General features: G+C 46.2%; 2 protein-coding genes across 6 annotated transcripts; one reads left to right on the forward strand and one right to left on the reverse strand.

Annotated features, from left to right (window-relative positions):
• The first annotated feature begins 8,563 nt into the window (after positions 1–8,563).
• LOC124700787 lies at positions 8,564–17,451 on the forward strand. Of its 2 annotated transcripts, none has more exons than XM_047232868.1 (6): positions 8,564–8,655; positions 9,172–9,233; positions 9,347–9,416; positions 10,074–10,302; positions 16,968–17,184; positions 17,313–17,451. In XM_047232868.1, the coding sequence occupies exons 3-6, from the start codon at positions 9,370–9,372 to the stop codon at positions 17,447–17,449; spliced, it is 630 nt and encodes a 209-aa protein (XP_047088824.1). In that variant the 5' UTR covers positions 8,564–8,655; positions 9,172–9,233; positions 9,347–9,369; the 3' UTR covers positions 17,450–17,451. The 2 variants fall into 2 exon arrangements, with proteins under 2 accessions (XP_047088824.1, XP_047088818.1); XM_047232862.1 differs by lacking the exons at positions 16,968–17,184; positions 17,313–17,451 and adding exons at positions 10,692–10,908; positions 11,041–11,435 and having other exon boundaries at positions 9,346–9,416.
• A 13,040-nt stretch (positions 17,452–30,491) lies between these two features.
• On the reverse strand, positions 30,492–33,845 carry LOC124700756. Of its 4 annotated transcripts, none has more exons than XM_047232846.1 (6): positions 33,689–33,845; positions 33,487–33,579; positions 32,964–33,060; positions 31,724–31,943; positions 31,080–31,296; positions 30,492–30,962 (listed from the first exon to the last, which is right to left on the reverse strand). In XM_047232846.1, the coding sequence occupies exons 3-6, from the start codon at positions 33,041–33,043 to the stop codon at positions 30,823–30,825; spliced, it is 657 nt and encodes a 218-aa protein (XP_047088802.1). In that variant the 5' UTR covers positions 33,044–33,060; positions 33,487–33,579; positions 33,689–33,845; the 3' UTR covers positions 30,492–30,822. The 4 variants fall into 4 exon arrangements, with proteins under 4 accessions (XP_047088802.1, XP_047088790.1, XP_047088798.1 ...); XM_047232834.1 differs by having other exon boundaries at positions 32,964–33,066; XM_047232842.1 differs by having other exon boundaries at positions 32,964–33,066; positions 33,487–33,582.
• Between the last annotated feature and the right edge of the window lie 38,244 nt (positions 33,846–72,089).

A 72,089-nucleotide genomic window follows, 5' to 3' on the forward strand; every position in this document is an offset into this window, starting at 1 on the left:
ATCCGTCGGATGGTACTGCATGGAAGAACTTTGTCAAGAAATTTCCACCGAAAGCAGGTGACCCGAGGAGCGTAGCGATTGCGATATCAACCGATGGGTTCAATCCATATGGTATGTCGGCTGCGGTATACGGTTGTTGGCCGGTGTTTGTTATTCCCATGAACCTCCCCCCGGCGTCCGCATGAGATCGGAGAACATGTTTGTGTCGATGATAATCCCGGGGCCCAAATACCCGGGTAAGAACATGAATGTGTACCTGGAACCGCTGGTGGATGACTTGGTTCGTGGCTGGGAAGGTCGCGGGATCCGAACATATGACGCATCAAAGAAGGAGTACTTCGATATGTATGTGTGGTACCACACGTCCCTGCATGACCTGCCAAGCACGTGCTTTGTTCTGCGGGTGGTGTACACATGGGAAGTGGCCTTGCCCACAGTGCAGGCAGGCCGTGACTTTCTTCTGGCTAAACAAGGGAGGCAAGTATTCATGCTTTGATGAAGCTCGACAGTTCCTTGAGCGGAGGCATGCATACAGGAGTGATGTAAAGAGCTTCAAGAAAGGCCGTGTTGTCCGTGGCCCGAAGCCAATTCCGAAGACCGGAACGGAAATCAAGGCCGAGTTAGATGCTCTTAAGCCTAGCCCTGATGGGAATGGTTTCTTGGGATATGGGGAGACACACCAATGGACTCACAAGCCGTGCTTATGGAAGCTCCCTTACTTTGAGTTTCTCGAGCTCCCGCATAACATTGATGTAATGCACACCGAGAAGAATATCGGTGAAGCCATTTGGAGCACGATTGTGGACACCGAGAAGACGAAGGATAACATAAAGGCTCGAATTGATCAAGAAATGTGGTGCGATAGGCCGGAGTTGAACATGCAGCCACCTCATGGTGCCAAAAAACTTGGACTAAGCCACACGCTCCGTTCTGTCTCACAAAGGCCCAAAAAGGGAGGTCTTCCAATGGATGAAGGACTCCTTGTTTTTCCCCGATGGGTTCGCAGCCAAGCTGGATGAGGGGTCCGAACATTGAAACGTTGCGAGTACAAGGGCTGAAGAGTCATGACTACCACATATGGCTTGAGCGGATAATGCCGGTGATGATTCGAGGCTATGTCCCTGAGAAGACTTGGCGAGTGCTAGCGAGGTTGAGTTTTTTCTTCCGCCAGATTTGTGCTAGGGAGTTAGACACTAAAGTGATTGAGAAGCTGGATGAAGAGGCACCCGTGTTGCTTTGCGATCTAGAGAAGATCTTTCCTCCAGGGTTCTTTAATCCGATGCAACATATGATCCTGCACCTCGCGGAGGAATGCTTAAAGGGGGGGCCGAATTGGGGCCGTTGGCGGTTTGGTCCCGAGAGAGAAACACAAAAGCTTCGTCAAATGACCGGCAATAAATGCAAGATCGAAGCATCCATAGCCGAGGCAGTCCTGAACGTGGAGGTGGCAAACTTCACCACTAAGCACTATGATCCCAACATTCCCACAAAGCACAACCCGGTCCTCCGTTACAATGCCGCCAACAATGAAGAAGTACCCAAGCTTAGCATCTTCGTGGGGCTTGGTGGCAAGTCAAGTGGCTCGAAGCCGTACGAACGGACTTGCAGGAGCGGACCTTGATCCACTCGTATGTCTTGAACACCATGGTCGAAGTGAAGCCGTACATCGAGTAAGTGCGAACCATTTAGTTATTCGCAAACATTCACTCGTATTTGCGTGGCTAACTCTTCCTCTTTTCATCGGTATAGGCAATTCAAGGCTATACATTGGAAGAATACCCACAGGGAGCCTACCCCGGAAGAATCCAAGCAAATTTTCGATAAGGGCGGCGGTTTCGGTTTTAGTAGCTGGTTCTGTAATTTGGTACTTTTCTATCCCAAATTAGCTAGCACTTCCGACATTTATCGGTCATTTCTCGTTCTAAACTTCTCGTGCTAAACTTGTAGGCAAGAACCGACAAAGAGATGAAGTCGAGCTAAGAAAAATTGCTAGGGGCTTTGACCATTCCGTCGAAGCGTTCAACTCCTATGACGTGAACGGGTATCGCTTCCAGACCCATAAATACACAACAAGCCGGCCCAACGCGAAGACAATAAATAGCGGGGTGGTATGTCAAGGTGACGATGGGCTCCATTACTATGGAAGAGTCGAGGGTATATACGAGCTGAATTACGGGTTTCAGAAAGGGCTAAATCCCGTCGTCTTCAAATGTCATTGGTTTGACCCACGTCGGGTGAGACGGGATCCTGAAATTGGGTTGGTCGAAGTTGAAAGGAACTCTGTTTATAAGGGAGAGGATGTGTACATCTTGGCTACCCAGGCCTTTCAAGTATTCTATCTCCCGTACGCGTGCAGAAACCCGACAAAACGTCTACATGGATGGGATGTTGTGATGACGGTGCCTTCACGCAATAGGCCGCCCCCGCCAAACAAGGACGATTACCGCCGCGTAGACCCCTCGGCAAAGAGTGTCGAGTTCTATCGGGAAGAAGGGCTCCCCGGGCATTTCACAATCGCCTTGCCGACTATCGATGACATGGTCGTAGACGATGAACAAGAAGATGCGGGCATGGATGGGGACAATGCGAGAAGATGAAGTCGAGGATGTTTGTGCCCCGGAAGACCCGAGTTTGCTCGAGGCGTTCGGAGCAGGGATTGACCTCGATGCGGATGGACCACCTCCGGGTTTCATTGATGATTATTGGTTCGCCGAGCCCGATGACGATGATGAGACACGCGGTCCAATCACGGACGGCGACACGGGCTACCGATCTATGTAGTAGTAATTGTGAGGCTAGCTAGGTTATTTGTAATAACTCCGTGTAATAGAGATTGTCTAGCTAGGTTATTTGTAATAACTCCGTGTAATAGAGAACTCTATGCTTGCTATTTGTTGCTTCCACTAATTAATGTTCATCCTTTTGCATTATTGTTGCTTTCATTAATGTTCATCTACTTATATTTCTGTTGCTTTCACTAATATTTATCTCTTTACAATATTGCGTACTAATAAACCACTCTCTTCATTTGTGTTTGCAGGTGATTGAAGCATGCCGCCAAAAAAAAGGGGTGGCGGTCTTAAAAAGAAGCTCAAGGACTTGGTAGGTGTAGGGACTTCGAGGCGGGGCCGACCTAGTACCCCCCCTCCTAGCCCCCCTCCTGTCGCTACCACAACGCGGCCGCGTAGGAAGAATGCGACGCGGGTACTCACTCCTAGTCCTAGCCCCCCTCCCGCAGCCGATGATGATGACGAGGAGGAGGACCAGGAGCACCACGGGGGTGGGGAGGACCAGGAGGAGGAGGGGGTGGGGAGGACCAGGAGGAGGAGGGGGGTGGGGAGGACCAGGAGGAGGAGGTGGGTGGGGAGGACCAGGAGGAGGAGGGGGACGAGGAGGACCTCTCGGAGGATGAGGGGTGGGCGGGGAACTTAGTGTTCGATCCTGATCAAAGCCTAGATTGGGAAGAGCCGGCGGATTACCAGTACGTTCCAGCTGTGGAGAGGCTGAGGCCACGTGATAGGAAGCCATATCGGCGTGGGATAACACAGCTCCCTCGCTGAAGTCCTGGCGGTACAGGCACGTTGTTCTAGTGCCCTATGGAAGGAGGTACATGTTAATTTTTGGCATTTCGTTATCGCAATTTTGTCATTATCAAAATTATTATCACATACATATTGATGTTGTCGTTTCATGGTGCAGCTCGTTCAAGTATGAAGACCCGTCGCAGAGACCGCCACGTGGGTACTCGAACATCCTTGGGGGCCTACTTAGATGGTATTTCCCCGGGATAGTCAATTTCCCTACTGGTGGCTGCGACGTAGCTTGGAGGTGGGCGCACTACAGCCTCGCGGAAGATCCTATGGGCCGCGGCACCGCGGCGGATTTGGTTGTTGCCAAATTCTGGGTACGTGACTTTTGACTTCTTACCATTCATACACTCTCCTTGGTTCACAATAATTGCACTAATGCCCCTTGTTTTACCTATGTGCATGGTTGCGGAAATACTTCAAGAGGGCCGAGGGCAAGGAGCGTGCGTGCGATGATGTCCTACACCAGCTTGCAAGGAAGAGGGTGACTGGCATGCACTACGAGGCACGTATTCAATGCGTCCGCGACTGGCACGCCGACCGCTTCGTCCACATGACTAAGGAGGACGCTCGCGACACGCTCATGCAGCCGTGGCGGTACATGCGGTATTTGCATTTATGTGTTATTGATTTGCTTTAGCGCCATGTAGTTTATTTTACCATAATGGGTTTATCTTGTGCATGTAGAACCCTCCTCAGTACGTCGGGAAGGACGATAGGTGCTTTCTTGCGATGGTCATGTGGTGGACATGCCCCCAGTACCTCAAGAAGCACGAGGAGGGCAAGAAGAAGCGGGCAGAGATGCGAGGTGGATCGCATATCCAAGGCAACATCCCCCTCTCTCTTCACCTGCGAACGAGGTGAGCAAATTAATGGTTCCTTCATTCTTTGAATTCATGTTATATATTTGTTAACTCCGCAAGGGTGTGCCACTTCACTTGATTACATGTTCTCTTTTGCAGGAACTCGGGACGGGAGCGAAGCCTAACGTCTTTGCCGTGCTAAAGAAGATGAAGCAAAGGAAGACGCCCGATCCCGAGACGGGGTCCGCCGTGTGGCTTAACCCGCAATGCGAGACCCAGTGCACGTCGTATGTCTCCAAGTTCAAGCAGAAGTACGGCGAGGAGGCCAACCCAGAGGCCGAGGACTTTGACCCTGAGGTCGCGGTGCTTGCGGGAGAAGGCTTGAAGCATGGCCGCCTATGGTTTGGTGACGGGTGCGTCGACCCGGCGAAGGTTCCCTCTCTCCGCCGGATCCGTCGTGGTCGTAAGAGCGGCCAGCCTGAGGTAGAGCCCCGGCCACGGGCTTCGGATCTAGCGCGTCGAGCGGTTACGGGTATGTTCTTCCTCGAGCCTCTACATTTCCTTTACATGCTTTCCATTGAAATGTTAATGACATCGCGGCAACACAACGTAGGAGGAGATGGCAGCGAAGGAGCAGGCGGCCCGGGAGCAAAGGGCGCACATGGAGCAGCAGATTCGGAGTACCAGCAGCAGCGAGATACGGATGATGCAGCGAGATGCAACAGCAGCGAGCAGATGATGCAAGCGCAGCGAGCACGGATGAGCTGGTTGATGAGCCGGACGGTTCTATCTAGTCCACCGGGGAGTATTGCTGCTCCTCCACCTTACACCACGCCGTGGATGCCGCCACCGCCCACTCAGACCCCGGGGACACCTATCACCGTCAACAACATGAACATCATCCGGAGCATGAACCGCGGTGAGTCCTCCTACGCTTGTGCCCAACCCGCTACTTGTGCTAGTGTTCAATATGCAAATGCAAATGTTCATTCCATCAACCTGCTTATAGATTATATGTCACAAGGCAATGACAATGAGGCCGGCGGAAGCGGAGGAGGACAAGGTTGATGGCATGGTCTTCGTGCACTCGTCGTCGTTGTAATGGATTGTTCGCACTTGTTATGGATTGTAATAATGGACATTGCTATGCATGAACTATGTGTGCTCGATGTGGACTCTATGTAACGGATTGTATGCATGAACTATGTGTGCTCGATGTATTTGTGGTGTTGTTGATGTGTTTGGTGATCTTATGTTGATATATATGTTATATATGCTATATTTGTGAAATGCAATATTTGAAATGCAGGGATAATTGAAAAATAGCAAAAAAATGAAAAAATCAGGCCCCTTTGCCGTGTGTGTGCACACGGCAAAGGACATTTGGTCTCTTTGCCGTGCGCACACGCACGGCAAAGGGGCCACGTGTCGCCCAACTGTGCTCCTGGGAGCTCCTGGGGGGCGTGCCTGTATGGGGCTTTCCCGTGCGTGGCAGAGCAAGGCCGCACGGCAAAGCTACGCACGGCAGCGAATGTTGCGCACGGCAACGCTTGGCGCACGGCAAAGAAATATGGCGCACGGCAAAGCAAAGTCGCACGGCAGCGATGGCAGCGCACGGCAAAGAGTCCTCGCACGGCAGCGTTCGCAGCGCACGGCAGAGAGAGCGACGCACGGCAAAGGGCTTTGCCGTGCATTTCCTGCATGCGCACGGCAAAGGTTGCTTTGCCGTCGAAGCCGTTGCCGTGCACACTTTGCCGTGAGTGCACGCACGGCAAAGCCGTTGCCGTGCGTACAGGCCTCTTTGCCGTCCAAAGCCTCGCACGGCAACGGCTTCTTTTCCCGTAGTGTATGTTTCAGTGGAGCACTACTTTGCGATTTACATGGTTAGTATTTCACTGAATCATAAACCTCTGGCAGTTTTTCTCTATCAACGAATCATAAGCAAGAGAGTTATTGCTCTATTCTTCAACCGTGGATTTTAAACCAAGGTTATAGCATCGTAGTCTGCAAAGCAGCAGAAACCTCCTGCTATCCGAGATGTGTAATGTTGACATATAAGTTGTTTAGATAGACTAACAACTCTGGTGGTTCATGCCCCTTCCATGCTGCATTACCCATTGAACATTCCCACCTTTGAGGTGCTTGATATCAGTCCTAGAGAAGGGGCACCCAGTGAGTAGGGTGCGCCATGGTCTCCTTAGACTGATTACAGAGTGGGTATGTGGTAAGCCGCGCTGCGCCAGCCTCTCACCCGTTCAACACCTGTCAAGGCAGACTAGCCAGATAAAGAACTTCACCCTTGGTAGCGGCCAGTTCAGCTCCCAGAATGCTGATGTGAACTTCACCCTGACACAATTTTTTTCAGTAATTACAGGTCCATTTGTCATTATGACGTGATATCCTGCACAAAATCTAAAAATAAAAGAGATTGCATATTTTTGCATTGATTAGTCAATAGTGACAAGTTGAGAGGTAAACTTAGTCAATTTCTTGACTCAGGTAGGGATTTAAACGCGAGCAAATATGACGTATTTCACATCAACAGGGAATGACTATTGTGTGCCAATCTCCACAAAAAATGGTGAACTATCGATGGGCATTGCACCTTCCAGATTGTCCTAAAAACCTTTTATGTTTTATTGGATCTGAAATAGATCCTTGACCCTCCTGCCTAACTGCAGGTTTGCACTCCATCTCAACGTGAACCTTATAAGCTGATTTAATAGAGAATTATCTTTTACCATTAAAATGTCATGCTAAGAAATCATCTCAATCTGCTCTTATAGGATGCTTAAAATGATTGGTATGTCATTGGCATAGGGTTTTCCGATGGAAAATGTTTGGTTTCCTCTGGAGGCTGCCTCGTTCGCAACCTCTGGGCGCGGCGTTTGTTCAATTTGCTTTCATCGTGCGGTCTCCGTACTGGCAACGTGGGGTGGGCTCCTATGGTTTCCGGTCCACTCCTTTTACTTCATTCTCATCCACACTTTCCCGGCTACATGATGACTCACGTCGCCGCTCCTCTCTCGCGCTGAAGGCCGCCCGCCGCTCCTTTCTCCCCGACGGATGCCGCCACCACCCTTCTCTCAGCGACGACTGCCGCCTCCGCCGCTCCTTTTTCAGCGACAACCGCCACCGCTGCTCTATTGTGTCAAACATCGCCGACAATTTCTGCACGCCTCCGGCATGGGGCATCCGCCTCCGCCCTACCTGCACCTCACCAGCCGCCGGACGCCGCCCACGCACCCGAGCGTGCGCTAGGTCGTCTCCCTGGAAAGCCACGCCACCACACGCCGGTCCTGCCCCACGGGAAAGCCTAGCTAGCTGCTCCACGGGGAACCGTCGAGGATGATGGAGCTCGCCGTCGCCGGACATGGGGCACACCCTCCTCAACCTCCATGGTAACCAGCCGCCTCCAATCTCTTCTATCAGTGGGGGAAAGACGGCAGGAATCAGTCGATGCTACCAGCGTTGAGACGGTTTGCTGCCGGTGATGAGGCCTGGTGGTATGATAGCACGGCTGCATCGCTTCAAGCGATGTGTTGGAGAAGATAGATGAACTGCAAAGGTCCGCCACACCGGATGCTACCAAAGGAGTGACGAGATGCTACCAGTGGCTATGGAAAATGCTTCTAGTGTTGTCGAGCGGTGCTTCAAATCGTCACGGCGGTTGCTGCAAACGATCGACGGCGGTGCTGCAAACGGTCAGTGGAGGTGCTGCAAGAAGCAAGTGGCGGTGCTGCCAATATTCAACGAAGGTGCTGTAAGAAGCAAGTGGCAGTGCTGCCAGCCGGAGTTAGGTTGTTGTCGGCGTGCACCGGCAAGTAGTAGTTGATAATGCTATAATAGCGTGATACCCTTGCTACAAATAGTCTACTATTTTGCTACTTTAGTGCCTTTTGCTACAAAGTCTTCGACGAGGTCCCTCCGGCGAGGGCTGCGTCTGACTGATCTTTTGTATTCTATTTCTAAGGGACCAGTTTTTTTTTTCTTTCATGAAGTAAAAGCGGGTCTTTTTTAATCCAGGATTTTTAGGAAAAATTGGACACTTATCATACCGACCCTTTTCCGACTAAAGTCTGCCCGTTATCGGATCGACTAAAGACGGATGTGCCCTTTGGGGTGTCTGGGCCGCTTTGGCCTGCCTACTTATCCCAGGGATTGGTTCCTCTTCCCCTAGGGACTAGGAAAAAGGACGCATACGGGAGCAGCCTACCTCTAGGCGGCGGCGGATCCGGCGAATATCACCGCAGACCTCGTCACAGGTGAGTGCAATCGCGGCAAATTGCCTTTTGCGCCTTCGTTAATCTTGCCTCTCGTTCTAAGCCACGCGAAAGCACCCGTATTCCCCTTTCTCGTACAGTAGCTGTTACCATTCCGACGCCATATCCCTTCTGGTTCAGGCGATCGCCGCCGGCAGCTGCTGCCGCTGACATCCGCTTCCTGCTCCCCCTCGTTCGGTATCCTATTGTACGCTTCTGCGCCGCCTCACTCTCGGGCCCGCGTTCCTCAGCGGAACCCTAGACGTCGCCGCCCTCGCTATCTTGGCCTCGATTCCTGCCGGGGCCACCACCTGCCACGGTGTCCCACCGCCTCCGGATACACGATTCACCACCTCCACTTCAACGAGGCCGGCACTACCGCTCGTGCTCTAGGTTCATGAGCTCCTTCCAAGTTCTTCAGTTACCCGCAAAAAAAAACCCCTCTTTTTCAGTAGATGCCCTTTTGCAGCATTGCCGTACCTGTGTTTGAAGCTGAAACAAGGTTTACTGGACTTGCAGGAGTGGGTTCCTAAGGCAGGAGTGAAGGACAGGGTGGGCTGCGTGTATTCGATTCGTCACAGGTGAGCGAGCATGGAGAATTGCTCAGTTTCTTGCTGGGGATGCGCCATCTCTCTTTTTGTGTACTGATCTGGTTTGGGAATCGTTACTAATTTACCTTAATATATCTATAAAGGAGGAGCAGAGAGATTGGCAGACATGTTTCCGACAACCACCTCAACTGCTCCTGAGTATTTTGTTGGACGGTATGCAGCATCCTTTGATCTTCGATGAAACTCAGTTAGAAACTGAAAAGATTTCCACTTATTGTTGTTGGTATCATTCACCTTAATGGGGAAAGTACTGTGTAGTAGAAAATCTATTAATTTTCATATTCCATTTATGGTAGATGTTTATCTAGGAAGAAAAGCCCTCAATATCTCTAGGAAAGCAGACTTGTGGCCAGTAACAACAGCACAAGTTATAACCAAAAAAAGAGGAAGCGCAGCTTTTAGGTTGTGTCTTCTGCTAGTCCATTATTTTTGAACTGATTTGCAGGGAAGCATGCATTTTCTTGGCTTGCTACCGCTGAATATAATTTCCTATTTGTTGCCCACCAACCAAAATAATAGCGAGAGCAGCAAAGTTGGCAAAAAAAAAAAAAGATGACCATATATCTTCTAATTGCTATAATATTCATTTGCATGAATAGTTGGAGGTCGTAGATAATATGTGCGCTACATGCACATGTTGTTTTACCTTTTGTGGCTAATGCTGATTTATACAAAACATTTCTACTAATCAGTGTGTCCTCTATTTTGAATTTGCTGATAACTTCCTTCCCATGTGCAACATATCTTTAGAACTTCAACATTTCCAACAAATGTTATGCATTTGTATATATATATTTTCCACTCATGCAGTTTTGACACAAGGCTGGAGACTTGGCAAGATCCCACTCCTAGGAAATCAGAAACTACTTTCGAGGAATTTCGCGAGGCTTGTATTAAGGCTGCCAGGCGCAATCACAGCCTTATGGATGCTAGGTCATCAGTTAGGCTTAGTGAGGAGCAGCTTAGACAAAGAGAAGAGCAGGATCACAAGTTCTTGATGATAGCACTGGAAGTCTATACCAAGAAAAATAACATGCAGGTCAATCAATAATTACTGTTCTGGATATTCTTTCATGACAATACTTGCTGTGTTAGTTAATAATATTGCTACTTCTATTCTGTTTTTAAAATGGACATCTAGTTTACTACTTGTCCAAACCAACTCATATTAGTTAGGCACTGAACAAAATATTCTTCCATGAAGTATATTAATTAATACTACTACTCTTACTCAGTTTTTAGAATGTACATGCAGCTTATAATAAGTTACTTCAGCCACTATAGTGAGTGCTTTTTATTCTTTGATGATAGGTTAGCCAACTGATTTAAGCCATTATTGAAGCTAGCTGCAGAATTGAAAAGCAATTTACTATTTTTTTTTTGAAGTGGGCCTATTATATTGACATACATTTATATTATATATTGCAGCCTACTGAACTTGAATTTGTGGAAGTGAAAGGAAGAAACCTTATTGATGAATTTGGGCTGGGATATTTACATTTCAACTTTTTAGTGAAAGGATTAGATGGTAAAAATACAATGTTTTTTGCTGAGGTGCATCATGATCTTGAAGATGAGAATGATATTTATCTTTGCAAGCCTTTGGAAGAGGAAGATATGAAGCCATCAAAAAAGAATGACGAAGGTATTTTCACACTTTTATTCTATTTGTTATACTATTACACTCGTGCTCCAACTTTGAAGGTCATTTACTTTTTCATATTCCTATTTTTATTTGGGTTGGCCATTGACTAATGCACTTTTCTTTCTTTTTAAGCTCTCTGTAAAGGGTGTGAATATGGTGCTAAAGATCTTATACATCCCAGTTGTGGTAGCTTCCGTGGTGGGCACAAGGATGTTTGTCCGATGCAGTCGGACAGTGATGACGATGAGTGTGATTATGAATGGCCCCTCTTGGATTGGATGTAAAATAGTGTGTTCACTGTACTCAGTTCAACTTTGAGCTATATCGGTGCCTCCCCTAATTTTACATCCATTCCAAGTGGGAAGTTTGTGTTATCCAATTGTGTAATTTTATCTACATCTATGGAAGAATGTAGCAAAGTGGCATGACCTGCCAGGCAAGACATGGTCTGCAGTTTCTTTTTCTTTTGACTCAGAACCTTAGTGTCCGTGCTGCAATTTAATATATTAGGAAGTTTGTGTCCATCATTTCTGTGCCATGACCGGTATTATTTTCGTTCGTGCTATAATTATTTCTGTGCATAGCAGATATTTTTTTGTAAAGGCGGCCCTAGCTTTGAAAATCGGATGCACTTTCTTGTGTCAGAATCGTCTGGTCACCCTCCCAGACGCAACAAATCAATTATTTGTGAATCTTTTTGTTGATTTTATTTTAGCAATTCGAAATACTCCGTATGTTTTGTGAGTGGAGGGATACACCCGGGGAGATGAATTTAATTTAAGAATCTTCTCCTTGAATCTGGAATGGTTCTATTTGGTCTCATATTATAGAATTCAGGCGGATTGAATGCTCCGAATAGGGGAAGGGTTGTGAGAACATCAGTGGAAGCGGCGGCAACTTAGAGCATCTCCTGTAATTGGTGTTCTATCGAAAAAAACGACTAGTTTAAGATGTGAGAGGCGTAAATAGATGTTGTAATTGGGCTGTAAGATAGAGGGTGGAGCAAAAACGCTATCTCGCGCACTATATCTACATCGCTGGAAAGAGTGCACAGCACAAATCGTGTGCAGAAATAACTACCTATTTTTACAGTTCTAAAATTTAGAGCTTCTATTGAAGGTGAATATGGCCTCACACACGACACACGGATGCTTTTACAGCGTCAAAATTTAGCGCGATTGTTGGAGATACTCTTATGTCGTACACATAACGGAGTCCAAGCTCATCACGGTGGAGCTCTTTCTCATCCATAAGATCTTTTTTAGAAGGTTTATAAGATTTTTTTTGAGAACATGCACTTTATTGATTATCTCACAAAAGTACAAAAAGTGGAAAACACAAGTAGAATCAGCTAACAAATTTGACTTAGCTAATATATGCCCCGCCTCATTCAAATTTCTCTTCACATGGCACAAAGATGCTGACGAGAAGTGCTGCACCAAAACCTTGATATCAACCACCAAAATACCAACACCGGACCTCTCTTTTGTAGAGGTGGATAGACATTGCACCAACGTTAAATAGTCGGACGCAAAACCACTCGATCAAACCCTTCCTTTTTAGCCAAAATAACATCACGATGAAGGGCCAACGCCTCGGTGTACTCAAGCTCAGAGATCCAATTCAGATGATCCCAACAGGCAACAAAAAAACACCATGATGATTTCGCATTACCACACCTGACCCCATACAACCTGTAGCCATGGAGATAGCAGCATCTGAGTTAATCTCGAGAACCTTACCTTGCGGTGGTGAATCCAACGATCTGAACTTGGCTCACACCTTGAGTTCTGATCAAATTAACATAGTCTACAACTTTACCTCCAGTGACGGAGTTTGTTTGACGCCTTCATTCCGTGACGCATTGCATGCTTCCCGTGTGTACCAAAAACCAACAGCCAAAGCCGTAGCTTGGATATCAGAAGCGCGGCCAGGGAAATCAAACAGCCATTATTTGCAAGTAGCGAAGCTTTTCCTATCAAGATGCATAGGTACCTGCTGTTTGATTTCCCACCAAGTAGCTTGCGCAAACTGACAGAAGAGCATCACATGTTCAATGCTTTCCTCTCTGCCACAAAAATAACATGAGCCATCTGCCGGTATGTGTCGCCGAACAAGCCAAACACCGCTTGGTAAACAATCATGTACGAAGCGCTAGAGATGAGTCTTCATCTTCCTCGGCGCCTGGATGTTCCAAATTGCTTTCCAATACCTCTCATTCTCTGCGCAATTCGATCTGAGACCCTTGCCAGTTGCACTCTGAGTTTTAAAGAACTTAGACGAGCGAGCAAAATTATAATTAAGTCGATTGTAAACAGTGTATATTCCATGACGCGCGAAGATCGCCCCTAACATGACGTGCAATTGGAACCCTAAGAATACATTCAACCACAACCTCAGGGAAGAAAGCAGGGACCGACTCTTGGTTCCAAGTGTTAGTCGTTTCGTCGATCAAGCACTGAACCGTGGCAGATTCAGGAATGGGTGATGTCGGTTTTAACAAACCAGGTGGGAATTTAGGCACCCAATTATCACCTGTGATCTTCACGATCTTGCCATCACCGATACCGATGCCCCACTTGATCCCATGCTTAAGAAGGTCTCGGCCATGCATAATACTTCTCCATGTAAACGACGAAGATTGAGGTTTAGTGGCATCCCAAAAGTCTCTGTTGGGAAAATATCTCCCCTTCAAGACACGGGCACAAAGAGAACCTGACTCGGTTATGAGGTGCCATCCTTGATTAGCTAACATCGCTTGATTAAAGAGGACAAGATCGTGAAAACCCATACCCCCAAAGCTTTAGGAGTACACAACCAGTCCCATGAGATCCAGTGCATCTTCTTCATTCCATCCTCCAACCCTCACCATTTATTTGAAATGATGGATTCAATTCTATCACAGGTAGAAATTGTAAGTTCGAAAGAACTCATAACAAACGTTGGAATAGCCTGGATCACTGCCTTCAACAAAGTTTCACTGTCCGCTCGTGACATCGGTGATCAGACAATCCAATTAGTTATTTTCGAATCTTGTTATAGAAAAAACTGAAGGTTGCAGCCAGAGAACGCTTCACTGAGGTTGGCATACCTAGGTAAAAATCATTAAGAGCTTCGCTCTGAACTCCCAACCGTTGTTTCACGTCATTCTTTATTTGGTCCTCACAATGATTCCCCAAAAAGACCGAATACTTCTCAAGATTAATCTTCTGGCCAGAGCCTTCACACTAAACCTTGAGAATATCCTTTAGAGCATCCACACTCCTACTATCACTCCTCGCAAAGAAGATGTTGTCATCCGCAAAGTAAATGGGAGATAGGGGGACCAAGTCGGACCATTGAGAATACCATAGAGCTCACGTCGATCCTCCCTTTGTTGCAGTAAACATGACAAACCCTCTGTACACGGGAGAAATAGGTATGGAGTGGTTGGATCTCCTTGCCGAATACCTCTAGATGGGACAACTGGTGTCGTTAGTTCTCCATTAACACGAACAACATAGCGAACACAAGTCACAAATCGCATGACCGATTGAATCCATGTAGTGTCGAAACCAAGCTTTCTCAAACAACCATGCAGATAATCCCACTCCACTCTGTCATACGCCTTCATCATATCAACTTTTAAGGCAAAGAATGGTCGCTTCCACCGCTGGTTGCGAATTGTTTGCAAGCACTCGTAGGCAATCAAGGCATTATCTGTGATCAATCTTCCAGGAACAAAAGCACTCTCCTGCTCAGAAATTATCTCGGGAAGGAACACTTTCAACCTATTTGCGAGAACCTTAGAGGCGATCTTGTAAAGGACGTTGCATAAACTAATAGGACGAATATTCTTCAAGTGATTTGGTTTTGCAACCTTGGGAATTAGCACAACCACTGAATCACATAGTGCTTCAGGAATATCACATCCACATAAAAAACTTCTCACCACATTAAAAATTTCATCTTTGATAAATTCCCCAGTGGGTTTGATAGAATAATGCATGAAATATATCCGGGCCAGGCCCCTTAGTAGGCCCCATTTGGAACAGAGCCACTTCTATTATATGGTTTACAAAGATCGGCATTCATCTCCATAGTCACTTTGACATGAATATAATCTAGCACTGCATCAGTTGAAGCACACGGTTCAGATGTAAAAATGTTTTCATAAAACTCATTGAAAGGACGAGATGTCGCCCAGAGGGGGGTTAATAGGCGTTTTAAAAACTCTTATGGATTTGGCTTGTAAGAATGAGGAATTAAACTAACGTTTACTTTACAAGCACAAATCCTAAATATGCTAGGCTCACCTAAGTGCAACGACAACAACTAGAGCTAAGAATGATAGGCACAAGATATATGTAGCACGTACAAGTGATAGCAAGATATATGTACTTCAAGCACGATGACTATCACAACGAAAGTAAGCTCGGGTATAGAAATAACCGAGGCACGCGGAGACGAAGATGCATTCCCGTGTTCCCTTCCTTTGCAAGAAGGTACGTCACGTTTGGAGAGGTGGGGATCCCACTAAGGATTTCCCAACGCTACGAAGGCTCACCTTCTTCTCCGAGCCAAACCCACGAAGGATAATGGCCCTTTCCTTATGGCTAGCTTTTCCTCCTCTCCAGAGATGGCAAGCTCCAAGACCATTTCACAAGCTCCACGAAGGAGAAGCTCGGGCCTCTTCACAATCTTCCATGAAGAGATCACCGGAGCACCAACCGCCAAGCCAACTAGGAGGTCTCCCTCCAAGAGTAACAAGCTCACGGTCTCTCACTCGAACTAATCGTGGTGGAGAACTCAACACTATGCAATGATGCAAAACAAGAACACCAAGGTGTTCAAATACCTCACACTCAAATCCCACCAAAGCAACAAATGCTAAGATGGAATTAGAGAGGAAGAACAATGGAGGAAATCGACAAATGACTCCAAGATCTAGATCCCAAGAGTTCCCGATGAGGTTGTAGATCTAGATCTCTTTCAAATCCCCCAATAATATGCAAGAATCATAGGAGGGAATGGAGAGGAAGCAAGCTCAAGAAGGTCAACAATGGTGGTAAAAAAACGTGCCTAAGAACCATAAGAACAATGGGGAAGAAGGCCCCATTTATAGCCCATCAAAATATGACCGTTTGGGGGCAGAATCGAGCCACCCGGTAGTGGACCCGGTCCTGCCGAGCTGGCTACCGACCTACCCGGTAACAACATTCGGTGGACCGGGCTGTGTACCGAAACTGCGATAACTTTTGCATCCGGACTCCGATTTCGATGATCTTGGGCTCGTTGAAATCACGACAACGAGCCCTACAACATTATGCATAGAAATATCATAGTCCAACCATTGAGTAAGAAACATAATATAAAAGGTTTTTCCTATCTATGAAAACATCAAACCAGTAAAACCTCCAACCATGAAAACACAATAAAAGATGCATACGAATTCCGTTTTTGATGAACTTGGGCTTGTTGTAAAGCTAGCAAAAAGCTCAAGAACCTCACACAGAAAAACACCAAGAAGCAACAAGATTTATGGAATGCAAAGCATGCAAAGGGTTGAGCTCCCTAAGACGATGTGATCAAGTTACCCAACCGAAAGCCCCTCTTGGTAGTGCGGCTATCTATCCTATAACCCGGTCTCTCAACAACCACCTTCAGACCGATAAAAGGAAAACCTATCATGGTCATACCCATACAAATCAATAGTTACTGTTCTGGATATTCTTTCATGACAATGCTTGCTCTGTTAGTTAATAATATTGCCACTTCTATTCTATTTTTTAAATGGACATGTAGTTTACTACTTGTCCAAACCAACTCATATTAGTTAGGCACTGAACAAAATATTCTTCCATGAATTATATATTAATTAATAATACTACTCTTACTCAGTTTTTAGAATGAACATGCAGCTTATAATAAGTTACTCCAGCCACTATAGTGAGTGCTTTTTATTCTTTGATGATAGGTTAGCCAACTGATTTAGGCCATTATTGAATTGAAAAGCAATTTACTGGTTTTTTTTGAAGTGGGCCTATTATATTGACATACATTTATATTATATATTGCAGCCTACTGAACTTGAATTTGTGGAAGTGAAAGGAAGAAACCTTATTGATGAATTCGGGCTGGAATATTTACATTTCAACTTTTTAGTGAAAGGATTAGATGGTAAAAATTCAATGTTTTTTGCTGAGGTGCATCATGATCTCGAAGATGAGAATGATGTTTATCTTTGCAAGCCTTTGGAAGAGGAAGATATGAAGCCATCAAAAAAGAACGACGAAGGTATTTTCACACTTTTATTCTATTTGTTATACTATTACCCTCGTGCTCCAACTTTGAAAGTCATTTTTTCATATTCCTATTTTTGTTTGGGTTGGCCATTGACTAATGCACTTCTCTTTCTTTTTAAGCTCTCTGTAAAGGGTGTCAATATGGTGCTAAAGATCTTATACATCCCAGTTGTGGTAGCTTCCGTGGTGGGCACAAGGATGTTTGTCCGCTGCTGTCGGACAGCGATGACGATGAGTGTGATTATGAATTTGTTTAGGCCCCCCTGGTGTAAAATAGTGTGTTCACTGGTATTTAGTTCAACTTTGAGCTATATCGGTGCCTCCGCTAATTTTACATCCATTCTAAGTGGGAAGTTCATGTTATTCAGTTGTGCAATTTGATGTACATGCAAGGAAGAATGTACAAAGTGACATGATCCTACCAGTTAATTAAGAATGACCTTGGCATATATCTTCACCTTTTCTTCCATTTCTTATGCTAAACACTGGTGCTCTAACTTTGAAGGTCGTTTTCAAATTATTTTAATTTGTGTTGGGCATTAACTAATGCGTTTTTTCTTTCCTTTTCTAAGATCTCTGTAAAGCGTGTCCACATCAGGCTAAAGGATCTTATATATCTTAGTTGTGGTGGCTTCTTAGGTGGGCATAAGAATATTTATCCGGTGCAGCTGGGGGATGACATTGATGACGAATCTGATTATGAATTCATTTAGTGGTAAAATCTATTATTCAGTTGTGTTAGAGAAGAGGTGCTAATTTTGGTGCATGTAAGGAAGAATGTAGCAAAGAGTCATGAACTGTCAAGCAAGACATTGTGTGCTGCGGTTTCTTCTTCTTATTATTCAGAATCTTACCCTCTCCATTGTGCAAGACATTTAGTGGGCACACAAAAAAATTGGGGGGGGGGGGGGGGATTGGCCGCAAAAAAGATATAGCCGGGGGTACCTAGGATCAATTTGCGGTCATTGGCAGGATGGACATTTCAGCTCCTTTCCCGCTCAAGCGCTGCCACTGCCTTCAGTCTACCTGCTCCTGCGCCATCTAACCCCGTTGTGCCGCCAATCAATGCGATGGAGTTCCCGTAGCAGCCGCCGAATAGAATCCCTGTCACGCTGCCAATCCTTTCGCTTCCGTGACGAAAAGGAAGCGGTAGGGAAACCATCTCTTACAAGGAAGCGCCCCTTTGTGGGTGCATCCTCAGGGTCCCTCCCTCCCGCCAATGGAGTTGACGTCTCGGTAACCGCCTCAACAATGGTTGTGTCGCCTCGTAGGGCGCCTCGACCAAAAAATCATCGACACATGCCCGAAGAACGACGGCTCGAGGACAGTTGCCTCGTCCACGCCCACGCCCACTCCCTACGCCGGTGATTGTGAATACGGTTCCGGAGATGGTCTTGGCAAACAACGGCCGTTGCTTGACTTGATCATTGGCTATAATAACGTTTGATTGTGCATTCTTTCGGATATTCTTTATTGCTACTTGTTTTATTGTGCATAGTTTTAGATGTAAAGACTATGTTGAGTTAATAGTATTGTAAGATATTTGCAGCCTTACTATATTGCTCTTCATTTTACTATCTATAATTCTTGATCTATATGCAAATCAAAACTAATTTTTTGGTACCGTGCGAGCTCGGGGCAGCATAGATTTCCTAAATTCATACTGTAGAAGAAGTAAGGTAAGAGTTTAGGGATTAGTTCCACCAAATCCTGCGCGGTACCAGAAACCATTTTCGAGGTTACCTCAAACACGATTTTTGATATGGGATTTTTTATATGATATGCTAGAGATTCTCTTAAGGGAAGGTTTATCCCAAACATGGTAGTTTGTGCTATTACACAAACTTCTATTTTTCATTTCACTAGTAGAGGACGGGCCTATAGCACCGGTTCGTAACGGGCTTTTGAACCGCTTGTGCAACCGGTGCAAAGCAATCGACACCAGTTGTGCTGCGAACCGGTGCTAAAGGGTACCACGTGGCGGCGGCCGAGCGCCCGGGGGGGGGGGGGGGGGAGGACCTTTAACACCGGTTCGTGTTTGCCGCGGTAGGAAAATGTCCCAAAACGCTGTTGCGGCAGAACCTGCTACCGGTGCCATTTTTTATCTATTTTTTTCTAATTATTTTTCTCTCCCTATTTTTTTCTATTTTCAGAATTTCTAGTATTTTAGTTATTTGAAAAGTTTGGTCTCTAACTACACTTAATCTCTAGTCAAATTACTTACTCCTGATCAAACTTCCCGCTCGGTCACCCATCCTCCCACTACTCCAGCACTACCACATTTAACTTTCGAGTTCCTTCTCATCACGCTTCCAAGTGCTTCGCGCATGTCAATCCTATAAACATGTTGGTCACGATATCACACTTCTTTATTGTTTGAATTTCAAATAATTCTTTTAGTAAACAAAAGTAATGATGTAATAATAATCTTGAATAAATAAATAAACAATAATTTTTTTAAATTTTTTTTGCAAAACCTAAAACCTGAAAGTTTGTAAATCTAAAAATTATACAGAATTTGCAAAACCTTTATGGTTAAGTAATAGTAATATTTATGCAGGAAGGAATTATTAATTTAAAAAAAATTAAAAATAAAATATAAAATCCTGAATTTCCGGCAAAAACTAAAATCTTCGTACTTTCATATTTACATTGGGAATTTTGAGAATCTAAAAATTGTCTAACCGGATAAACCATGGTGAATTTAGATGCAACTTTCTCCCACGATCATTTTGATATATTATACATTTTTCTCCAACGTCGTAAGCAAAAGTTAAAGCCATTTTACCTTTTTCTGAACTTTTTTTTCCAAAAAAAGTCGAAAATCAAATTTGTCAATTCCCCCTAATAGTAGGTTGTGTAACATACAGGAATCTCAAAATATTTTATTTTTTAAATTTTCTATCATTTTCTTTTGTATTTTACAAAGCTAAAAAGGCGATCCACGGGGAGGGGGGCGGTGGGATGCTTGGGGAGCAAAAAAATCTAGAAAGCCTTTTACACCACTTCGCGCCACGAACCGGTGCTAAAGGGTTCGTGCCTGCCATGCGGCTGGCGGCAACCCTTTAGCATCGATTTGTGGCACGAACGGGTGCTAAAGCTCTGCGAGTTCCCTGCGATGTCATGGCCGCTCGAACTGGTGCTAATATACCCTTTAATTTGGGTTCGTAGCCCAACTGTTGCTAAAGCTCCGGGCAGCTCCAAACAAAAGCGCTGTTTTCTACTAGTGTTTGGTCATGTTTTTTTTTTTTTTGAACTAGCTTAGTGTTTTTCTGAGATCAACTCATTTTCCTAGAAAGTATCAAACGCTTTGAGGCCCAACGGGTACGAGTAGGACAGGATGGAGTCTCGTCCTCTCGGGATCAAACGGTTGATGCCTACATAATTCACGCGGAAACGAAGACGGGACAGGAGGACAGGTGACGCCGTAAGCCCTAGCTCGGATCCGGCGAATTCCACCTAGGGCGGCCGTCGTCACAGGTGAGCAAATTCCTTTATCGCTGTATGTTTTCGTTCAAGCCATTGCGGTGGCGTCTCTCTTCCTTACTCACGCGCACGCGCACGCGCACGTACCCGGCTCCTGGCACACGTTCTCATCCCGCCTGACGCCATAGCGAGTTCGGTTCCGACCATCGCAGCCGCTGCCAGCGACCGCCGCCTCCTTTCCCCCCCTCGTTACGTCTCCCACTTCACGCTTGTGCGCCGCCTCCCACTCGGTCTCGCGGTCCTTGCCGGAACCCTAAACCCCGCCACCGTCGGTTCCCGCCGGAGCTGCCGCGGTGGCACCTCCTCAGGATCTACCATTCACCACCTCCACTTCAACGGACCGCTCGTGCGCTAGGTCCGATGAGACCCTTCCATTCGCTCGTCAACCTTTAGATTTTCAGCAGATGCCCCTTTGCAGCACTTCCACACCTGTGTCTGAAGCTGAAACAAGGTTTATTGGATTTGCAGGAGGGGGTTCCTAATGCAGGAGCGGAGGCTCGCCGGCTCGGCCCTCCTAACAGGTGAGCAAATTAACCTTTTTGTTGATCGACTGAACTGGATCGGGGATGATCCCTATATATGCCCGATATCTCTTCCTGTGTACTGATCTGGTTTGGGAATCGTTGCTAACTTACGTTTATTTGTGAAGGAGAGGAGAGATTGAACAACATATTGCGGAAAACCAGCTCAACTACTCCTTCGTATTTTTCCGAATGGTAGGCAGCATCATTTGATCTTTGATGAAATTCCTCGGGTTCATTGGAACCCTATTTTTGCTCGCGAAAATGGTTCCCGTAAAGCAAACGAAGAGCAGGGGAGGCTCTATAGAAAAGCAAACTTGTTATCCAGCAGACGCAACGACAGCGCGAGTTAGAAAATACATTCGTTCCTTCTAACCAACGTGTTCTCTATTTTGAATTTGCTGCAATAACTTCCTTAACATGTGCAACATGCCAACATATCTTCAGAAACTTCAACCCTTCAATTGATGACTATGCGTTTATTTATTATTTTTAACTCATGCAGTTGTGACACAAGGTTGGAGACCTGGGATGATCCCACTCCTAGGGAATCAGAATTTAGTGTGGATAATCTTCGTGAGGCTTGTATTAAGGCTTGCAGGCGCGTTTCCATCCTTCAGGCTGCTAGGTCATTAGTTAGGCCTAGTGAGGAGCAGCTTAGGCACAGAGAAGAGCAGGATCGCAAGTTCGCGATGATGGCGCTGGGAGTCTATACCAAGAAATACAACATGCAGGTCATATCCATATCAACCAATAATTACTGTTCTGGTTATTTTTCAATGACAGTACTTGCCGTGTTAGTCAATATTGCTTCTTCTATTCTGTTTTTAAAATGGACATGTAGTTTACTGCTTGTCTAAACCAACTCATATTAGTTAGGCATTGAGCGAGGCCTTTATTGGCGTATTAATTAATATTACTCTTAATAAGTTAATCCATGTTTTTTAATCTGTTATAGGTTAGATAACTCACAATTGAATCTAGCTGCAGGATTGAAATGCAATTTACTATTATCTAAATTGGGCCTGTTATACTGACATACATTTATATTGCAGCCTAGTGAACTTGAGTTTCTGGAAGTGAAAGAAAGAAACCTTATTGATGAAAGCGGGGCAGGATATTTGCATTATAACTTCTCAGTGAAAGAATTAGATGGTAAACATACAATGTTTTTTGCTGAGGTGCATCATGATCTGGAAGATGAGGATGAAGTCTATCTTTGCATGCCTTTGGAAGAGGATGACTTCAATCCATCAAAAGAGAATGGCCAAGGTAGATCTTCACATTTTTCTTCAGTTGTTATATGCTAATACACTGGTGCTCTAACTTTGAAGGTCATTTTTCACATTATTTTTATTTATTTGTGTTGGTCATTAACTAAAGCACTTCTCTTTCTCTTTAAGCTCTCTGTAAAGCGTGTCAACATGAGGCAAAAGGTCTTATACATCCCAGTTGTGGTACCTTTCTAGGTGGGCACAAAAGAATATGCCCGAGAGTGCAGTGGGACAGCATTGATGACGAGACTGATTACGAATTCGTTTAGTGGGAAGTTTCTATTAGTCAGTTGTCTTAAGAGAGGAGTGGTATTAATTCACATGGCATGTAAGGAAGAATGTACCAACATGACATGATCTGTCAGGCAAGACATTTTGTGCTGTGCTTTTCTTTTCTTTTTTGTACTCAGCATATTTCAGTCAACTCTTAATGTTGTAGGATGTTGTTTGTGTCCTTCAATTATGTGCATGAGGGGTCTTAATTAATTTCCGTGCATGCTATAAATTACTAAACTCCCTCTCCAAAATATATCTCATACTAATTCTGGTCAAAGTTTGACAAATATATATAATTTTTTTACAATATTAGATGCATTCAATATGAAAATATGTTGTATAATGGTTCCAATAATATTGATTCGATATTGTAGATGTTGATATTTTTCTGTATACTCGTCAAATTTCGGTATGCAGTTTATTCTCTATACCTCTTTAATTTAGACAACTTATTATTGTGCTTGCTTGGCTCTCCCGTGTCTTTCACTCTGCTGGTTTGAGGTGTATGGGAGATGGGCCATGTTTCCGTAAGTACACATTTTCTGGAAACCGTTCATCCACCTCAATCTGACAATGGTAAATAAGTGCAACCAAATTTATAGGACCGAACGGAACTAAAAGTGTGCCACCGGAACCAAAATTATGTGGGACCGATACCTGTAATATATTTTACGAAAATTGTAAAAAAGAAAACCACCATTTGATTGGCTGGACCATCGGATGAGCCTGTACACACATCTTAAAGCTTGTGTTTTCCCCACTTCTCTCTCACCCATCTCTCTCCCGATCAACTCAGCCCCACTCCTCTCTCCTCCCTCTCTCTCGCTGCCCGTCTCTCTTCTCACCGGTCCAGAGTGGCTAGGTGGCACGGCACAGCCCGCTAGGGGAGATGGGGCCGGGACGGAGAGGACGTGGCCAACACAAGCAGGAGCGGCTGGGGGAGATAGGGTTGCGACAGAGGGGACATGGCCGGCGCGTGGAGTATCATCTGGGGGAGACGTCGTAGAACCCCTTGCCGCTCTCCAAATATGTTGGCACAGTGTTGATCTCCCCCACGGCATCCAGATCGCTTGCAAGTACGTTTCTATTTGAGGTCATTATATTTCGGTTTACATTCAAAGCTAGATATATCTAGATGGTAATTACTGTCAAAATTTGGATATATCTAGATGGTAATTACTGTCTAGATACATCCAAAGCTAGATAAATCTGAGATAAATTAGATGGAGGGAGTACTTAGAATCTTACCCTCGTCTCTTAGAAACGAATTTTACCCTCCATGGTGCAATACATTTAGTGGGCACACTTTTTTAACGTGTGCGGGTTATTTCCGCCAATGGCAGGATAAAGCCAAGATGGCCGCCTAGATTTTTGGTACCGTGGATTCATTCACGGTCGTTGGCAGGAGGGAGGTTTCAACTCTTTCTTTCCCTCTCAAGTGTCGCTGCTGCCTCTTAGAGCATCTCCACCGGCGCCTCCCATAGCGGCTCTGATAGCGATTTGGAGGCTGGCGTGGTTTTTCAGATTGCATCGGTGTGCCCCAAACGGCGGCGGCTAATTTTCGAGCCCAGTAGAATCGCCGGCAACTCCGTGTCGGTCCCTTCGTGTAGGGCGCGAATCGGGTGCGCCGGCGCCTCGCGGCACGACGGTTTTCGCGGGTGGGAGCGCCTTGTCAGCGCGAGGACGCGAAGGTTCGCATCGGTCGCGACGCGGAAAGGTTGATCGTCGGCATTTAATGGTCTCCCGCGCGGAAACCGCGGCAACTGGCCACGCGGCGTCCAGTCGCCTAAGTCGCCGTAAATGCGGGTAGTTGGCACCACTATTAGTACGTACGCCGTCCACCACCATGGTGCTATCCTCTCATCTCCACCACCGCCGCCGCGCCATTCTCTCCTCTCTACCTCAAAAATGCCGCGCCGTCTTAAGACGATGTACTCCATGCTTGGCCTCAACGACCGCACGCTGCCTGTGGCGCCTCCACCACCACCGCAGCCGGAGCCGGAGCCCGACGTAGACTATAGCAACGATGATTCCGCGGACCCAAGGTTCGCGGCGTGGCACGAGGCCTATGTCGCAGATGCGGAAGCTGAGGCGGCGGAGGAGGCGGCGCAGTGGGGCGAGCAGTCGCAGCCCTCCCCCCACCCGGAGCAGGCGGCGATCCTGACGTCGTTGAACGCGCAGCGATCCCGGAGGTTGAAGGAGGAGCAGCGGGAGTTCATCAATGACGCTAACCTCGAGCACGCCTTCGAGATCTCGCGCCAACGAGCGGCCACGGAAGAGGCAGGACGCCTCCTCATGGAGGCGGAGCGACAGAAGCTCAACGCTCATCGCCACTACGAGGCGTTCACCCGTGAGCAAGCGAGGCACACCGAGAACGAGGCTTCTCACCAAAAGCTGGCAGCGTGGGCACAATGTCGCCGGCAAGCTCCTGCGACCCTAGCCACCATGCTCCACCGCCAGATGCGAGAAGCAAGGGCCGAGTGGCGAGCACAGACGCATGCGGCAAAGGCAAAGAACGACGACGAGGCAGGCCCATCGTGCGCCCCAACCGAAGCCCAGTAGATTAGGATTAAGTTTAAGTTTTATTTAGGTTTAAATTTGAGTTACTTTTATATAAATTTCGTATGAATTTTGGTTTTAAAATGTTATTTTAAATTAAAATTTCTATTGGGGCTACACTATGGAGGGCGCCGGTGTGGGAGCAGCATCCCCAAATATAGGATGCTCTGCCGGCGACCCCTATACGATAGTGCCGACGCCCCCGCCGATGACTATTTGGGGAGCACCAGTGGAGATGCTCTTATCTCCCCACCCCGCGCCTTCTAGGCTTCTAGCCCAGTTGTGCCTCCTGGTGGTTGTGAAGATGGTGCTAGATATGGTCTTGGCTACAATGGTATTGCTTGATTTGATCATCGACTATAATTGTGTTTGATTGCGCATTCCTTTGGACATGCTTGATTGCTAATTATTCTGCTGCGACCATTGGCAACACAACTTGAACGTGCGTTCCCAAACCGCACTATATAAACACCGACGCAAACTCTAGCATGCACGAAACATATACGCGGCCACCTCCTTCTAGAACCTTGCGGAACCACCCTTGTCTTTTTCATCCCGTCCTTTGGTGTGCACCGATAGATGGGACAATAGGCCTCTGGAACCCCGCCTCTTCTATACATGTACGGGTAAGGACGACCAGAATTTTAGAGAGCGCTTGCGCGCGACTATTGGCTACACGACGTCGTCTGACGAAGAATTCCCGAACGATGACTTCTTCCCAGACGCCAACGACCTCTTCGGCAACCTCCACATGGGCAACAACACCGACGCGACTTCCGACGCTACTTTTGCTGCAGCCGCAACCAACGCTGCCCTGTGTGTGATCCCGTCTTTCATGTTCTACTTTTTGCTAGAATTTCTAGCTCTGGTGTTTGTGGTAGATGTGATCGGTTTATCTTGTCTAGATGCGATATGTGATTAGTTTACTTGATGTTCGTGTAGTTATAATTATTTATTCAAATTAAATCATATACTCCATCCGATTCATATTAGTTGCCACTAATATAAATGTATTAGACATATTTTAGTTCTAGGTACATTTTATATATTCAAACATCCAATAACCTTTATTGAGCATCAAATAGCATCAAATACAGGTATGGAAATACTGCAACAAAAAGGGCATGTAGTACTGGAAAACTTAAGGTTGACGAGCGAATGGAAATAGCTCATATGAACCTAGAGCGCGAGCGGTCAAGCCGACCTCGCCTGCCTCTCCGTTGAAGTGGAGGCGGTTAATCGTCGATCTAGATGGTAGGGTGTTCCTCCGAGCAGCGCGAGTCCGAGCGGAAGGCGGTCTTTGGGGCGTGTCTATGAGCCGGTCCAGGTGGGATCAGACGCGGAGACCGAATACGATACGAGTAGTGTCTCGGGATGGCTGGGCCGCTCTGGCGGTCTGGCCTGCCTACGTATATATCCGTGAGGTCCCTCTTCCTCGCGGAAACGCAGACGGGAGTGCAGGACTGGAGGTGCCATAACCCTACCTCCTAGCGGTGCATCCGGCGAATTTCACCGCAGCCCTCGCCACAGGTGAGTAAACGCGGCGAGCTTTTGCACCTTATTTGTACCTCACGCGCACGCACCCGATGGGCCGATCCCCTTCCTCGCCACAGGTGAACAAACATGGGGAATTGCTCTTTTTGTTGATCCACTGGTGGGGGATGATTCCCGCTAGCAATCTCTCTTCCGGCCGTGTACTGATCTGGTTTGGGAATCATTGTCAATTTACTTTATTTTTTATTGAAGGAGAGACCGGCAGACATGTCGGGGACAACCACGCCAACTACTCCTTCGTATTTTGTCGACCGTATGGTTGGTGGCGAATTGTGTCGGGGTACGTATGCAGCATTCTTTGATCTTTGAAGAAACTTAGTTTAAAACCACTGAATAGACTTCCACTTGTTGGCCAGCGCGCAGCAGCAACAACGTTACTTATAACTAAACACAAAGAAGAGGAAGCACTACATATTTGTTGGTTGGGTCCACTCTAGTCCATTATCTTTGAAGTTTGAACTACTCGGTTCTGCAGGGAAACACACATATTTTTCTCTTCTGCGGACGCTTTAGATAACTTCTAATTTGTTGGTCACCAGTAGCAACAATACCAAGATGACCATATCCTCTAATCGCTTACAATATCTATTGCACGCGTCTGAAGTCAGAAGGCGAAGATAAATATAGTATGCACTAGATTTTTTTTTTGATAAAGCAAATATATTAATATCAAGAGATACCAATTACACCCAGCCTCTGCAACAACGCACTACCCTAATGGCACTACGGATGCACACAGCCAAAAAAAGGAAAAGAAAACTAAGAAACAAAAGTCCCGCTACAGTATCTCGGGCCTAACAACAGCAATACATCCACCGTCATGACAACACCTGAATTACAGACTCTCCAAAAAAACGACGCCTCCAAAAAGGGAACAGTGCTCAAATATCGTCGTCGCCCGATCAAAGATCTGCAACCTAGTACGCACTAGATGCACATGTCATTTTACTTATTTGCTGCTAATGCTGATTTAGATAAGACATGCAACATGTCCTCTATTTCTAATTTGCCGAGATAACTTCCTTTTCCATGTGCAACATGTCTTCACAACTTCAACACTTAAACTGATGATTATGCGTTTATATTTTTTCTCACTAATGCAGTTTCGACACAAGGTTAGAGACTTGGCATGATCCCACTCCTAGGGAATCAGAATTTACTCTTAAGGATCTTCGTGAGGCTTTTATTAAGGCTGCCAGACGCAGTCTCAGCCTTGTGGACAGGTCAACATTTAGGCCTAGCGAGGAGCAGCTTAGGCAAAGAGAAGAGCAGGATCGCAAGTTCTTGATTGTAGCACTAAAAGTCTATACCAAGAAAAATAACATGCAGGTCATACCAATACCAATCACGAATTGCTGTTATGGTTATTCTTCCATGACTATATTGATGTGTTAGTTATTATTGCTACTTCTATTCTGTTTTTAGAATGGACATGTAGTTTACTGCATGTCTAAACCAACTCATATTAGTTAGTTATTGTATGAAATCTTTACTGGTGTATCAGTTAATTACTACTCTTATTCAGCTTTCAGAATTGACACGCAGCTTAATAAGTTAATCCACCCATAGTAATGGAGTATGTCTGATTTAGCTCATTGTTGAAGCTAGCTGCAGAGTTGAAACGAAATTGTCTATTTATCTGAAATGGGCCTGTTATATTGACATTATATTATATACTGCAGGCTGCTGACCTTGAATGGACATGAAGTTTACTACTTGTCGAAACCAACTCACATTAGTTAGCTGTTGTACGAAATCTTTACTCTTTCTTACTCAGTTTTCAGAACTAACACCAACAAAACGAGTGCTTTTTATTCTCTTATAGGCTAGTCTACTGATTTAACTCCTTGCTGCAATTTACTATTTATCTGAAGTGGGCATGTTGTATTGATGTGCATTTATATTATACTGCAGCCTACTGAACTGGAATTTGTGGAAGTGAAACGAAGAAACCTTATTGATGAAAGCGGGATAGGATATTTGCATTTCAACTTTTTAGTCAAAGGATTAGATGATAAACATATAATGTTTTTTGCTGAAGTGCATCATGATCTTGAAGATGAGAATGATGTCTATGCTTGCACGCCTTTGAGCGAAGATGACTTCAAGCCATCAGAAGGGAATGACCAAGGTATTTTCACATTTGTATCCATTTGTTACGCTAATACACTAGTGCTCTAACTTTGAAGGCCATTTTTCATATTTTAGTTGTGTTGACCATTAACTAATGCACTTCTCTCTCTTTAAGCTCTCTGCAAAGGGTGTCAATATCGTGTTGAAGATCTTGTACATCCCAGTTGTGGTGGCTTCTTAGGTGGGCACAAGTATGGTTTTGTGCCGCACTGGGACAGTGATGATGAAGAGCGTGATGATGACTTCTGTTAGTGGGAAAGTTTGTGTTATTCAGTTGTGTGAGAGGAGAGGTATTAATTTAGCAAAGTGACATTAGCTGTTTGATGCGGTTTCGTTCTCTTTTGTACTCAAGAATCATATCCTCCATGGATCCTTCAGTTCTATGACGATGGCACCCGCAGGGTATGGGTACGGGTAGAGCCATCCCATACCCGTACCCGTCACTTTCATTCTTACCCATCACCCGTACCCATACCCGTGAATGGGTACAAGTTTTTCCCATACCCGTCACCTGGCAGGGTAAATGGGTACCCGCGGGTAAAAATACCCGCACTTACAACACATCAAATTGATCTAAAAATATTATGTGAAGCGCTCATAAATAGGGGTCTAATCCTCACTAACCTACCAGTGATTGTGAGACCGGAAGCGTGGGGTTCAGCCTAGCAGCACGAAGGCATGATTAGGGGAAATTGAGTAGTTTAGAATATTACGATGGCCCACTTGTTAAATTTAGATGGGTACATGGGTATGCGGGTATGGGTTCTACGATCCCATACCCGTACCCACTCTACCCGATGGGTATGATATTTTTCCCATTTACAAACCCATGGGTAATATTTTGTCCCATACCCGTACTCCTATTGGATTTTTACCCGGCGGGTACGTGGGTCACAGGTACCCATTGCCATCGAGTGCCTGCTCCAAAACGGCAGCGGGCAGCCAAGACGCAAATCCCGCTAGGTGCGATATTTAGCACCGGCACACCCCATAGCCCTCTAGAGGGCTCCCAAGTGGAGATGCGCTCGCACTGAGAGAGAAACACACACTCAGCACACCGCGTCACAGGGCTGGCGGAGCGCGTGTATTACGCCTTCGCTCACATACTCAGAATATTATTATTTTTTGAGCTACAGAATATGTATTCTCATCTGACCTTGCCCAGCAAATCGCAGGACAAAACATAGTCACACTGGAAAGTGGGTGGTAGCCTGGTCCATCACAAACCCACACTAGCCAACACATGAGATGAACAAAAATGTTACAGCCCAGTAACATGTATACTAGTACTCCGTAGTATTTTTATCTACCACATTGCAATTTCGTACGAAGTTCAATCCACGCATTGGAGGGGTAAGAATGGCAAATTCTGTAGATAGATTCTGGGTCAAAAAATATTCCACTTTTACTTAATGAACTAACACAGATATTAACCACTACTACTTCATCAGCATTAAACCTTCCCAATAGCATATACCGATGAGGACAACAAGAAAGGCAGCTAATTGCGGTCCCCCATCTTGTGCCGCAGTTGACTATCAAGAGCAATGTAGGGTGGAGCACACCAAACAACTTGAATAGCTATTGCCCTAGCAAGTTCTCTTTCTAGCATAAACTGGGATAGCACACATCATGCTAAGACTACTTGCACGGATGCTCAGACTTGCAGCAGTGGCAACAACCAGAGACTTCCTCACAAGAATAAAATGGAACAAATATCATTCACATAATAGTGTTGCTTTTCAGAAACTTGTCACTTCACCAGAGGCCGAACTGTTCTTCCTTGCATAGATTAAGACCTAAGAACACATGGACAACAAGAACCCCTCAGTCATCTTCATCGCTGCTCTCGTCGTCACTCTCGAACTCCATGAAAGGAAATCCAAAGTCTTTGTGACCGCCCAAAAAGCCACCACTGCTGGGGTGTACAAGATCTTTGGCCCGATCTTTACAGCCATAACAGTGAGCTTCAAAAAAAAAGACAAGTGAATTATTCAATGACAAACAAAAAATGAAAAGAAAAAATACAAAATGAACTTATAAAGAAAGTTCAAACGTATTAGCAGAAAATATATTGAAGATACCTTGGTCATGATCTTTGGATGGATGCGAATCCTTGTCATCCAAAGGCGTGCAGAGATAAACATCATTCTCATCCTTAAGATTCGGGTGTACTTCCGCAAAGAAAATAGAAAATTTACCATCTGTGTCTTTGACTGAGAAATTGAAGTGTAGAAACCCTTTCCCAAATTCATCAATAAGGTTTCTTTGCTTAACTTCCACAAATTCAAGATCAGTAGACTGCAATAAAAAAATGACGAACACAACTCAGATATATAACAAATTATATTTCAGTTCTGCAGCTAGCTTGAATAATGAGCTAAACAGTATCTACCTTGTAAGAACAAATCTTCTATAAAGATTTAGTACGCTTTTGGCGTACCCTCGAAAAAAAGAACAAAGATAACTCTACTCATTATTGTTTGTGGATTCCCTGAAGTAATAAACAACATTTCTGTTCTAAAAACAGAATAAAAGTACCAACAATAAACTACTACAAATCAGTCTAGGTCAGTATGAAACTATGGTTCATAAACTTCATATTAGCACACTGCATCTTCATTCTTAAAACAGAATAAGAGAAACAATAAGTAACTAAGATATCAGTGTAATAGTGTATACATAAAAATACGAAAAGACACTTAATATTGATTGGTGTGAGTGTAACCTGCATATTATTTTTCTTGGCATATGCTTGCAGCGCTATCATCAAACTGTTGCGATCGTGCTCATCTCTATACTTCAGCCTCTCCTCCCGAGTTGGTGACTTGGCCCTGCTGTTGAACTGGCACTCTAAAGCAGCAACACATGCCTCACGCAGGTCCTCGAGACTAAATTCAGAGTTTCTAGGTGTGGGATCATCCCAGGTTTCCAACCTATTGTCAGCGCTGCATGAGATAGAAAAAATACTGAACCACTTAACCATCGCTGAAAGTGTTGTAATTCAGAAACGCACATGGTAAGAAAACTGTTTCAGCAAAATTAGAAATCAAAATAAAGGACATGTTGATTAGTAGGAATGTCTTATCTAAATCAGAATTAGCAGCAAAATAGTAAAAGGACATTTGCATGTAGTGGACATATTGTCTTCTCCCTCCAACTTAAGATCCATGCAATAGGTTTATAAGAACTAAAATCCCTACCGTTGCTGCTCTTGCTATTGTTTATGTTGGTGGGCAAAAAAAATTAGAAGTTATCTAAAGCGGCTCTGCCAGCCATAATAAAATGGAAAACAGCATGTAAATATGGGTTTTTCTTTGAAGTAGTAATTGTAGCCTAGTATTTCTTTTAATACTAAATTTTGGGGGTTTTGTCAGTCTAGTCCATAATCTGCCCATATGCACAAAACGGCCCTAGACCAGTTCACGGATTTGGGACGCTGAGACCGTACATGGTGCATTGAACCATTCAACTATCTAGCATAGGCACGGGAATATCTTCTGCACATTATTGCATTTTCACCCATGTAATTGCAACCCCAATAAAATTGACTCTTCCTTCATGGCACTAGCTTGGACTGAATCATCGTCTCGGTATGCATTGGAAATATGGCAATCTCTAGTATGCACTGAACCATCGCATCGCTGATGATGTATGGAAAATTGAAATATAGAGCACAGGCAAGCACAATTAGAAGAAACTTTTCAATCGCTGCAAAACTGAGTGGTTCGAATATCATGGACTAGACTAACACATAAAAATTTGCGCTTCTCTGTTTTTCCTTTGCTTTGGTTATAATTTGTGCTGCCGCTGTTGTTGCTGCTGGCCAAAAAAATTGCTTTTCAAAATGTACTCGTGAAGAATATAAACAACAAAATCAGTTCAGTTTTAAACTGAGTTACATCAAATAATAAAGATTCAAAACAATTACATCCAAATAAATTTAAATTTGGATGCTGCATACGTACATGTAGCATGTACCATCGCAGTCAAAATCCGGAGCAGTTGAATCGACATCCTGAGCAGTTGAGGTACTCCTCCGCGACATGGCCACCAATCTCTCCACTACTCCTTCATATATATAAACGCAATTAGCAGGCAGATAGGTAGACAAGCATAGAGATGACGAGTGGGAATCATCCCTGACCCAGTCGATCAATAAGAGCACCAGGAATTAGCTGAGCAGCTTTCAAGGTGCCTAGCAATTTGTTTATGCATTCTCCATTTCAGTTGCCAGATGTACTATCTAGGTATTCCACGTTTCATCTAGTTAAATTATTCGGGCATGCTCCAAAAACCAAACCAGCAAACATATTCAAAAGTAAGAACATATAGACATAAAAACTAAAAATCACTCAAAAATTAATAGTAATTTGGCGAACAACCAATAAGAGCAATTGCAGATCCAGAGATCACGCTTTTCGATTCGAGTTTTGGCAGGGCAGGACAACTACTAACATAGGGGAAAGAGTAATTTCCATGTTTGCCCACCTGTGACAATGGCTGCAGTCCGATTCGCCCGCGATCAGGTCTTCCTCCGAGCCGCCTCCCCGAGTCCTCCGCTCCTACCTTAGGAACCCCCTCCTGCTTATCCAATAAACCTTGTTTCAGCTTCAAATACAGGTTTGGAAATACTGCAAAAACGGCATCTAATTAAGGTTGACAAGCGAATGGAAGGAGCCCATGAACCTACAGCACGAGCAGTCAAGCCGGCTTCGCCTATCTCCCCGTCGAAGTGGAGGAGGTGAATCGTATATCCGGAGGCGATGGGAAACCGCGGCAGCTCCGGCGGGAACCGGGGCCACGAGACCGAGGCCGGCGGCGTCTAGGGTTCCGCTGAGCAGCGCGAGCCCGAGCCGGAGGGGGAGGCGGCGCGCAAGCGTGAAGTGGGCGTGGCGTCCCCGCTTCCAGATCCAGCGCTCCGCCCAGGGAAAGTTCTTTCTGGGCCGGCCCATTTAGCGAGGGCAGTGCGTTTCCTTCGGTTTCTGTTCTGTTTATTACTTTTTCTTCCGGTTTTTTTGCTGGTTTTCTGATTTTTGTCAGTTTTTAAAACTTTTTCCAAATTTCAATTTTACAACTTTTTGAAGTTTCTAAATCCGAACATTTTTCAATTTTTGAACAGTTTCGAATTTTGAACATTTTTTTTGTTTAGAACAATTTTTAGATTTGAACATCTTTGAAATTCGAATATTTTCCAGTTTCAAAATTTTTAATGTTCGAATATTTATAGATTTGAACGGTTTTAAAATTAGAACATTTTTATGATTTGAAAATTTTAAAATTCAAACATTTTTTAGATTCAAAAAATTTCGAATTTGATCATTGAAGCAACTGGCAATTTTTCAAATTCGATCATTTATTCAAAATTTGAATATTTTCAAAATAAAAAACAACAAGGAAACATACATCGTTAGAGTCCAGCGATTGAACGAACGAGGGCACATTGTGTGACCTTGACGTAAATGGGCCCAGCCCAAGTTGTCTTCCCTTGAGCAATTTTGGTCAATGGCATCACTTAAAGCGTAGAATAGGGGCTCCCCGGTCTGATGGACCCTGGGTTAGGACTTTTGCGATAGTTTAATAATCTGGCGTGCTTGATAGGCCGTCCGCGTGCCCTCGCGGGCCTCTGCCCCATGCCGGGTTGGCACGGCCCCAAAATTTATTTTGCGTGCTGCCAGGCCGGCATGTAAAAGCCCGGCCCATTGGCCAGTGGCGGAGGTAAACCACCGTCTCCCCCCTTACGTTGTGCCCTCGTCGTTAATGGATAGCATATACGGTAGATTTTACCAGTACTCATGTTATATCTAATAGAATAGGCCACCAAAATGAACCTGGTTCATCGGGCAGCATCACTCGTAGATGTGATTCGGGCATGGATCCTCCTCCTTCGCGGAAGAGGAGTGAGGCGAGCTACCTATCTAACATTGACTTATGCTCCTTTGTTGGTCTGTGATTAGGAGAGGATTGACAACTTTAACTACATATACAACTCGAACGATGTAGAGATCGTCCAAATGCTTCAAATGAAAAGAGCCATCTTCTATAAACTTGCTAGCATGTTTATGAAGAGAGGATTGCTACTGCAATCACACTTTGCGTGTTTGGAACGAGCTACGGGTCGGTATTGGCATGTTGTTTGGTTGCTCGGGCTGCATGGTTTGGGCCAAATCCAAATGTCGATGGAGATGAAATGACACCTATTTGGTACCATCTAGACAAGCTAGACAAGCGTAAGGTCACCTCTTCTCTACATGGGTGACCTTACCATACTATCACCTCCATCACACACAAATCAGAGTTTATGAGTTGTACACTTACGAAGCTAGCAGTTCATGAATTCATCCCTAGCTACTACGAATGGTTGTTCATAACGAAATTCCCTAACTACTGGGAATGGTAGTTTATCATCACACGTGAATTCAACAAAGGGGGGTCACACGGTATTTCAACAATCACGGATCAAAGAGGGGCTCAACAAAGATTCAAAGAGGGGGATCAAAGGGGGTTCTTCTTCTTCTTCACTTCTTCTCCTTCTCAAGTGGTGCCATGGCCTCTGGCCTCCCACATTGTGTTTTCTCACTCGAGCCTCTTCTCCTTCAGACTCTATTGTTGCATGCATCCACGCCATGGCCGGTCTCAACTTCATCAAAACTCATAACATCTTGTAAGAAGTCATCCTCTGGAAGGGTACATTGCCCCTATGTGTGGTTTTGGTAATTAATGACAATCCCTATGGACTAATGTTTTCATTGAGTTTATATGTAGGAATATTCCATAGGTTCTACTTGTACTCCATGTGTTGGATTCAAGTATGGATGCCATGAAGATAAAGGTATACCTTATGTATTGGCATCAAGATCATCGGTATGAAGATATATATGTGATATGATCAATATTATCCATGCTCTATCTTAAGTGAGTATGAGAAGATACAAGGTTGATTTGGGCAAGTTCAAGATGAGCATCTTGAGTGGATCACATGTTTGAAGCTTGTCGTCCATTTGGTGTTAATGGACATGTGAAGATGTGCATCAATTGGGCTTTCCCATCATAGTGTATGGGGGAGCATTTGTGAATCTTCACAAAGCAACATTGATCAAGTGAGGCATTCCGACTTGAGTGAAGCTTGAAGAGTTATCATCAAGATCGAGCGGGATGCGCAAGGCAAAGGTATGGCCTTGCTAGGTTTTCCTTTTACCGGTCTCAAGGTGGATATTGGGAGACCGGATTATAGGATAGATAGCCGCACTATTAAGAGGGGCTTTCGGTTGGGTAACTTGATCACATCGTCTTAGGGAGCTCAATCCTTTGCATACTTTGCATATCCTTATTGCTTCTTGGTGTTTCTCTGTGTGAGGTTCTTGAGCTTGTTGCTAGCTTTACAACAAGCCCAAGTTCATCGAAAACGGAATCCGCATGCATCTTCTATTGCGTTTTCGGGTTTGGACGTCTTCACCATTTCTTGACGGTGGGAGACTCCCTCTCTAAAATCATCTAAAATGTTCTGTGAGGAGTCTCCATGTTCTGTGAGGAGTCTCCATATTTCTTGTTAGGGTTCTATTCGTCGTTATCTTTCCAAAATTGGTTTCATGTCAATCGGGGTCCGGACACAAAAGTTATCACAGTTTTTGTATAACATGTTTTCCTGCTCTCCCGGTCAGGGACCCGGTCGGACCGGCCCGTGCGCCGGACTGGCTCCGGCCTGCCGCCAGGTCAGCCGGCCTACCAACCGGCCTTGCCGGCGTGCCGACCGGTCAACCGGTCGCCAACCGGGCGCCAACCGTGCGCGGAACTGATCCGGTCTGGCTGCCGGTCGGCCGGCCTGCCGACCGGCGGGCTCGGCGTGCCGTCTGGTCGACCGGTCGCCAACCGGGCGCCAACCGGATGAGCTCCTGGAAGACGCATAGTGACCCCCGGTGGGGGTCCGGCCTGCCGCCCGGTTTGGACCGGCTGGTCCGGTCTGTGGCCCGGTCTGACCGGGCCCTGGACCGGACGGCCCGGCTCCAGGCCCGGTTGACCGGCCTCCTCGACGGTTTACTCAGCCCAATTTTTCCCCAACGGTTATATTTGCTCTTGGGCTATAAATAGCCATTCTTCCACCTTGGGCTGAGTGAGTTCTTCTATTCTCTCACCTCCATTGTTGCCTTTGAAGAACTTGCTCTCTCTCTTGTCTCCCCCATGATTCTTGCTCATTCTCGAGGGATCTAAGAGAGGAGATCTAGATCTACACTTCCACCAATCCATTTCTCCTCTAAGTGAGGGGAACTCTTGGGATCTAGATCTTGGAGTCTTTTGTTGACTTTCCCCATTGTTCTTCATCTCCAATCTCATCTTAGCATTTATTGCTTGGGTGGGATTTGAGAGTGAAGGACTTGAACACCTCTAGTGTTCTTGCTTTGCATCATTGCATAGTGTTGAGCTCTCCACCACGATTAGTTCGAGTGAGAGACCGTGAGCTTGTTACTCTTGGAGGGAAACCTCCTAGTTGGCTTGGCGGTTGGTGCTCCGGTGATCTCTTCAAGAAGATTGTGAAGAGGCTCGGGCTTCTCCTTCGTGGAGCTTGTGAAGTGGTTGTGGAGCTTGCCATCTCCGGAGCGGATGAAAAGCTAACCATAAGGAAAGGGCCATTATCCTTCGTGGGTGTGGTTCGGAGAATAGGTTGAGCCTTTGTGGCGCGGGAAATCCTTCGTGGGACCTCCACTCCTCCAAACGTGACGTACCTTCTTGCAAAGGAAGGGAACACGGGAATACGTCCTCGTCTCCGCGTGCCTCGGTTATTTCTATACCCGAGCTCTCTTTCCTTGTGATAGCCATCGTGCTTGAAGTACATATATCTTGCTATCACTTGTGCTACATATATCTTGTGCCTATCTTGCTTAGCTCTAGTTGCTATTGTTACACTTAGTTGAGCTTAGCATATTTACGGTTTGTGCTTGTAAACTAAACGTTAGTTTAATTCCGCATTCTTACAAGACAAATCCGTAAGAGTTTTTAATTACCTATTCACCCCCCCCTCTAGGCGACATCTCGATCTTTCATCCTCGCCCTAAGATCCAGTTGTGAAGAATCCAGCAAGCAAAGACCAACTTCACTTGAGTCTCAAAAGTGTGAAAGGGTTTCTGGTCAAGGACCTTGAACCTATTCTTCAATGCAGCGAATGCCCTCCAATGGTTACTCTAAGGCTTGAGTGTCTTCGATTGAACAATTCTTTCATATTCTAAGGTCGGTTCCTTGGCCTAAACCCGTTGAGATGGTACCTTGTTTTCCTGAAGGGAGGTGGAATACCAGATCGGCATGCATATCCAGCATCTCCTAGGTAAAACTTACCATCAGGGATTGATTTGCAACCTATCAGGCCTTAACAAGTTGTCAGACAGGATACTTGCATCATGGTAGCCACACCTACCCTAGGCGCGGCCTGGCCTTGGCCCGCGGCTAGGCATGGTGTGGGCCACCCATGCAGCCACCAACCTCACCCTTCCGCCTATAAATTCCCTTTGACGCAAAACCCTAAATCAATTAGCCTCCATCCACGAAAAGTTCCGTAGCTCTGCCGCCGTCGCAGACAAGATCCGGGACAGAAGTCTCTGTTTGGGCACCCTGCCGGGACGGGGAATTGCCCTCGGAGCCATCTCCATCGACTCCACCGCCATCTCCATCGTCGTTGCTGACTCCCGTGATGAGGAGTGAATTGTTCTCTCATGGTGTGATCTTTATGTGAACATGAGCTTTGTAATCTAGATGTCATTATGCTATTCAAGTGGATTTTACTTATGTGATCTTCGGACACTCCTTGTCCCACGTGTGTAAAGGTGACAGTGTGTGCACTGTGTGGGTCTCTTAGGCTATATTTCACAGAATACTTGTTCACTGAATTATGATTTGAGTTGGATGTCTCTATGAAATTGTGATGTGTTAGTACCTCCTATGAATGCTCAAAGTGACAGCGTGGGGTGTTCATTAGTACTTGGAAATACATCTTTAAGGTTTGCTTTTGCAGCCCTACGCGGTGAATTAGTGTTCGTTATCCATCCGGAGAGTAGTTCAGAGTAGCATAGTGAAGTGCTTATATTTATATTCCTTTATGATATCATTGTTGAGAGTGACCACTGGTGAAAGTATGATCCGTAGGCCTTGTTTCCAAGCATCGAATCATCGTTTATTTACTATTTTACTACATGTTTACTTGCTGCCATATTTATTTCAGATTATTATTACCACTCATATTCATCCATATCACTTGCATTTTACTACCTCTTCGTCGAACTAGTGCACCTATACATCTGACAAGTGTATTGGGTGTGTTGGGGACACAAGAGACTTCTTGTATCTTAATTGCAGGGTTGCTTGAGAGGGATATCTTTGACCTTTACCTCCCTGAGTTGTTGTTCTACAAACCTCTGCACTTGGAGGCTTGATACGTCTCCGACGTATCGATAATTTCTTATGTTACATGCCAAATTATTGATGATATCTACATGTTTTATACACATTATATGTCGTATTTATGCATTTTCCGGCACTAACCTATTAACGAGATGCCGAAGAGCCGCTTCTGTTTTCTGCTGTTTTTGGTTTCGTAAATCCTACAAAGGAAATATTCTTGGAATTGGACGAAATCAACGCCCGGGGTCCTATTTTTGCACGAAGCTTCCGGAAGACCGAGGGGAAAGGAAGTGGGGCCACGAGGCGCCGACACAACAGGGCGGCGCGGCCCGGCCCTTGGCCGCGCGGCCCCGGCGTGTGGGGCCCTCGTGTGGCCCCCGCGTTGCCCTTCCGCCTACTTAAAGCCTTCGTCGCGAAACCCCCGATGCCGAGAGCCACGATACGGAAAACCTTACCGAGACGCCGCCGCCGCCAATCCCATCTCGGGGGATTCGGAGATCACCTCCGGCACCCTGCCGGAGAGGGGAATCATCTCCCGGAGGACTCTTCACCGCCATGGTCGCCTCCGGAGTGATGAGTGAGTAGTTCACCCCTGGACTATGGGTCCATAGCAGTAGCTAGATGGTTGTCTTCTCCTCATGTGCTTCATTGTCGGATCTTGTGAGCTGCCTAACATGATCAAGATCATCTATCTGTAATCCTATATGTTGTGTTTGTCGGGATCCGATGGATAGATAATACTATGTTATGTTGATTATCAATCTATTACCTATGTGTTGTTTATGATCTTGCATGCTCTCCGTTATTAGTAGAGGCTCGGCCAAGTTTTTACTCTTAACTCCAAGAGGGAGTATTTATGCTCGATAGTGGGTTCATGCCTCCATTAAATCCGGGACGAGTGACGGAAAGTTCTAAGGTTGTGGATGTGCTTGTTGCCACTAGGGATAAAACATTGATGCTATGTCCGAGGATGTAGTTATTGATTACATTACGCACCATACTTAATGCAATTGTCTCGTTGTTTTGCAACTTAATACTGGAAGGGGTTCGGATGATAACCTGAAGGTGGACTTTTTAGGCATAGATGCATGCTGGATAGCGGTCTATGTACTTTGTCGTAATGCCCAATTAAAGCTCACAATACTCATTATATCATGTATGTGCATTGTTATGCTCTCTCTATTTGTCAATTGCCCGACTGTTTTGTTCACCCAACATGCTATTTATCTTATGGGAGAGACACCTCTAGTGAACTGTGGACCCCGGTCCTATTCTTTACATCGAATACAATCTGCTGCTATTGTTCTTTACGATTCTCTGCAAACAATCATCATCCACACTATACATCTAATCCTTTGTTACAGCAAGCCGGTGAGATTGACAACTTCACTGTTTCGTTGGGGCAAAGTACTTTGGTTGTGTTGTGCAGGTTCCACGTTGGCGCCGGAATCTCTAGTGTTGCGCCGCACTACATTCCGCCGCCATCAACCTTCAACGTGCTTCTTGGCTCCTCCTGGTTCGATAAACCTTGGTTTCTTTCTGAGGGAAAACTTACCGCTGTACGCATCACACCTTCCTCTTGGGGTTCCCAACGGACGCGTGTTGTACGCGTATCAAGCTCTTTTTCTGGCGCCGTTGCCGGGGAGATCAAGACACGCTGCAAGGAGAGTCTCCACAATCCAATCTCTTTACTTTGTTTTTGTCTTGCTTTATTTTATTTACTACTTTGTTTGCTGCATTATATCAAAACACAAAAAAATTAGTTGCTAGTTTTACTTTATTTACTGTCTTGCACTCTATATCAAAAACACACAAAAAAAATAGTTACTGTAAAAGATATACCTGTGGGACAAGGGTCTATAATTGGAAGAGATAATATAGAAGAATTTTTCACCCATGTTAGTATGCATGAAGATCTTAAAGATATACCCCTTGCAAAAGCTGTCCCTACTTATGAAGATGCTTCTGTTTGTTTGGTACGCATGTTGGAAGCTAGATTTATTAGTCTCAACCCCATGATACAACACATGTTTCTTATACTTTCTGATATGGAGCGGGGAGAGAAGAGATATTTTGTTCTAAAAGTCTTAGTGCGAGAATTTGAAGATATAGCTAAAGAAGCTAGAAAAGTTTTTATTAAGCATAAGAGGCTTGGCTTTTATACCAACTTTAAAAGAACACTTGAAAAAATGGATATGGATAGAATTAAGTACACTAATAATGTCAATGATGGTGGGGAGATTAAAGCACCAATACCATGTAAGCTCCTAGCGATGCATGAAACTCTAGATAATAATTATGCTTGGCTTGTTCCTGAAAATTTGTTTGATGAGAGTAGCAAGCCCAAGACTAATGTAAAGGGAGCCGCTGAAACTTATGTATCCAACATACTATGCATGGTTGAGAAAACTCCCAACACCCCCGGTAATAATGTCGATGCATCATCTCTTGATAACACTTGATACACACTTTCTGCCCTTAGCTGAAAGGCGTTAAAGAAAAGCGCTTATGGGAGACAACCCATGTTTTTAGTACAGTATTTTTGTTTTATATTTGAGTCTTGGAAGTTGTTTACTACTGTAGCAACCTCTCCTTATCTTAGTTTTGTGCATTGTTGTGCCAAGTAAAGTCGTTGATAGTAAGGTTCAAACTAGATTTGGATTACTGCGCAGTAACAGATTTCTTTGTTGTCACGAATTTCGACCTGCCTCTCTGTAGGTAACTCAGAAAAATATGCCAATTTACGTGCGTGATCCTCAGATATGTACGCAACTTTCATTCAATTTGGGCATTTTCATTTGAGCAAGTCTGGTGCCTCGATAAAATCCATCTTTACGGACTGTTCTGTTTTGACAGATTCTGCCTTTTATTTCGCATTGCCTCTTTTGCTATGATGGATGAATTGATTTGCTTCATTAATGTCCAGTAGCTTTATGCAATGTCCAGAAGTGTTAAGAATGATTATGTCACCTCTGAACATGTTAATTTTTATTATGCACTTGAAAGATCGAGATGTCGCCTAGAGGGGGGGGGGTGAATAGGCAATTACAAACTCTTTCGGATTTGTCTTGTAAGAATGCGGAATTAAACTAATGTTTAGTTTACAAGCACAAACCCTAAATATGCTAAGTTCAACTAAGTGTGACAATGGCAACTAGAGCTAAGCAAGATAGGCACAAGATATATGTAGCACAAGTGATAGCAAGATATATGTACTTCAAGCACGATGGCTATCACAAGGAAAGAGAGCTCGGGTATAGAAATAACCGAGGCACGCGGAGACGAGGATGTATTCCCGTGTTCCCTTGCTTTGCAACAAGGTACGTCACGTTTGGAGGAGTGGAGGTCCCACGAAGGATTCCCCGCGCCACGAAGGCTCACCCTATTCTCCGAACCACACCCACGAAGGATAATGGCCCTTTCCTTATGGTTAGCTTTTCCTCCGCTCCGGAGATGGCAAGCTCCACAACCACTTCACAAGCTCCACGAAGGAGAAGCCCGGGCCTCTTCACAATCTTCTTGAAGAGATCACCGGAGCACCAACCGCCAAGACAACTAGGAGGTTTCCCTCCAAGAGTAACAAGCTCACGGTCTCTCACTCGAACTAATCGTGGTGGAGAGCTCAACACTATGCAATGATGCAAAGCAAGAACACCGGAGGTGTTCAAGTCCTTCACACTCAAATCCCACCAAAGCAACGAATGCTAGGATGAGATTGGAGAGGAAGAACAAGGGGGAAAGTCAACTAAAGACTCCAAGATCTAGATCCCAAGAGATTCCCTCACTTAGAGAAGAATTGGTTTGGTGGAAGTGTAGATCTAGATCTCCTCTCTCAAATACTCAAATATGAGCAAGAATCATGGGGGGAAACAAGAGAGAGAGCAACTTCTTCAAATGCAACAATGGAGGTGAGAGAATAGGAAGAAGTGTCTTGCTCAAGGTGGAAGAAGAGCTATTTATAGCATGGGAGCAAGTATAACCGTTGGGGAAAAAGAACCATTAAAAACGTAGGAAAAACGGCCAGAAAAACGGCCCAGCCGGCTGCCAGGCCGGTCGACCGGAGCAGCAGCCGGCCAGGCCGGTCAGCAGCCCGGTCGGACCGGCCCAGCAACCGGACTGGGCTGCAGCCGCGCTGGGCGGCGGACAAGCAAGGGGCGCGCGGGGGTGGGCGGCCCAGCTGGGCGAGGCAGGCGGCGGGCGAGCGGGCCGCATGGCCGGCGGCGGCCCGAGCGCGCGTGCGGCCAGGAGGGTAGGCCGCGGGCGGCGGCGGCCGTGTGGGCCGAGCGGCGGTGAGCGGCCCGGTGGCGCGCGGGCGAGCAGGCCAGCGAGGCCCCCGGTCGGACCGGGGCCTGTGCCGGGCAGGCCGGTCACGGACCGGGCCTGCGACCGGACTTGGGCCAAAAGGCCCCGGGAGGCGGCCCGGATGGCACCGGAGCCAGGTCCGGTCGGGACCGGGTGGGCCGGTGGCCGGTCCGGTCAGACCGGCCGGTCCGCTGGCACTTTTCTTCTTTTTCCTTTTACCCTTTTTCCTTTTTCCTTTTTCTTTAATAACTAATGCTCCCGAACTCCGAATCGCATGAAACCAATTTTGTTTGGAAGATAACAACAAATGCTATCTTATGGAAAGTGAAAACCAAGAATATGTAGGAGGGGATTTTATCATGAATATAAAAGGTAGAACCTTATATCATGAATAACCGGTAAAATCACCCAACCTCGAAAACGCAATAGAAGATGCATGTGAACTCCGTTTTCGATGAACTTGGGCTTGTTGTAAAGCTAGCAACAAGCTCAAGAACCTCACACCGAGAAATACCAAGAAGCAATAAGAATATGCAACGCATGCAAGGATTGAGCTCCCTAAGACGATGTGATCAAGTTACCCAACCGAAAGCCCCTCTTGATAGTGCGGCTATCTATCCTATAATCCGGTCTCCCAACAACCACCTTGAGACCGGTAAAAGGAAAACCTAGCAAGGCCATACCTTTGCCTTGCGCATCCTGCTTGATCTTGATGATAGCTCTTCAAGCTCCACTCAAGCCGGAATGCCTTACTTGATCATCGTCGCTTCGTGAAGACTCACAAATGCTCCCCCATACACCATGATGGGAAAGCTCTATTGATGCACATCTTCACATGTCCATTATCACCAAATGGACGGCAAGCTTCAAGCATGTGATCCACTTGAGATGCTCATATTGAACTTGCCCGACTTAACCTTGTGCCTTCTCATACTCTCATAAGATAGAGCATGGCTAATATTGAGTTCCACATAAGAACTCCATCTTCATTTCTTCTTCTTGATCATATCACATATGTATCTTCAAACCGATGATCTTGATGCCAATACACAAGGTATACCTTTATCTTCATGGCATCCATACTTGAATCCAACACATGGAGAACAAGTAGTACCTATGGAATATTCCTTCATATAAACTCAATGAAAACATTAGTCCATAGGGGTTGTCATTAATTACCAAAACCACACATAGGGGCAATGTACCCTTACAATCTCCCCATTTTGGTAATTGATGACAACCACAATAAGAGGGTTTATATAATGAATATTAGAAACAAGTACGCAACTTATCCGAGGATAAGTTGTATACAAGAGGTTGTATTTGATATGGTCAAGTAACACAAAGCTACTAGCCCATATCAAAACCGGCTCTACTCACACAACTACAACAAATGCAAGAGATGTGAGTAGAACCAATATATATATAGAGAAAACTCCCCCACAATGTATGCACGTGTGATGAACATGAATTCATTGCATATATTGTCAAGATTATCCTTTGGGATAGTTTCCACTATATATATACAACCATGCAAGACATATAAATATGGAATGCATGAGAGGCAAAACACTTAAGCACAAACCAAACTTAAGTATAAAACCATTCCCTTAAACCCTCTAAACTTCTCCCCATTGGCATCGATTGTCAAAATGGGTGAAAAATTTAGAAGGCCAATATAATGTGAGTTCCTCCCCAAAGTGTGCACTTCTCATAATTTGAGTGGAATCAAGTGCACATATCCAATGATGAATACTTGAAGGAAATCAAACTATATTGAGGATCAAAGATTGCATAAAGATAACATGGTGAAGTGAGCTTCAACAAGTAAAGCAAGCAATCAAAGATCCAATTGGACAAACAAAGATATCATGATAAGAGAGATATAGTGCTCTTAATAAAATAAGAAAGCTCCCCAAGGTTCGTGCACAATTTATAATGTTTGCATTTGAATACAATATGCACAAACATGGAATCCTCACTCCCTCTATATTATTTAGAACATACCCAAGATAAAAATAAAATGCTTATCAAGAATAACTTGAGTCAAACAATTACGAGATATGAGTGCATGAAGAAAAACAAGTAAACCAAGCACTCATAAATCTTCTTTACCAACACCACTAAAAGCAAAAGGGTAAAAGATGATTGGCAAGGAACAAGGATATCAAGTTGATGGATTAACGCTCTCATGTATATAAGTTTCTAAAGTGGATATAGTGATCCATAAAGAAACATGCACACACAAGAGGTTAACAAAATAAATAAGACATGATATCCAAGATGAAGTCATAAAATATACCAAGGATGTTTGCTTAAAAAGCATATATAGCCTATGGCTCCAATTTACACACTTGTGGTATATGAATGAGCTTCAACCAATAAAATCTCAAAAAACATCACAACTAACAATAAGGGAAGTAAAGCTAGTTGGAATGTTTTGAGAGAGGCAACAAGTATCACAAATACGGATTTATTTCACAATTTCATCAATATTGTACACAAGAGCTCTTTGAGGAATTGATATGCAATAAATTGCTAGAGGGCATATTTGTGATAGGTGAATCATAAAATATGATATATATATATATAACCTATCATATGCATCTTCTCAAATTACTCAAGTGTTCAATAAGAAATTTTACTTTAAAAGGATTTTTCAAGAACCGCAATAATTTCGAAATAAATAATTTCATGCCAAGATACAACCTACAAGAGGTTGGATGCTATATGAGAGTGCATGAATAAGATACTTGTTACCGAGATGGCGATGGCTTGATGTAGTGGATAAGAGTTCATCGATCATCCTAGCTTGACTCCAATCCTCATATGGTGACAACACCTTCCTTATAGATGAGACAAGCCTCCATTGCATCTCCAATGTACCTAAAACATCATTCAAGTACATCTTGGTCCCCAAACTTATTGGGTCCAACATGGTTAGACTAACCACAATATATAGAACACACTCCATATAAAAATGTGCATATTTAGATGAAATTCGAATTTCATGCACATCTTAGCCATTTAGGATTTGATGGAGTATATCCTACATAATGGATCGAAAGAAAGCAAGCATGCTACAAGCATAAACAAATTACATATAAGCATGCACCAAAACTTTTAAAGATCCAAGAAAGATATACTTTGGACAAAACACCAAAAGAATTAAATAAGGCATAGAGGTGTCACAAAACAAATTTGTTGTCCAAATTATATCTAAGAAGCAAATCACAAAAGATTTGTTCAACAAAGTTCAACAAGTGAACTAAGAAGAAACCATTGAGCATAGAGGATGAAATAAAGCAAACATGCTCAAAGATTTATCTCATTCAAGCTAATAAAATATGTAAGAAGGAATGAGATAGCAAACTCCCCAAAAGAGCAAGGTTCGAACAAATAAACCAAACCCTCATTTTTCACAATGGCACAATGTACCGTAAGGAAAAGGTATGTATTCCAAAACAAACACTTGATATGAATCAAGGGGATTTATCAAAAGATTTTCCAAAGGAACAAGGAAGACATATGGGAGTTATAAAGATTTCTTGGAATAAAATAAGGAAGTAGAAAACAATCCAAGGTGAGGATGATCCAAAAATTCAACCACATAAAAGGTTATCAATTGTCAAAGACAATGAGTATATTGGAAATAATTTCCGGTGGAGTATTGACAATGATAGTAAGGATCAACTTCACAATAAAGGGCATAGGGTAAGTATATAGAATTATGCACTATGCACGGATGAAGATTCTTGATAACTTCAACTAGTCACACAATCACGCACGGCAATGATTAGAATAACTTGAAGCAAACGGTGTCCCAAATAAGATATAGAGATATGTATTTGAGGAAAAACCGCACCAAGAATTTCATATTCAAACAAGAGCCCACAAGATGAGTAATAAAATATTTTTATTAGGGATGGAGCTTGTTTGAGCAAACATGCCACCTAGGAGCAAGATAATTAAGAGCATCAACTCTAAGTGGCATAACCTCATATGTTCACATTTTCTAGGCTTGTGATATGTACAAAACATATTACTCCCCCATAATGTGATAAAACATTTCTTTTAAATAAGAGGCAACTAAAATTCAACTAGAGATGATTAATGGATATTTAGAATTTGAATTTCTCATGAGTATGGCACACCACATAGTGACTAGATAATCTTGCAATATCAATACTAAGTGGTGGTACCCATGTACACACATTTTAAAGAAAGAGAGATGCACAAAGCATATCACTCCCCCAAAATGGGGTGTTCCATTAACCACTTCAAAGAGAGCCAAATAAGATATCATCAAGGTGCATTAGGCTCAAAACAATACACAAGTATATGGTGAGTCAAACAAACATACTTGAATACACAAGATAAGCAAGAAGGACACAACACATACATACACATATTTGGTACAAAACCAAACATGCAAAGGGGCAAGTAACTTACAATAAACATGAAGAGTTGAAGTATAAGTTACCGCAAAGAGGAACATTGGATATAAGATATAGATGATAATCCATACGACTTGGCTTGGTAAAAATATAATATATGAAGATCCCTTAATTCTTCATGAAGTAGCCAAGTCTCCAATGCCCTCCATTTGTACCTATTGATCAAGTTTGAGATTGTTGGTCCCCAACCAAGTTGGGTCCTAAGAGATTAGTCACAATAGGCTTGGCAACCCAAATGGTTCTTTTCTTGAAACCACTTTGAGTTCCAACAAACTTGGCAAACACATTGCCATCCTTATCCTTCCCTAGAGAATAATCATCATCAACAATTATAGGGTTAGATAAGGTACCACTTAAGCAAGAAGAAGCAAAGTGCCCCTTCTCACGGCATAAGTAGCAAGTGTTCCCCTTTCTCTTCTTTATTGATTTCTTCTCTTGGGGAACATTATCTTGATTCTTCTTGGGAAGTGGCCTATCTTCAACTTGAGGTCGAGCATTAGCTTGACCTTGACCTTGTGGCCGTTTCCCTTGTTGTTTCTCACTCAAGTGCTTCTTCTTCTTCAATGGGCATGATCTAACATGATGCCCTTCAACCTTGCACTTGAAGCAAACCAACTTGGCCGAATCCTTGACTTTGTCTTGGCCCTTCTTCTTGTTGTTCTTGCTCTTGGACTTGTTCTTGTTATTGGAGTTGAATCCAAGTCCACTCTTGTCATTGGGGGATTGTTGCACACTTAGCATCTTGTCAAGTGCGGATTTCCCTTCATGACGCTTTTCCAAGTCTTTCTTTAAAGAAAGGACTTGGGCCTCGAGCTCTTTGATTTCCTCTACATGGTTAGTAGAAATGCAAGTACTAGAGGAAGTAAAAGCTTCATTGTTAGAGCAACAAGGCAAAGTGAGTAATCCAACACAAGGTGTATCACTAGTTTGACTAGATGGATTACAAGGACTAGCACATGGCAATATAACATTTGTAGTAGAGATTGTGCTAACATCCATATGAGGCTCACAAGATGTTACCTTAGTGATACTTGCCTCATGAGCTAACTTTAGCCCATCATAGGAAATTAGAAGATCATCATGAGAGCTTGAGAGCTTTTTATGACTTTCTTCCAATTCCCTATAATTGCTAGTTAGCAACTCAAGTTGAGCCCTTAGCTCAACATTCTCCTTTAAGGTCGATGCTTCACAAGAATTAGAGTTAGTAGCACAAGCATCAACAATAGTTTTCTCATTTTCATGCATATAGGATTCAATTTTTTGTGTAAGCATGAAATTAGCATGCTTCTCATCTTTTAGCTCATGCTTGAGGAGAGTGAATCTCATTTCCCCATTTTCAACATGGGACTCCAACTCCACTATGGTTTCCCTATATTTATTCAAGGTATCCATAGAGTGTTCGAGATAAGCACGAGCTTCTTTATTACCACGAAGAGAAGCATATACCATTCCCATATCATGCACCAAGATATTATGTTCTTCATCATTATCATCATCATCACTCTCATCATTAGAGGATGTGTTAGGAGTCAAAGTAGGAGATACCTTTGGTCCATTTGCCATAAGGCACATGTGCATACCGGAGGATGAAGATGAAGATATTCTTGAATCCTCATTTGAAATCATGTCTTGATCCATAGAGTATTCGGTTTCCTCTACAATGTTAGTCAACAAGCAACTAGAGGAAATAGAAACATTTTGATTATGGAAGCAAGACAAGGCAAGCATATCCTCATGAGATCTATGTAAGCAATTTACACATGATATGCAAGGACTATCAACACAAGCATGTAGATTATTTTCAATGCAAGATGTGTTTAAGTCCAAAGAGGAAACATTGCAATGAGATAGAGATGAAGAGTCATCACTATTGAGCACAATATCAACATTGCAATTTCCCTCACCACTCACCATATCATTACCTTGTGTCTTGCAACACGTTGGTGAAGTGGAAGAAGATGATGACTCATCACGGCCGGAGGTGGAAGCAACTTGGAGCTCTTCATGATGTGAAGAAGAAGAGAGCTCCTCGGAGTTACCACCGACCAAATGAGAAGTGGATCCACCAAACATTTCCTTAAGCTTGATCCACATCTCATGAGACGATTTTCGCTTTATATATATCAAGAACCTACGAAAATCGGGTCTCAAAGAGAATAAAAGCTCATTAGATACTTGAGCTTCAAGATGTAAGTTTTTCTCATCCTCTAAAGATAGATTTTGAGAATCCATCGGAGGAGAAAAACCGACATCTAGAAATTGCTCTATATGTGGACACAAGGTCCGAAGCTTACAAAGCAAGCAATTTCTCCACAAAAGATAATTTGTGCCATTAAAGACAATTGTGTCATTGTGCACTAAATTACTAGCCGACATCTTTACTCTCAAGGCGGTGAAGCCTAAAACAAGGAGAGACCTTGCTCTGATACCAATTGAAAGATCGAGATGTCGCCTAGAGGGGGGGGTGAATAGGCAATTACAAACTCTTTCGGATTTGTCTTGTAAGAATGCGGAATTAAACTAATGTTTAGTTTACAAGCACAAACCCTAAATATGCTAAGTTCAACTAAGTGTGACAATGGCAACTAGAGCTAAGCAAGATAGGCACAAGATATATGTAGCACAAGTGATAGCAAGATATATGTACTTCAAGCACGATGGCTATCACAAGGAAAGAGAGCTCGGGTATAGAAATAACCGAGGCACGCGGAGACGAGGATGTATTCCCGTGTTCCCTTGCTTTGCAACAAGGTACGTCACGTTTGGAGGAGTGGAGGTCCCACGAAGGATTCCCCGCGCCACGAAGGCTCACCCTATTCTCCGAACCACACCCACGAAGGATAATGGCCCTTTCCTTATGGTTAGCTTTTCCTCCGCTCCGGAGATGGCAAGCTCCACAACCACTTCACAAGCTCCACGAAGGAGAAGCCCGGGCCTCTTCACAATCTTCTTGAAGAGATCACCGGAGCACCAACCGCCAAGACAACTAGGAGGTTTCCCTCCAAGAGTAACAAGCTCACGGTCTCTCACTCGAACTAATCGTGGTGGAGAGCTCAACACTATGCAATGATGCAAAGCAAGAACACCGGAGGTGTTCAAGTCCTTCACACTCAAATCCCACCAAAGCAACGAATGCTAGGATGAGATTGGAGAGGAAGAACAAGGGGGAAAGTCAACTAAAGACTCCAAGATCTAGATCCCAAGAGATTCCCTCACTTAGAGAAGAATTGGTTTGGTGGAAGTGTAGATCTAGATCTCCTCTCTCAAATCCTCAAATATGAGCAAGAATCATGGGGGGAAACAAGAGAGAGAGCAACTTCTTCAAATGCAACAATGGAGGTGAGAGAATAGGAAGAAGTGTCTTGCTCAAGGTGGAAGAAGAGCTATTTATAGCATGGGAGCAAGTATAACCGTTGGGGAAAAAGAACCATTAAAAACGTAGGAAAAACGGCCCAGCCGGCTGCCAGGCCGGTCGACCGGAGCAGCAGCCGGCCAGGCCGGTCAGCAGCCCGGTCGGACCGGCCCAGCAACCGGACTGGGCTGCAGCCGCGCTGGGCGGCGGACAAGCAAGGGGTGCGCGGGGGTGGGCGGCCCAGCTGGGCGAGGCAGGCGGCGGGCGAGCGGGCCGCATGGCCAGCGGCGGCCCAGAAGCGCGCGTGCGGCCAGGAGGGTAGGCCGCGGGCGGCGGCGGCCGTGTGGGCCGAGCGGCGGTGAGCGGCCCAGTGGCGCGCGGGCGAGCAGGCCAGCGAGGCCCCCGGTCGGACCGGGGCCTGTGCCGGGCAGGCCGGTCACGGACCGGGCCTGCGACCGGACTTGGGCCAAAAGGCCCCGGGAGGCGGCCCGGATGGCACCGAAGCCAGGTCCGGTCGGGACCGGGTGGGCCGGTGGCCGGTCCGGTCGGACCGGCCGGTCCGTCGGCACTTTTCTTCTTTTTCCTTTTACCCTTTTTCCTTTTTCCTTTTTCTTTAATAACTAATGCTCCCGAACTCCGAATCGCATGAAACCAATTTTGTTTGGAAGATAACAACAAATGCTATCTTATGGAAAGTGAAAAACCAAGAATATGTAGGAGGGGATTTTATCATGAATATAAAAGGTAGAACCTTATATCATGAATAACCGGTAAAATCACCCAACCTCGAAAACGCAATAGAAGATGCATGTGAACTCCGTTTTCGATGAACTTGGGATTGTTGTAAAGCTAGCAACAAGCTCAAGAACCTCACACCGAGAAATACCAAGAAGCAATAAGAATATGCAACGCATGCAAGGATTGAGCTCCCTAAGACGATGTGATCAAGTTACCCAACCGAAAGCCCCTCTTGATAGTGCGGCTATCTATCCTATAATCCGGTCTCCCAACAACCACCTTGAGACCGGTAAAAGGAAAACCTAGCAAGGCCATACCTTTGCCTTGCGCATCCCGCTTGATCTTGATGATAGCTCTTCAAGCTCCACTCAAGCCGGAATGCCTTACTTGATCATCGTCGCTTCGTGAAGACTCACAAATGCTCCTCCATACACCATGATGGGAAAGCTCTATTGATGCACATCTTCACATGTCCATTATCACCAAATGGACGGCAAGCTTCAAGCATGTGATCCACTTGAGATGCTCATCTTGAACTTGCCCGACTTAACCTTGTGCCTTCTCATACTCTCATAAGATAGAGCATGGCTAATATTGAGTTCCACATAAGAACTCCATCTTCATTTCTTCTTCTTGATCATATCACATATGTATCTTCAAACCGATGATCTTGATGCCAATACACAAGGTATACCTTTATCTTCATGGCATCCATACTTGAATCCAACACATGGAGAACAAGTAGTACCTATGGAATATTCCTTCATATAAACTCAATGAAAACATTAGTCCATAGGGGTTGTCATTAATTACCAAAACCACACATAGGGGCAATGTACCCTTACAGCACTAACCCTCTAATGAGTTGTTTCGAGTTTGGTGTGGAGGAAGTTTTCAAGGATCAAGAGAGGGAAATGATGCAATATGATCAAGGAGAGTGAAAGCTCTAAGCTTGGGGATGCCCCGGTGGTTCACCCCTGCATATTTTAAGAAGACTCAAGCGTCTAAGCTTGGGGATGCCCAAGGCATCCCCTTCTTCATCGACAACATTATCGGGTTCCTCCCCTGAAACTATATTTTTATTCCATCACATCTTATGTGCTTTGCTTGGAGCGTCGGTTTGTTTTTGTTTTTGTTTTGTTTGAATAAAATGGATCCTAGCATTCATTGTGTGGGAGAGAGACACGCTCCGCTGTTGCATATGGACAAATATGTCCTTAGGCTTTACTCATAGTATTCATGGCGAAGGTTGAATCTTCTTCGTTAAATTGTTATATGGTTGGAATTGGGAAATGCTACATGTAGTAATTCTAAAATGTCTTGAATAATTTGATACTTGGCAATTGTTGTGCTCATGTTTAAGCTCTTGCATCATATACTTTGCACCCATTAATGAAGAAACACCTAGAGCTTGCTAAATTTGGTTTGCATATTTGGTCTCTCTAAAGTCTAGATAATTTCTAGTATTGAGTTTGAACAATAAGGAAGACGGTGTAGAGTCTTATAATGTTTACAATATGTCTTTTATGTGAGTTTTGCTGCACCGGTTCATCCTTGTGTTTGTTTCAAATAACCTTGCTAGCCTAAACCTTGTATCGAGAGGGAATACTTCTCATGCATCCAAAATCCTTGAGCCAACCACTATGCCATTTGTGTCCATCATACCTACCTACTACATGGTATTTCTCCGCCATTCCAAAGTAAATTGCTTGAGTGCTACATTTAAAATTTCCATTCTTTACCTTTACAATATATAGCTCATGGGACAAATAGCTTAAAAACTATTGTGGTATTGAATATGTACTTATGCACTTTATCTCTTATTAAGTTGCTTGTTGTGCGATAACCATGTTCTCTGGGGACGCCATCAACTACTCTTTGTTGAATATCATGTGAGTTGCTATGCATGTCCGTCTTGTCTGAAGTAAGGGAGATCTACCACTTTAATGGTTAGAGCATGCATACTGTTAGAGAAGAACATTGGGCCGCTAACTAAAGCCATGAATCATGGTGGAAGTTTCAGTTTTGGATATATATCCTCAATCTCATATGAGAACACTAATTGTTGCTAAATGCTTATGCATTAAAGAGGAGTCCATTATCTGTTGTCTATGTTGTCCCGGTATGGATGTCTAAGTTGAGAATAATCAAAAGCGAGAAATCCAAAATGCGAGCTTTCTCCTTAGACCTTTGTACAGGCGGCATAGAGGTACCCCTTTGTGACACTTGGTTAAAACATGTGTATTGCGATGATCCCGGTAGTCCAAGCTAATTAGGACAAGGTGCGGGCACTATTAGTGTCGTTGCCTAATCGACGGTACCCCGGAGGAGGGATCCTCACGAGGGGGAGAAAAAGTAGGGGCCATAGGGCGGAGTGCACACGGGACGGTGGTACGCGAGTTACCCAGCTTCGGAACACCTGTACGATGACAGGGCCTACTGCCGCTTGTCCGGAATTATCTGGGCGCTTTCGCGTTGTTACAATGAGTTGTGGTTGTGCCCCTAGGGCTCCCGGGATCCGGCTTATAAAGGCGCACGGATCTAGGGTTTACATGGAGAGTCCTAGCCGGATTACAGATAGCCTAGCTACGGTACAATATCTTGCCGTGCACGTCACGGATCCGCCTTCCATACACGTCGTCCTGGATCCGGGTTCCTCATGGCCTCCATGGATCCGGGTTACTCCTATGTCGGTACGGATCCGGCCTGCCGATCCCGGGCTGGACTTCTTCCTTCATGATCAACGAGCAATCGGGCCGCCCGATGGGCCACATGCCTCATCACCGTCTGTGGGCCACCCGGGCTTGCCGGATCTAGGCACTATCGATGGTACACCTATGAAGTATACCCACAACAGTAGCCCCCAGAGTTCTCCGAGTTTCACCTGCAGTTTCCGCCTTGCTGGTTCATTATAATCTCCGGCAAACGTTGGTAACGCGGAGAAACTTGAAGAGCTCCAACTTTGCATTTTCTTCTTTTTCCAACTTAAAGCCGGAAAATGCTCCCATCTCGCGGGACTTCATCCATCGACGTTCAAAAGAACATTTCCGTGTTACTCCCTGCTCGAATGAGAGACAACTTATCTTCACGAAATTACCCGGAATCTTAAAAGACTCAAACGGCTTCGGAAATCCTTCATCTTCAGATCATACTCAACAACGGAAGTTCCGTATTTCCCGCGCACAACTTCCTTATTTCCCGCGCTAAATTTTCGCAGATGCAAATCTTCAACCGGATTTTTCGGGAGTGCATGGTTAAATTACCTCCACGTCGTTTCACCGCATTTGACCTAAACACGTGTCATCCATCCAACGGCGCGACCGTTCAGTTTCCACCGTTGGATCCGGATCCCGAATCTCCGAGCGCGGCCTATAAATACCCCGCGGCCCGGTAAAAATTCATTCTTTCACCCCCTCTCACCACATCGTCTTCCTCCTCGCGTCGCGCCGCCCGCCAGATCTTGACTCCGGCGAACTTCGTCACGGTGAACTTCGCGCGCCGCCGAACCAAGGCTCCCCTCGCACCAAGATTCTCAGGTTTGAACGAGAAACTCGCTCCGCCGCCGATTCGTGGTCACGCGGGTCGATTTCCTTCAAGTTCGGCGACCTCATCTCCGCCGGAGCTCCGTCGAGCCACCGCGCCATTAGCGGTAAGTACGCCGGCCTTGTAGAAGACAACCTAGTGTAGAAGATAGGCTTAGTGATCCGGGTACTCAAACACTTTGTATGGGTGCAGCCGGAAGCATGCCACTCGAATCGTCACTTTGCACTGGTAGCTCTTCGAGTAGCCCGGATCCCAACCAGATAGAACCCATATGCCCGGATCCCATATCATTCCTGCCACCTTATGTTTCCGACATCAGACTAGCTCAACCTTTTTCCGCATCTTCCAGCACCGCTCCAAGCCGGATTCCTACCCTCCAAGAGCTCCAAGAAGAACTCGAGGGACAAGCTCGGATGGCAGCGAAGGTGCAGGAGGCGGAAAACAAGAAGGCGTCCAAGGCCCGGATCCGCGAAGGAGAACGGGGTCAATGGTGGCCTTGCGAAACTACCGACGTGGAGCTTAGAGAGCTCCAGAACGAGGGCATGATCTCCAAGCACTGGAGTTTCACTCGTGACTCCGACGTCCCCAAGCCAGAAGCCGGAGAAGTTGTTATGACTAAGGCTTGGGTGGAACGCGGACTTTCACTCCCTTGTTCGGAATTTTTTCTCTCCATCCTCAGCACCTACGGGCTCCAGCCCCACAACATTTGCCCAAATTCATACCTTCTCTTGTCCAACTTCGTGACTCTCTGCGAAGGACATCTTGGGATCCGGCCAGACGTCAAGTTGTGGCAATTCTTTTTCCGGGTGAAGAAAGAAACCAAGGAGAAAGCAATGGTGAACTGCGGAAGCATGACGTTTATGCTCCGCCCTAGCCGCATGTACCCTCCCCATGACTCGCACGAATCCGTCCGGTACTGGAACGCCGGATGGTTCTATGAGAAGAATGCCTCAGTTCCGAAAGTCCATGAGGGTCTGCCTCAGTTCGTCAACGAACCTCCGGAAGAACTTGCAAGCTGGAGCTTCGTCCCTTCGCTCGCCCAGACCCCAATCCCGGAGAAGGCTGTGCGGAGAATCTCCCGGCTAGTCCACGACGGACTAACCGGAGCCCAGCTCACACTTAGCTGGTTTTCCGGAGAATCCAGCCTCTACGCTACAACGCGCGCCCGATGTGCGCTTATACCGGGCGGATGATCTTCTCCGGGTTACCCGCCACGATCTTCCGGCCGACTCTCCGAAGAGAAGGATCAAGACGTTGGTAAAGATTCCGAGGGGCCAACGAGTCCCGGAGCCGACCAAAGACATTTATACAAACGACCAGTGTCCTCCGGTAAGCTTTGTTCTTTTCGCTGCTTCAAACTTCACAAGTTTTTGGATGTGTAACTTAACTTTTATTCATCTTCCTTCCAGCTCAACACTTTGGCGGAGGAAAACTTTCGCACCATTCTCCGCGTCCCCGTCACCGAAGACACGGCGGAGGAGGTTCCGGATGACGACGAGGAGGAAGAGGAACAGGCACCTCGCAAGGCGGCCCCTCGACCTACAAAGCGTCCCCGCGCCAAGGCTTCCGGCTCTGAGGCCGGAGCTAGCGGCGAGGCCTCCGCCAAGAAACCGAAGACGGTAAAACCACCTCCGCTAGACTCAAGGAAAGCGGAGCGTGCGCGTATAAGGATGCTCTCAACGGCCGGCCAAGGCACGCGCCCCATCATCCCCGGCGCCCCGTAAGTTTCCGAGCATGATGCGATTTTAACTTAGCGAAATTATTTCTTTTCTAAACCCTTTCACTTGTTCGCAGGAATCCGAAAATCACTGCCACGCGGACCACCAGCCAAGAGCCCATCACAAAATACATGAAGAAATCTCCGGCTGTTGGTCCCTCTACTCCAGTTCCACCAAGCGTCTCCCACCCAACTCCCCAACCGTCGCCCCCTCAGGCGGATCCATCTCCCCCACCTGCCGCAAACACTCCACCGGAAATAATTCCGGTTAGCAGCGAGCATGCGGGCGAAGAAGACCCTAAGGCCAAAGGCCCTGCCCAAGAAGAGGCGGAAAAACAAGTCCAAGGAGAGGTTGAAGTAACTTCTTCCGAGAAAGCTGGAGAAGGCGCTGGCGACATGGTCGTTTTCCGAAGAACTTTGGAGATCCGAGCTGACACCACTTCCACCCCAAAGGCCTATGCCACTAAGTTTTTCAACAAGCCGACCGAGGCGGAGAAGTGGGAGCTTCAACAAGACCTGCTTAACGCCATGCTGAACAACGCTCGGGGAAACCTGATTCCGGGACGTCGGAAATCCAAGACTTCAAGAAAAATGTTGGCCGGTTCGCGACCAGCTCATCCGCAAGCAAAAGGTACTCCCCGAGTAGCCCCCAAGCATGTAAGCGGAAACTGAAAAAGTAGTTAGCGCTTAGATGCTTAGAGAAAGATTACTTCCGGGAAAGTTTTTTAGAATGAACCGAGTAGCCCCCAAGCATTATGGCGGAAAGGTTCCGGCAATGATGCTTTTAAAAGAAACCACCGCTACAGGCGGAATTTTTACTCCTACACTTGTTTAAATTTTACGAGAACAGCAGGCGCCGCACTACGAGCCGCACAAGAACATTGCCCTGCAGCGCCGCGTTACTCTGAGTCAGGCGGAAAATATCCGGACCCTGAAGGATGAGAATGCAGAATTGGCTAAACAACTGGCGGACACCCAAGGTTGGTTTCCGCCTTCTTCGTCATTAACCAACTCCGACTTTAAATTTGCTGTTAACTTATGTTATTATAGGCGCATCCTCCTCCCTGGCAACAGCTTCGACTGAACTTGAGAACCTGCGCTCCTCGTACCAAGAATTGGAGACGAAGCTAAAGGAGGCGGAACTTAAGAGGGAGCAAGCCGAAAAGCAGCTGGCGGAGAAAAACTCCGAGCATATCAGGGAAAAGGGCGAGCTGAAATTGAAGATAAATGTTGACAGTGAGACCATCAAATCTCAGCAAAAAGAGCTCAATGGACTCCGGAAGTATATGGAGACCGCGGAACAGCACTGGGATTTGCTCAATGAGAACATCTTGGGTACCGATACTGGAACCTTGCCCAAATATTTGTTCCGACGTTTTACTTTATGCTCGAAACTGTATGCTTATATCCTGACTGTTTTATGCAGAACCACTTGGGTATTCGGAAGAGCGCCGGAATTTGTACCCACGTGATGACCTTCTTCAACTTGCAGGCGATGACTGCAAAGATCTCATCTCCGCCTCCCGCAAGATATGTTATAACTTATCCATCAAGAGGAGCCGCACTTGCGACGTCCGGAAACTTATTAGAAAGATGGATGTTCTGCCGGAGCTAGTGACGGATCTGCAAGCATCATCAGCCCGAGGTGCAGCTGCAATGTCCTTGACCATGTGCCTAGCACATAATGCGGATCTTGATCTTGATCAGGTAACCACGGGCGTTCCTCCGGATGCGAATGTTAGCGCGCTACTGGATGCAGTGAGTGGCTACGACACCTGTATTGCGCGCAGGATCCGGCACGAGGAATTCTACGACAAGGTCGTCCTTCCTGCGGACGAGCCCTTAGAAGCGGAACTTCAGAAGGAACTTGCTGCCAAGGCGCGACCTGCGGAATCCGGAACCCAGTTTACCTGGACCAGCTCCAAGGATGCTCCCCAAGAGGAACCCAAGACCAGCACTGCTGCCTCGAAAAAGAAAGTGATGAAGACGTGTCTTCTCCGGCCGAAGGTGCCAAGGAAAAAGATCCGAGAGGGCAAGACTTCTCCGGCTAAGGGGGAGTGAGAACTTTTATTCTGCGGGAAAAACAATGCATCATTTTGGCCCCAACGAGGGTTTGTAATAAGACTTTAAATTCTTAAGTAGCTAGGAACGAAACGATTATGCATGGGGCGGAAACACTTATCCTGCTATCCGTTTAATATTATGTGCATGTTTCGTTTTATGTCGGAAAGCAAGTGCTGATTTCGTTATTTTCCGGCTTGCCCGCTTGACCTTCCACGAGCCGGAAAACCTTAGCCGGAAATGCTCGCCAGCGGCGACGAAGCCCAATGGCAATCCGTCCATAACCGCGGAAACAAGCCCCCAGGCATAGGTGCCGGAAATCGCTACTAGGAATCCACGAGGTCGCAACAGATAACAACTTAATCAGAAAAATTAAGCTTACGTCCTAAAGGACGGTTTTAGAAATCACAACTTTTATACACGCCTAGGCGGAAAACATCCAGCTCTGCGGTTTTAGTCGGAAAAAACATACACGATCTAAAATGAACAAGTAAAGGAGGTAAAAGACTCAAAGAGTGAACCATAAGCTTTATTTCATTGATCATGTATAACTATTACGTAGTTTGTAACTCGAAAAATATGCTAAGTGTAGAAAGGACGTAGGCTGTGCGATATTCCAAGGGCGATCTGTTTCATCGTAGATGTCATCCGGATCCTCACGCTTGCGTTTCCGGCGCCGGTTAGCAGTGTCTATCCCTCATCTCGCGGAAATCGACAAGGTAGTACGATCCGTTATGAAGCACTTTGCTAACGACAAAGGGTCCTTCCCATGGAGATTGCAGCTTATGGTCTTTCACACTGTCGAAGGCGGAGGACCGAGTCTCCGGCCATGAAGGAGCGTTTCCGAACTCGACGACGCGTGATAGCGTCGGAGCTTCGCTGGTAGATGGCGGAGCGCCGATCGGCTAGATTCCGAGCTTCCTCGATCAGGTCCACGAGATAGCTGTCCGGCCTCGTCGACCTGTTTCTTCGTTATAGGCGGAAACTCGCGGTGAATCATGGATGATGTCGGAGGGAATCACGGCTTCGGATCCGTATACCAGGAAGAAAGGGGTAAACCCTATTGACCTGTTAGGGGTAGTTCGCAAACTCCACAAGACAGCGTCTAGTTCATCGGCCCAAGCTCCAGCTGCTCGTCGCGACGGTTCTTCAAGGCGTGGCTTGATTCCCGATAATATTAGACCGTTAGCTCTTTCGACTTGACCATTGGATTGTGGGTGAGCCACGGATGCAAGGTCCAATCGAATCCCCATTGTTTCACAATAATCCTTCAATTCTCCCCGAGCGAAGTTTGTGCCATTATCCGTGATTATGCTTGTGTGGGATGCCGAATCTCATCACGAGGCTGCGGACAAATTTTAGTGCGGTAGCACCGTCGGCTTTTCTCAACGGCTTGGCCTCGATCCACTTGCCGAACTTATCAACGGCGACCGGGAGGTATTCACAACCACCGGGAGATGATCGTTTTAACTTACCAACCATATCGAGCCCCCGGACCGCAAATGGCCGGGTGATAGGTATGGTCTTCAGCTCTTGGGCTGGAGCATTTGGTTGAGTAGCGTAGTATCGACAACCTCGGCGAGGTCTTGACTATCTTGTCGGCATCTTCTTTAGCCGTGAGCCAATAAAAACCTAGCCGAAAAGCTTTCGCAACGAGTGACCTGGGAGCGGCATGGTGCCCACAGTCCCCTGCGTGGATCTCTCTGAGGATTTCAATGCCATCTTGATTTGAGACGCATTTGAGAAATACCCCTGATGCGCTTCGTTTGTAGAGCTGTCCATCAACAATTGTGTAGGATCGTGCTCGTCTGATGATCTGGCGCGCGAAGACCTCGTCCTCCCGGCAACTTCGATCGATGAGGTAGTCCAGGAAAGGCTGTGTCCAAGCCGGAATGGTAGCCAATACCTCTTTAGCCGGAGATACTGCCACTTCTGGGTTTTCCGGGTTAGCGCCCTTCACCGAGGGTATCCGGAGATGCTCTAGGAAAATTCCAGGCGGAATTGGCTTTCTACCGGATCCGAGCTTGGATAGCATATCTGCGCTGTATTGTCGTCTCTTCGACGTACTTGACTTCGTATCCGAGGAAGCTCTTGGCGATCTCGTCAACTTCGTCTCTGTAGGCCACCATGACGGAATTTACGGCGTTCCGAGTTCCGGCTACTTGCTGTGCCACCGGGTCGGAATCTCCGCAACAAATGATGTGCTTGATCCCTATTTCCTTAGCGATGCGCGATCCGTGTAGTAGAGCCTCGTATTCCGCCATGTTATTTGTAGCTTCGAAGTGGATGCGCGGAACATACTGCAGGTTCTTCTCCGGTAGGGGACTTCGGGGTGACTCCGGCTCCCGAGCCTTGATGCTTGCTTGGATCCGTCGAAGTGCATGACCCATGTTTACGGTTCCGGCTCCGGACTTGCATCCGGAGCTTCTGTCCAATCCGCAACGAAATCCGCCAAGACTTGGGATTTGACCGCGAGTCCTTGGCTTGTAAGCGATGTCGAAGGCGGATAATTCGATGCCCCATTTAGCTGTCCGTCCTGTTGCGTCGGCGTTGTTGAGAATTGTTGACGAGCGGAGCTTTGCTCACTAGCTCATTATCGGGTGCTCTTGGAAGTAGTGTCTCGGCTTTCGGCTGCCTAGGAAAACTCCATAAGCTAGCTTCGAAAGTGAGGGTATCTTTGCTTTGACTCCGTCGGCACCTCGCTTATGTAGTAGACAGGTCTTTGGACGTCATATTCATGACCTTCTTCCTTTCGCTCCACCACGATGACGAGGCTGATGACTTTGTTGGTAGCTGCCGGATAAAGGAGCATTGGCTCGACTCTGCTGGGGCTGCCGGGATAGGTGGGGAGGTAAGTATTTCCTTCAACCCTCGAAGAGCTGCGTCGGCTGCGTCGTCCCGGACAAATTTGTCTGTTTTCTTCAACAACTTGTACGGGGGTAGCGCCTTCTCGCCAAGACGGCTAACAAACCTGCCGATTGCTGCGACACAACCGAGTTAGTCGTTGCACATCTTTGAGACAAGTTGGCCGTTTGATACACGGGATTGCCTTGATCTTTTCCGGGTAACCTCAATGCCTCCGTGAGAGACTATGAAGCCAAGGAGTTTTCCAGCTGGCACGCCAAAGACGCACTTCAGCGGATTCAACATCATCTTGTACCGACGGAGATTCTCAAAGGTTTACGTGAGGTCGCTGATCAAGTCGGATCCTTTCCGGGTCATGACCGCGATGTCGTCGACGTAGGCGTGCACGTTCCGGCCAATTTGGTCCTTCGGGCATCGCTGCATCGTACGTTGGTAGGTGGCACCTGCGTTTTTCAAACCAAAAGGCATAGTAACATAGCGAGTAAGTGCCAAACGGGGTAATGAATGAAGTCGCCTTTTGGTCGGATTCCTTCATCCGGATCTGATGGTACCCGGAATACGCATCAAGAAAACACGAAGTTCCGCCCCGCCGTCGAATCAATGACTTGGTCAATGCGCGGCGAGGGGAACGGATCCTTCGGGCAATGTTTGTTCAAGCCGAGTAATCGATGCACATTCTTAGTATTTCAGTATTCTTTTTGGGTACAAGGACGGGATTCGCGACCCAATCGGTGTGGATAACTTCTATTACAAAACCTCGCTTCTAGTAACTTTGCTAGTTCCATTCCTATGGCGCGGCGCTTCTTATCTCCAAAGCGTCGCATAGCTTGCTTCACTTGGTTTACCCCCGGATTTATGTTGAGGTAGTGCTCGGCGAGTTCCCTAGGTACTCCAGACATGTCAGAAGGTTGCCATGCGAAGATATCCATGTTAGCGCGGAGGAACTCGACGAGCGCGCTTTCCTATTTGGGGTCCATGTTGGCTCCGAACGAGACTTGCTTGCTAGGGTCATCTTCCTTGAAGCTGACTTTCTTGGTCTCTATCGCGGCCCTGAAGGAGTTTTTCTGTTCGGAGATCTGCTTCTTGGTGGTTTGCATCTCAGTCGGATCCACCGCGGCCCTGTAGCCTTTCAGCTCTTCTCCGGATATGACAGACTCTGCGAAGGCGGCTTCGCCCAACTCGCACTCGTGAGCCTTTTTGTAATCTCCGGTTATGGTGATCATACCATTGGGACCCGGCATCTTGAGCTTGTTGTAGATATAGCATGCTCTTGCGTGGAACTTGTGGTAGGTGGGCCTGCCGAAGATGACGTGGTAGGAGCTCTTGAAGGGCACAACTTCAAACGTGATCTTTTCTTCGCGGAAATTATGAACATCGCCGAAAGCCACGGGAAGTGTGATGCTGCCGAGGGAGTTCGCCTTCTTACCCGGAACCACGCCGTGAAACTCGGTGGTGCTGTGTTTGAGCTGTTCCTTGGTGAGGTTCATCCGCTCCGAGTCTCCGGGTACATGATGTTCAAGTCGGCTCCGCCATCCATGAGGCACTTGGAGAAGTCATACCCGTCTATGCGGGGACTCACAACCAAGGCGTAGTATTCTTTTGGCACAATGGCGGGATGATCCTCCCTGTCAAATGTGCACGGAACTTCCGACCACCTGACATACTGCGGCACAGCCGGAACTGTGGCGTTCAGGATCCGGGTAGCTGATTTTGTAGCGTGGACTGTGGGGGTTCCGAGGAAGGTGTGGTAAGCCCCCACGCTCTTTTTCTCGAAGGGGTTGGATTTTCCTGCGGATCCAGCTTTGGGATCCGGCGAGTTATCATCCTCGTCCATCGCCTCGGAACTATCCTCCTCCTTGTCCTTATTCTTGCCCTTGCCTCCTTTGCCGCGTGGGCGGTGCTTCCGGGCTCACTTGTATCCTGCCTCCGGGTCGTTCTTTAGGTCGTTGACCCACTTGCAGTTGCGGTTGGTGTGAGTGGACTTCCCGTAGCCGGATCCAAGTGGGCCGAGCAGGGCATGTCTCTCGTACTCCTCGTAGGTTTGCGGGGCGCGGGATCCGCCAGCGGTGACCTCAGTGCCATGCTGCTGACCCCTGCCGGCTCCGCCTCCACGGCCGCGTCCTCTTCCGCCTCCTGAGCCTCCGCGTTGGAATGCCATGGCGACCATGTCGGATCCGCCACTCTTCTGGTCATCAGGGTTTTTGCGTTTGTGGCCGCTGTTGTTACCGTTATCACGGTTCTTCTTTTGTTGGTGCAGGGGGATTGCTGTAGCTGCGATATCACCGCCTGCGTCGTCATCGGCGGCAGTGTGATCACTGGCAATGGAGATCATCTCATCCAAAGTCAGTTTGTTGGCGTTAGCCAAACATGTAAGCTTATGCCTCAGCAGTCCTCCTCTCTGCAGTCCCCCAATGAAGGCGTACATGGCAGTGGTGTGGTCGACGTTCTCGCACTCGTTCCTGCATGCCAACCATCGTGTAAGGAAGTTTCTTGAGGTTTCTCCCTTCTTCTGGATACAAGCTTGTAAGTCGCTTGCCGTGGCAGGTCTTTTGTAGGTTCCTCTGAAGTGTTTCTCAAAAGCGGTCTTCAGGTCAAACCAGCAAAAGATGGAGTTTTTCTCGAGGTCACTGAGCCAGATCCGGGCTGGTCCTACAAGGTACAACTGGAGCATGCGGCAAGCGATATTAGGGGTTCCTCCGGCGAAGGTTACTGCATTGTAGTAATCCTCAATCCAGGTATCCGGCCTTTCGGTGCCATCATAATGCTTCAGGTTTCCGGGTAGCTTGAGGGAGCTCCTTGGCTTTGGTTCCTCTCGAATCATCCTGCCAAAGCACTTCGGTCCGATGTAGTCGGTTCTGTATTCGTTGAAGCGTTCCCGCGCGTCGCGCGAGCCGTGTCGGGGGGGACTGTGAGCGAGAGCAAGATCTCCGGCCACCGCCTCCGCCTCCACCTCCGCCGCCACCGCTAGGTGGTGGTGAGGGAGACCTGCAAGGGGGCCGATCCGACCTCCTGCTTCCGCCTACAGATTCTCCCCGGCCCTCCCGGCTGCGGCTCCGGCTCCCGTGGCTGCCTTCGCCATGACGCTGGCTGCCCTGGTCGTTCCGGCTCCGGCGGGGCTCGGGTCGCGCTCCTCATTCCGGCTCCTCCTAGGCTCGGGCTCACGATCAATGTTCTGATTCCGGCGAGGTTCCGGCGTGCGCTCCCTGTTCCGGTTTCCGGAAGGCATCACGATGTCGCGGATAACAATTCCACCGTGCCCTTGGGGCCTGGTGTTTCCGGCTGGACTACGGCGACGAGGGGGACGCGGGTAACCATTAGGGGGAGGAGAAGCGTTGCGGTACTTGTCTCGTCCGGAGTACATTGCATCCTTTCCCTTTCTCGGATCTGACGGTGGCGTCTTTGATGGTACGGGGATCGGATTTGGGTGTTCCCTGGCTTTCCTTCTGCGTTCCGAGGATCCGGTTCGCGATTCGTCATCCCGATGGCGGTTGTTGTGGGCGTCCTTCTGCGCGGTGGAGACGCAATGCTCCGGGTTAGATTCCAACTTGCGCGAAGTATCCGCCTTGCTCGTCGTTTAACCGCTGAAGCGACGAGCGTGCGCAAGTAGTTGATGTCAACCTCCTCGTCACTTTTCTTCGGTATTTCGCAGCTTTTGCCAAATTGTCCTTTGGGGTGGCGAGCGGCCGCTGTTCGGCAGGGTTGCGAAGTTGATCCTGCGGGGAGGGATTGCTTCTCCGACGATTCTATCAGCCTCCGCCTCGTGCGTAGGTCATTTTCACCTCCCACTCCGCTCTCATACTCTTGACTTGCTCGAGCGTTGCGGTGACTTCGCGATCCTGTCTTTCAAAGCGATCCATGATCGGTGCAGCCTTCTTCCCTCTCATCCAATATAGCAGCTGCGGTGTTAGCAAACTTTTTGGTCGTGGCCGGCATCTCCTTTCTAGTGGCCTCTAAAGCCTCCGGATCTGCGGCATCGCCAGGAGTTATTGGCTTGTTGAGGACGTCCGACTTTGCGACCAAATCCATGCGAGCTTGTGCAACTATCTCTTCGAGCGACAGGAGGCTCTCCGAGGAAGGATCCCTACGGGGCCGTTCCCGCGACATCGGAGATCCGTGGTGGGATGGGCTGGGGGTCGGATTGAGTGTCCGCCGCTTCGGATCCGTCTTCTCCAAGCGCCGCTACGGTTGCAAGTACCTGCTTTGGCTGGACGGAATCGACTTCGTGCTGTTCACCGTATCCGAGTTCCGTCACCTTGCGATCAAACTCTGCAGTGTCCATGGACTGGGTGTCTCCGGAGATTGGGCTTAGATTTCCCAAGATCGACTCTTCAATCGGAGTTTCGCTTTCTCCGACAGCCTCTTGCTGATCCGGAGCAACGTTGTTTTCCGGGGCCTCGACCTGCTCGGGACCAGCTCCGGCTCCATGAGGGGCGGTTCCGGCGGTATGGGCCAAGAAGTGTACGAAGTGACACCTTTGCTTCTCTAACACCCGGGAGACCCAGGCGGATCTGCATTGGTCTTCCACCGTTACTTCCTGCTCAGGGGCGGATTGGGTGGGTTTTGATTTTTCCAGATCTAAGGCGGAATCTTTGCTAGGAAGTTCCAGCGTCTCAGATCGGATCTTCGCGACTGCGTCCCGCTTAGCGGCGGTCGCGTCAGCGCTACTTACCAGTGGGTTTCCGTCGGAATCGACGGTTTCCCCGATGAAGATGTGTATGCCGCCAACTTGGACGATGGAGAGCTTGACGGGGTCGGTTTTAGCCGGAATCCAACACTCATCCGGAGGGACGATCGGCAGATTTCCGGCGTAAAGGACACGCCCCACAACGATGGTGTCGCGAATCCTCCCGGTGGGCGCCAACTGTCGTTGCTTCCCATGGCGGAACCCTCCCGGTTCCGGCCTCCAGACGCCGCAGGCCCCACGGTGGGCGCCAACTGTCGTTGCCTAATCGACGGTACCCCGGAGGAGGGATCCTCACGAGGGGGAGAAAAAGTAGGGGCCATAGGGCGGAGTGCACACGGGACGGTGGTACGCGAGTTACCTAGCTTCGGAACACCTGTACGATGACAGGGCCTACTGCTGCTTGTCTGGAATTATCTGGGCGCTTTCGCGTTGTTACAATGAGTTGTGGTTGTGCCCCTAGGGCTCCCGGGATCCGGCTTATAAAGGCGCACGGATCTAGGGTTTACATGGAGAGTCCTAGCCGGATTACAGATAGCCTAGCTACGGTACAATATCTTGCCGTGCACGTCACGGATCCGCCTTCCATACACGTCGTCCTGGATCCGGGTTCCTCATGGCCTCCATGGATCCGGGTTACTCCTATGTCGGTACGGATCCGGCCTGCTGATCCTGGGCTGGACTTCTTCCTTCATGATCAACAGCAACTGGGCCGCCCGATGGGCCACATGCCTCATCACCGTCTGTGGGCCACCCGGGCTTGCCGGATCTAGGCACTGTCGATGGTACACCTATGAAGTATACCCACAACAATTAGTATACTATGCATGAGGCTTGCAACTTGTAAGATATAATTTACATGATACATATGCTTTATTACTACCGTTGACAAAATTGTTTCTTGTTTTCAAAATCAAAGCTCTAGCACAAATATAGCAATCGATGCTTTCCTCTTTGAAGGACCTTTTCTTTTACTTTTATGTTGAGTCAGTTCACCTATCTCTCTCCACCTCAAGAAGCAAACACTTGTGTGAACTGTGCATTGATTCCTACATACTTGCATATTGCACTTGTTATATTACTCTATGTTGACAATATCCATGAGATATACATGTTAGAAGTTGAAAGCAACCGCTGAAACTTAATCTTCTTTTGTGTTGCTTCAATACCTTTACTTTAATTTATTGCTTTATGAGTTAACTCTTATGCAAGACTTATTGATGCTTGTCTTGAAGTACTATTCATGAAAAGTCTTTGCTTTATGATTCATTTGTTTACTCATGTCATTACCATTGTTTTGATCGCTGCATTCATTACATATGCTTACAATAGTATGATCAAGGTTATGATGGCATGTCACTCCAGAAATTATCTTTGTTATCGTTTACCTGCCGGGACGAGCAGAACTAAGCTTGGGGATGCCGATACGTCTCCGACGTATCGATAATTTCTTATGTTCCATGCCACATTATTGATGATATCTACATGTTTTATACACATTATATGTCGTATTTATGCATTTTCCGGCACTAACCTATTAACGAGATGCCGAAGAGCCGATTCTTGTTTTCTGCTGTTTTTGGTTTCGTAAATCCTACAAAGGAAATATTCTCGGAATTGGACGAAATCAACGCCCGGGGTCCTATTTTTGCACGAAGCTTCCGGAAGACCGAGGGGAAAGGAAGTGGGGCCACGAGGCGCCGACACAACAGGGCGGCGCGGCCTGGCCCTTGGCCGCGCGGCCCTGGCGTGTGGGGCCCTCGTGTGGCCCCCCGCATTGCCCTTCCGCCTACTTAAAGCCTTCGTCGCGAAACCCCCAGTACCGAGAGCCACGATACTGAAAACCTTACTGAGCCGCCGCCGCCGCCAATCCCATCTCGGGGGATTCTGGAGATCACCTCCGGCACCCTGCCGGAGAGGGGAATCATCTCCCGGAGGACTTGATACGTCTCCGACGTATCGATAATTTCTTATGTTCTATGCCATATTATTGATGATACCTACATGTTTTATGCACACTTTATGTCATATTCGTGCATTTTCTGGAACTAACCTATTAACAAGATGCCGAAGTGCCGGTTCTGTTTTCTGCTGTTTTTGGTTTCGGAAATCCTAGTAACGAAATATTCTCGGAATTGGACGAAACGAAGACCCGGGGCCCTATTTTTCCACGGAGCTTCCGGAAGACCGAAGAACACACAAAGTGGGGCCACGAGGTGGCCAAGCTATAGGGCGGCGCGGCCCAAGCCCCGGCCGCGCCGACCTATAGTGTGGGCCCCTCGTGACGCCCCTGACCTGCCCTTCCGCCTACTTAAAGCCTCCGTCGCGAAACCCCTGATGCGAAAAACCATGATACGGAAAACCTTACTGAGACGCCGTCGCCGCCGATCCCATCTCGGGGGATTCTGGAGATCTCCTCCGGCACCCTGCCGGAGAGGGGATTCATCTCCCGGAGGACTCTACACCGCCCTGGTCGCCTCCGGAGTGATGAGTGAGTAGTTCACCCCTGGACTATGGGTCCATAGCAGTAGCTAGATGGTTGTCTTCTCCTCATTGTGCTTCATTGTTGGATCTTGTGAGCTGCCTAACATGATCAAGATCATCTATCTGTAATTCTATATGTTGTGTTTGTCGGGATCCGATGGATAGAGAATACTATGTCATGTTAATTATCAAGTTATTATACATGTGTTGTTTATGATCTTGCATGCTCTCCGTTTCTAGTAGAGGCTCTGGCCAACTTTTTACTTTTAACTCCAAGAGGGAGTACTTATGCTCGATAGTGGGTTCATGCCCGCATTGACACTGGGACGAGTGATGAAAAGTTCTAAGGTTGTGTTGTGCTTGTTGCCACTAGGGATAAAACATTGGCGCTATGTCCGAGGATGTAGTTGTTGATTACATTACGCACCATACTTAATGCAATTGTCCGTTGTTTAGCAACTTAATACTGGAGGGGTTCGGATGATAACTCTGAAGGTGGACTTTTTAGGCATAGATGCGGTTGGATGGCGGTCTATGTACTTTGTCGTAATGCCCAATTAAATCTCACTATACTTATCATGTCATGTATGTGCATTGTTATGCCCTCTCTATTTGTCAATTGCCCGACTGTAATTTGTTCACCCAACATGCTTTTATCCTATGGGAGAGACACCTCTAGTGAACTGTGGACCCCGGTCCATTCTTTAATACTTGAAATACAAATCTGTCTGCAATACTTGTTTTTACTGTTTTCTCTGCAAACAATCATCTTCCACACAATACGGTTAATCCTTTGTTACAGCAAGCCGGTGAGATTGACAACCTCACTTGTTTCGTTGGGGCAAAGTACTTTGGTTGTGTTGTGCGGGTTCCACGTTGGCGCCGGAATCTCCGGTGTTGCGCCGCACTACATCCCGCCGCCATCAACCTTCAACGTGCTTCTTGGCTCCTCCTGGTTCGATAAACCTTGGTTTCTTTCCGAGGGAAAACTTGCTGCTGTGCGCATCATACCTTCCTCTTGGGGTTGCCCAACGAACGTGTGAAATACACGCCATCAAGCTCTTTTTCCGGCGCCGTTGCCGGGGAGATCAAGACACGCTGCAAGGGGAGTCTCCACTTCTCAACCTCTTTACTTTGTTTTTGTCTTGCTTTATTTTATTTACTACTTTGTTTGCTGCACTTATATCAAAAACACAAAAAAATTAGTTACTTGTTTTACTTTACTTAATATCATGCATGTTTTTATTTCACTAGTTAAGCATAATGGAAAACAACAAAAATATGAGAGATATTTATGAACTTTATCTTGAATTAGGACATGATGTGTTTGAAGAGAGAATTAAAAAACCCATGGAACTTTATATGCATGCTAATGGGAATGTTATTACTATGGATGCTTTGAACACCATTGTTGCTAATGCTATGGAAAATTCTAAGCTTTGGGAAGCTGGCTCTGATGAGCATGATCTTTTTAGTCCCCCAAGCATTGAGGAGAAAATTTTCTTTTATGATTACAATATTCCTCCTACATATGATGATAGCCACTTTGTTGAAGTTGCTCCCACTACAACTAATAAAATTGATTATGCTTACGTGGAGAGTAATAATTTTATGCATGAGACTCATGATAAGAATGCTTTATGTGATAGTTACATTGTTGAGTTTGCTCATGATGCTACTGAAAATTATTATGAGAGAGGAAAATATGGTTGTAGAAATTTTCATGTTACTAAAACACCTCTCTATGTGCTGAAATTTTTGAAGCTACACTTGTTTTATCTTCCTATGCTTGTTACTTTGCTCTTCATGAACTTGTTTATTTACAAGATTCCTATGCATAGGAAGCATTTTAGACTTAAATGTGTTTTGAATTTGCCCCTTGATGCTCTCTTTTGCTTCAAATACTATTTCTTGCGAGTGCATCATTAAAGCTGCTGAGCCCATCTTAATGGCTATAAAGAAAGAACTTCTTGGGAGATAACCCATGTGTTATTTTGCTACAGTACTTGGTTTTTATTTTGTGTCTTGGAAGTTGTTTACTACTGTAGCAACCTCTCCTTATCTTAGTTTTGAGTTTTGTTGTGCCAAGTAAAGTCTTTGATAGTAAAGTAAGTACTAGATTTGGATTACTGCGCAGTTCCAGATTTCTTTGCTTGTCACGAATCTGGGTCTATCTCCCTGTAGGTAGCTCAGAAAATTACGCCAATTTACGAGCATGATCCTCGGATATGTACGCAACTTTCATTCAATTTGAGAATTTTCGTTTGAGCAAGTCTGGTGGCCTAATAAAATCCATCTTTACGGACTGTTCTGTTTTGACAGATTCTGTCTTTTATTTCGCATTGCCTCTTTTGCTATGTTGGATGAATTTCTTTGATCCACTAATGTCCGAGTAGCTTTATGCAATGTCCAGAAGTGTTAAGAATGATTGTGTCACCTCTGAACATGTGAATTTTTATTATGCACTAACCCTCTAATGAGTTGTTTCGAGTTTGGTGTGGAGGAAGT

Source organism: Lolium rigidum, chromosome 1, assembly GCF_022539505.1.
Source record: "Lolium rigidum isolate FL_2022 chromosome 1, APGP_CSIRO_Lrig_0.1, whole genome shotgun sequence".
Taxonomy (NCBI): domain Eukaryota; kingdom Viridiplantae; phylum Streptophyta; class Magnoliopsida; order Poales; family Poaceae; genus Lolium; species Lolium rigidum.

What these genes read in the sequence shown, in the direction of transcription:
- LOC124700787 (XM_047232862.1), top strand. Translation starts at nt 9,370, where the DNA reads ATGTTTCCGACAACCACCTCAACTGCTCCTGAGTATTTTGTTGGACG. An exon ending in CCTGAGTATTTTGTTGGACG is followed by an intron (nt 9,417 to 10,073) that starts GTATGCAGCATC and finishes CCACTCATGCAG; the next exon opens with TTTTGACACAAGGCTGGAGA. An exon ending in CCAAGAAAAATAACATGCAG is followed by an intron (nt 10,303 to 10,691) that starts GTCAATCAATAA and finishes TATATATTGCAG; the next exon opens with CCTACTGAACTTGAATTTGT.
- LOC124700756 (XM_047232846.1), bottom strand. Translation starts at nt 33,043, where the DNA reads ATGTCGCGGAGGAGTACCTCAACTGCTCAGGATGTCGATTCAACTGCT. An exon ending in CCAAGAAAAATAATATGCAG is followed by an intron (nt 31,297 to 31,723) that starts GTTACACTCACA and finishes TTTTTATTGCAG; the next exon opens with TCTACTGATCTTGAATTTGT. An exon ending in ATCCAAAGATCATGACCAAG is followed by an intron (nt 30,963 to 31,079) that starts GTATCTTCAATA and finishes TTTTTTTTGAAG; the next exon opens with CTCACTGTTATGGCTGTAAA.